The sequence below is a fragment of the Arvicola amphibius genome, chromosome 6 (assembly GCF_903992535.2).
Source record: "Arvicola amphibius chromosome 6, mArvAmp1.2, whole genome shotgun sequence".
NCBI lineage: Eukaryota > Metazoa > Chordata > Mammalia > Rodentia > Cricetidae > Arvicola > Arvicola amphibius.
Genome location: NC_052052.2, coordinates 158,777,460 through 158,849,548, shown reverse-complemented (window position 1 = coordinate 158,849,548; position 72,089 = coordinate 158,777,460). Strand labels below are relative to the sequence as shown.

The 72,089-nt window shown below is 37.6% G+C and overlaps 1 protein-coding gene across 2 annotated transcripts; it reads left to right on the top strand.

Annotated features, from left to right (window-relative positions):
* Nucleotides 1–27,645: 27,645 nt before the first annotated feature.
* On the top strand, nt 27,646–67,109 carry Mfsd14b (major facilitator superfamily domain containing 14B). 2 transcript variants are annotated; one of them, XM_038334714.1, is made up of 12 exons: nt 27,646–28,083; nt 39,963–40,058; nt 48,037–48,099; nt 48,506–48,633; nt 51,422–51,536; nt 55,935–56,153; nt 57,625–57,738; nt 59,398–59,469; nt 61,050–61,162; nt 63,566–63,663; nt 65,305–65,447; nt 66,455–67,109. In XM_038334714.1, the coding sequence occupies exons 1-12, from the start codon at nt 27,970–27,972 to the stop codon at nt 66,701–66,703; spliced, it is 1,524 nt and encodes a 507-aa protein (XP_038190642.1). In that variant the 5' UTR covers nt 27,646–27,969; the 3' UTR covers nt 66,704–67,109. The 2 variants fall into 2 exon arrangements, with proteins under 2 accessions (XP_038190642.1, XP_038190643.1); XM_038334715.1 differs by lacking the exon at nt 57,625–57,738.
* Nucleotides 67,110–72,089: the final 4,980 nt, after the last annotated feature.

The following is a 72,089-nucleotide window of genomic DNA, read 5'->3' as shown; positions in this document are numbered from 1 at the left end:
TGGAGCTGACTTAGCTCTATGTCAGTTGCCAAGTCTAGGTGACCCTTTCGCATCACTGCAGGACTATTTGTTTGCATTATCCCACTGTGTAAGGAACTGAATGCCATTATCAGTGGGTATTTTCTTGAGTTCATCAGCTTTCCCAGAGAAAGAATCTTGGTGTCTGCTTTTTGGGAACAGTAGTTAGTTTTAATTGACAAACTGAATTGTGTAAAGGTACTGTGACCTAATCTTCAAGAATGCAGATTTCCACATCAAGCTCTCATGTTTCCATGTTGCCTTACTGCCTTACGGTAAGGTTGGCTCTCTAGAATAGAGTATTGTTCAGGTGCAGCCCTCCCAGTATACAAACCTTGCTCTTCTGCCAAAGTGAGAGTTTAGCATGAAGGACAGTTAATCTCCATCTTCTGTAGGCTCTTACCAGTCTTTTTAGCCTACTCCCTCTGACTGCTGAACCTTTCTGGAGTTCTGATTATAGCAGTTTTACTTTTGCAAACATTTGTTTATAACCATCTAGAACAAAGTATAGCCAGCTCAGAACTATTTCAAGGGATGAGAAAGTTTTCAGACTAGTAAAAAGTAGGAGATGCACCATTTTCTTAAACTATGCAATGCATTTTTAACTTTTTGGGCAAATCTTGCTTCAGGCAGAACAAATTAAGTGAAGACAGTGCCACATTTCTTTGTGCTTCTTAATATCACCTGGTATAGTGGTATATTATTTTATTTATTAAAACTTACCTGAATATCAGAGGGCAAAGCAGGCATAGTAGTACAGATTAGGCAGTGGTGGCACACACCTTTAATCACAGGACTCAGGAGACAAAGTCAGAGGGATTTCCATGAGTTCTAGGTCACCCTGGGCTACACAAGATTGAATCTGTCTAAAAGAGAAACAGAGCTCATGCAGAGATCCGTCATGCTGGGATCACATGCCTTAATTCCAGCACTAGGGAGGTGGAGACAGGAGTGATATGGTTGGGCAGAGAGTGGAATATAAAGACAGGAACTCAGTGGAGTATGGAGTTTGAAGTTGGTTGAGAGCATCAGGATTGCCCCTTTGTTTATTGAAGCCTTGGTAGAAATAAGATCTCTTTACTGACTTGGCTGTTTTGTTTTTCTTTTTTTTTTCATGGTTTATTTTTTTATATTTAAAAGTTTCCATCTCCTCCCCTCCTCCTCCCCCTTCCCTCCCCTCCTCCTCTCCCTTCCCTCCACCCATACCTCCCCTCCCTCCCTCTCCAGGCCAAGGAGCCATCAGGGTTCCCTACTCTATGTTAAGACCAAGGTCCTCCCAACTCCCCCCAGGTCCAGGAAGGTGATCGACCAAGCTGAGAAGGCTCCCACAGAGCCTGTCCATGCAGAAGAATCAGAGCCCAGCGCCATTGTCTTTGGCTTCTCAGTCAGCCCCCGCTGTTGGCCACATTCAGAGAGACGGGTTTGGTCGCATGATCCATCAGTCCCATTCCAACTGGAGTTGGTGATCTCCCATTAGTTCTGTCCCACTGTCTCCGTGAGTGAACGCACCCCTCACGGTCCTGACTTTCTTTCTCATGTTCTCTCTCCTTCTGCTCCTCATTAGGACCTTGGGAGCTCAGTCTAGTGCTCCAATGTGGGGCTCAGTCATTTTCTTCATCTATCGCCAGGTGGAGGTTCCCTCACGGTCCTCCCAACCTAAAGAAGGATGTTCCTATGAAGGTACAAGAAGCCTACAGAACACCAAATAGACTGGATCAAAAGAAAGCATCCCCATGCCATATAATAATCAAAACACAAAACATACAGAATATAGAACAGATATTAAGAGCTGCAAAGGAAAAAGGTCAAGTAACATATAAAGGGAAACCTATCAGAATTATACCTGATTTCTCAATGGAAACCATGAAAGCCAGAAGAGCTTGGATAGATGTGCTACAGACACTAAGGGAACATGGATGCAAGCCTAGACTAATATACCCAGCAAAGCTTGCATTCACCATTGATGGAGAAAACAAGATATCCCAGGACAAAAACAGATTTAAACAATACGTAGCCACAAATCCAGCCTTGCAGAAAGTAATAGAAGGAAAATCACAAACCAAGGAGTCCAACAACGCCCACATTAACTCAGGTATCTAGCAACCCTTCACCAGCACAACTAGAAGAAGGGAAACACACAAACTCTACTACAAAAAAAAAATGACCGGAGTTAACAACCACTGGTCATTAATATCACTTAATATCAATGGACTCAATTCACCTATAAAAAGGCACAGGCTAAGAGATTGGATACAAAAACAGGATCCAACATTCTGCTGTTTACAAGAAACATACCTCAACCACAAAGACAGACACCTACTCAGAGTAAAGGGTTGGGAAAAGGTTTATCAAGCAAATGGACCTAAGAAACAAGCCAGTGTGGCCATACTAATTTCTAACAAAGTTGACTTCAAACTAAAATCAATCAGAAGAGATGGAAAGGGACACTTTATACTCATAACAGGAAAAATCCTTCAGAATGAAGTCTCAATCCTGAATATCTATGCCCCTAATATAAAAGCTCCCACTTATGTAAAAGAAACACTTCTAGAACTCAAGGCAGCAATCAAACCACACACACTAATAGTTGGAGACTTCAACACTCCTCTCTCACCAATGGACAGGTCAATCAGACAGAAACCTAACAGAGAATTGAAAGACTTAATGGAGGTAATGAACCAAATGGACTTAACAGACATCTATAGAACATTCCACCCAAATAGGAAAGAATATACCTTCTTCTCTGTGGCTCATGGAACCTTTTCGAAAATTGACCATATACTTGGTAACAAAGCAAACTTCCACAGTTACAAAAAATATTAGTAACCACCTGTGTCTTATCGGATCACCATGGATTAAAATTAGAAATCAACAACAATGCTACCCCCAGAAAGCCCACAAACTCATGGAAACTGAACAGTCAACTACTGAACCACACCTGGGTCAAGGAAGAAATAAAGAAAGAAATTAAAGTCTTTCTTGAATTTAATGTTTTGTTTTTCTGATCTTCAGCTTGAAACCCAGTATCTTTCTCTGGATTTTTATTATTCATGATACATTGGCATCCAAAGTATCTCTATGTATTTCCCATCTTTACATGGCTTATTATTTTTTATTATCACTCTATTTCTTTTTCAAGGGCTTTCTCTCTCAAGACTTCATATATTTTTAAACACACTGTAAAATGTTTAAAAGTGAATTTTGTTGTTGATCTAAATCTGTCTTTACTGTACATCTATCACTTTCTGAGCATATGAGTCTTTAAACTGATAAGTGATGTGGCTAGAACCAAAGTGGCAGCTTTGGCAACTGGATCCACCTAGTTTCTTGGTCTCTGAGAGCCTAGCTTCATGGCAGAGTGTAGCTGGGAACCACATTTACTACCCCAACTCTGTGAAGTTTCTGGTCCACACCACCACCAAGCAGCATGCCACCTGATTCTCATAAACTCCATTCAAGTGTTTGGTAACTAACTTCCCAAAAGAGCTATCCATGCCACCAGTTGAACCAGGAAGCCTTGTCTTAAAAATGCCACGCTCTGCTCACCACCAACAAACAGAGCCCACTCAAGAAAATGCTGCTACCAAGAAGACATGCTTGGCTCTTCTTTTGTGTGTTTAGAATCCAATTTTATTTTAGCGTTGTCAGGTTTTTTTTGGTTTTTGTTTTTTGTTTTTTGTTTTTTGTTTTTTTTTTTTGGTCTTTCGAGACAGGGTTTCTCTGCAGCTTTAGAGCCTGTCCTGGAGCTAGCTCTTGTAGACCAGGCTGGTCTCGAACTCACAGAGATCCGCCTGCCTCTTCCTCCTGAGTGCTGGGATTAAAGGCGTGTGCCACCACTGCCCAGCTGCGTTGTCAGGTTTTAAGTGGAAATTTCAGAACACTATATGTAAATAGAAGTTTCCTATCCCAACCGCCCGGCCCCAAATAAAAACACAGAGGATTATATTAATTACAAATGCTTGGCCAATAGCATAGACTTATTACTAGCTAACTCCTGCACTTAAATTAACACCCATTGCTATCTATATTTTGCCATGTGGCTCATGGCTTATTACCTCATTTTCTATTTGTCCTGATTGTTCAGCAGTTGACTGGCATCTTCTGACTCCCTGACTCCACCCTTCTTCCTCCCATCATTCTCTCTGTGTCAGGCTGTCTCATCCAATCTTTTTCCAGCCTGCTATCAGCCAATCAGTATTTTTATTAACAATAAGTATAATCTATAGCAACCATGGGAAATGTGCTTCTCATAAGCAATCTGAAGATGAAAGAAGAGAGTCATTTGAAATGTTCTTCCAGCATCTCTATTATCTCTCTCATTACTAGAAACAGAATTACCAGGTCAAAGGTAGCATTTCATTAAGTCATCGTGAAGTTAAAACATTGACACTGTCATTCAAACACTGGTCAGAATTTTCTGATTTTGCCCCAGATTACTGCCTCATGCAAACTAAGCATGTGCTTTAACACAGATACACCTCTAGTTCTTATAAAATTTTGACTTTTAAATTTTTGAGTATTCACTTAGAAACAGTTTGACTGCTTAAATATATTTTTTTCAAGACTGCTTTTATTCCTCGTAGTCCAGAACTCTCCTATTTTAGGCTGCAGTGTGCAAAACAGTCTGTCAATTTTTTCTGTCAAAATTTTATATTAAGGCAGATGGTCCCATGTTAATTATACCTGTCTCCTAGTGTTCAGGCCCAGGGCCTGGCATAGAACATATTAACAATACTGTTTAGAAGACTTAGCACATTATGTTTATTTTGGAAATATATATTGTCCAATTTTAAAATCATTATAAATTTGCAGTCATCAAGGTATGTAAGTATCAAAACAGAAATAGACATATAGACCCAAGATTGCCTAATACTATCTTGGAGAATGGCTCCTAAATATGGCCAACTGATTTTTTATATTATAATATAATACAAATAATGTAAATGTTACCATCAGAATTTTCTAAATTTTTAGTTGTTTCATTAATGCATTCATATTATTTTGCAATCTCCAGAACTTCTTCATATTGAAAAACAAACTGGTAATAAACATACTCACACAGGTTCACATGCATACACCTATGCTAAATTAATATACAAATCTTCAGAACTTGAGAGAAAACTCTGTTGGAAGAAGGCCGCTTGTTCTTCCCAGCTGCCACACCAGAACTCAGTGGTTAAAGTGCTTATTACTCTTCCTGAGGACTAGAGTTTGACAACCAGCACATTTGTCAGGCATCTCACAACAACCTGTTAGGTAAAGCTCCAGGGAATCCCACACCATCTGGCATTTCAGTATACCTGCACACATATAGCATACACATCCATACTCCATACATATACACATAAATAAAAATGATAAAAATAAATCTTTTAAAATTTCAAACTCTGTCCCTGTAAATAACAACTTCTTATTTTTTTCTCCTTTGCCCTCAGGCCTCAAGAATTCTATCTTTCTAGGAGTTCCACATAGAGAAATCTTATAGTATCTGGGACTTTGGAACTGATATATTTGTATTTTAATGCTTTTAAGGATTATTAAGGTTGAAGCAGGTGTCAGAATTTTCTTTGTAAAATGAAATAAGTCTATAATATGTACAAAACAAAATGCATATCACTTTATTTATGTATTTTTTTATTCAAGGATGTTTGATTTGTTCCCCCTTGGTTACTGTGAACAATTCTGCTATGAAGATGAGTTTACACATATCTCTTCAGTTGTCTGCCTTCAATTGTTTTAGTACAGTTGGAAACTCTCAGGATTATTCAATTTTCAGTTTTTAAAGGAATTGGAACTTTTTAATGTTTACATAATTCCACCTTCTTAACCATTATGCAAAATGGTTTAGTTACACCACAGTCTTACCAAAATTGTTTAAGATGTTTATCACAGTAGTCATCCTGATGATAATTTGAGATGACAGATGGGTTTCTCTTTTTAGATATTATATTCTTATGTAATCCAAGGTAGCCTCAAATTCCTGATCCTATTGTCTCTACCCCCTATAATTTTGGTCATGTACCATTAAGCCCAAATAACAATTGATTTTTGATAAATGTATGAACATAATTCACAGAATAAATGGCAATTTTGCCAAAAATAGTGTTGAAACAGCTAGAGATTCTGCAACCACATCAACAAATGAACCTCAATATCTGGCCCTGTGGGTGTAGACTGGGCAGCCTGTCCTGGTCTTGTCTGGCTGGATCTGTCTTTGCAGCAGTGCAGACAGCAGGAGGCACAGCTTGTCCTACCCCACAATGGTTCCAGTTCACGGGGTTGTGTTGGTGCCTGGGATTACAGGCATGTACCACCACAACCAGCCATCCAGGTCTGATTTTTTATTCCATGTATCAAGAAAGTTCTGCTGTATATACACTAGTCTATAATATAAATTTCAGGCTAGTCAGAGTTACTCTATCTCAAAAATCTTCTAGTATTTACATTCCATTTTTCAAGTATTCAAAATTCCTTTTAAAAATGGCTTCACTTGTTTAGAAAGATATTTCTACACACATTTCAGGTCATAGTTCAATATCATATGAACAGCACTGTTCTTCTTAGAAGCTACTTAAAATCTCATTCAGAAAGAACATTTTTGTTCTTTGGAATTTTCCTGAAATCAGAAAACACTTTGAGAATGTCTTTTGTAATCTTCATATGACTGCAAAAATATAATATTGTAACAACAAGTGATTGCAGCCTCAAGAAGCAGGCATTTCCTGTTTCTAAGACAATTGGGAAATCCAGAGGGTGGTGCAAATGACAACACCCTGTGGTCCAGCTCTGTTATCTTAATTGGTACATCAGATAATAAAGGCTGTTGCAGGGCATAGTTTGAATTGACTGTTTCCCAGGTGAGTGAGCATCTCACTATCCAGGTTTCCTGCCTAGCTCTATTCTGTCCTGTCACAAATAACACACAGAGGCTTAATATTAATAATAAATTCTTGGCCAATAGCTCAGACTTAATACAACCTAATATTTACATTTAAATTAACCCATATTAATTCTCTAAGCTTTGCCACATGGCTTGGAACCTTTTCTCAATATGACATGTCCATCTTGCTTCTCCTTACATCCTTCAATAGTTCAGACTCCACCCTCCTTCTGCCCACCAGACTTGTTACTACCTATTACATTTAAATTAACCAATATTTCTTATTTATGCTTTGTCACATGGTTTGGAACATTTTTTTCAGTATGGCATGCCCATCTTGCTTCTTTCTGCATCACTTACTAGTCCAGATTCCACCCTCCTTCTTTCTAGCATCCTCTTAGTCAGGCTTTCCCACCCAATTGCTTCCTGCCCTGCTATAGTCCAGTCGGTTCTTTTTTAACAAATGAGAGTAATACATATTCTTAGTGTATAGAAGGATTATTTCACAGAATTTCACCTTCTCATTTAATTAAAAAGGAAGACTTTGCCCTTAACATAGTAAAACTACATATAATAAAACAATTAAGTAAGAATTACAGTTACAATATCCAGTCCATTTGTATTTGGCAAACTTAATGCTCTATTATCTATCTTATCTTTGTGAATCTAAAGTTTTACACCTAATTTACCTTTTATCATGATGAAGGAAAACTTTAAGTATGACTATCTAGCTTTCAACTCTGTCAAAGGCCCCAGAAGGGTGAAATAATACCTACCAACAGGGACATCTGTCTGCCTGGACAGTCACCCTAAGTTCATCTGTAACACTGGGCATCTCACTTTGACTTACAGGCCTGGTATATCTGACAGATATTTTTGAGAGGCAGGAAATTTTGAAAGACTGTCTGAAGCATGATTGATAAAAACTCACAGAGAGAGAAACTGGGGTTCAACCTGAAGATCTGAAAAGCAAAACAGCCAGCCACTGGGTCTTACCTCTACCTCAGTCCAAAATGGCCACTCTACCTCCAGGAATATCAGAATGGGACTGTGTCTGAGAGCTGTTTCCTCCCCTTTTATAATCTCTCTAGATCTGGAATTAAAGGCATGCACCGCTAGGATTAAAAGCATGTACTTCTTGGTTTCTATGGCAATTAGTGTGGTTATTGGGATTAAAGGTTTGTGTTACCTCTACCTAGCTGTAAGACTGACCAGTGTGGCTGTTTTACTCTCCCGATCCTCAAGCAAGCTTTATTTATTAAAATACAGTGGAAGTGCCACTACAACTATCTTACTTTCTCTTGGCAGTGTTTGGCAATTACTTTCTTTTGTGTCCTGCTGGTCTAGTTTGGACAGCATACAGTCAAAAACTGAGGCAAGGGAAGTTTTTGCTCAAATGGCTAGCTTTTGCCAAATGAAAACAAATTCCATATGGAGGTTCTTTGATGCCCATCTAATATGGGATGCCCTTCTGTATATATGTTGCTTTTATTGGATAATGAATAAAGTTGTTTTGGCCACTCGCTTAGCAGAATAAAGCCAGGCAGAGAATCCAAACAGAAATATATAGAAAGAGTAGGCAGAGTCAAAGGAGACACCATGTACCTGCCAAAGGAGGCAAATGCTAGAATCTTACCAGTAGGCCACAGCCTTGTGGTAATGCATAAATTAATAGAAATGGGTTAATTTAAAATGTAAGAGTTACTTAATAAGAAGCCTGAGATAATAGACCAACCACTGTTGTAATTAATATAGTTTCTGTGTGATTATTCATGTCTGGGTGGCAGGAAAACGAACAAACAGTCTTTGTTTACACCTATCAACTTCTCTGAAGTAAATTGGTGCTGCCAGGAGCAGACTTGTCTCACTGTCAAGAAAAGCCTTATGTTATTAAAACCATTTTGAATGTCATATTCTGAAGGTCTTTGAAATGTTTGAAGACTATCTATCTAAATATATTTGTGTATGACCTTGAAAACATACATCCATGACTAAAATTTGACTATTATGGATAACTATTATTCTGTATTTTGTAATTATACATTATATTTTTAAATTAGTTAAATGATAAAAATACCCTAAATAAGAGTAGAAACATACATATAGTATAGCAAAAATAACTTTAAACTTGTATTAATAAACCAAAATCCATACCAAGGTAAAATTTTTAAGACTAGTATTTGTTTTTAACTTTTGTAGTTTAAAAGTAGGTTGAATAATATACCCTTTTATCCTATCATTTCTATATTCCCACCTTTTTTTTCAGAACAAGATCCCTAAATCTAATCTCCTTTGTTCAGCTTTTTCCTTGACCATTACCAATAACAATTTGTAACCAACTCTCTTTAAATGATAATGAACACCCATAATCAGTCTTTTAGAAATGGGGGTGTTGTTTTCTCAAGACTGCTTCCTGTTGTCTGTGGGTGCTGGCATCTTTGAGAGAATCTTGAGAAAATAAGGATAATTATTAAGGGTTGGCTGGAGTATTATGTAGAGTAGCCCAAGAAACCTGCTTCTGGGCTCAGTTCAGGGTTCAGGGAAAAAACTCCATAGAGTAGCAAGTTTAGGACTTTGTCTGAGGGATTTTAGAAGAAAGAATGGGTCAAGTATACACTTTGATTGAATGCTAGCACACTTTATTCTCTCATGATGGAATCTGCAGTTTCTTTGTTCTTCACAGCTTAGAAAAACCCACAGAATATTTCAGGCATTATATATCATTTCTTAAGTAAATGATAAGAAACAGTCCTCTTTACAGTTTTAAGCAATAAATCCAGATTAATTGTAACATAATAAAAAGGAGCACTTTCAGTAAACTTCCAAATTAGTGGGCTGCAAACTGTAGCTGCAAAAGGAGGAGTCTTTCTTTTATCTAATCTATAGGGACAGTCTTATAAAATTAAACTATTAAGAAGGTTAAAAGATATAAGGAAATTATGTGTTATATCCTATAATTCTAAGTGTATAAGACATCCCAAATAATTTGTGGTTAGTTGTCCTAAAGGCCTGATGGACTTTCTTGCACTGGAGACTTGTTTGTTTATAAAGAGCAAAGTGACCTAGAAAGAGTACAGCCCTTCTAACAAAGAAGCCATTCTCACAAGAGTTGCAGGGCAGTGGGGTGAAGGCATGGCAGGCCAGCTACTTAGCACTCTCCAAGGTACAGTGACATTAAAAGCATTTTAAATCTTAAGATAAATTTTTCTGTCCTTCATGTAATACTTGACCATTAAAAAATGAGGCTTGTAAACTAGCTATGAAGTTAGTTTATATTTTGTAGCTAGCCTGATTAGTCAGGGAATCTTATTCCATGGTCATAAAACAGGTCATAAAACAAAGGCCATAAAAACTGAGGTTAGGAATCTTGCAAAGAGCTAATTACTGTCCCTGGCACTGCAATTAGGTTACTTCTCACATTTACCTTGGCTCAACAAATCACACAGCTGGCTACATGTCCTTGTAAATAAGATTGTATTTTTCTGGTAATATCTTATTTTAAAATCCATTAGCAGGACACTTGGTCCGATCTAAGGCTTTGAATTTTTGTATCAATTGATAGGTATATGACTATATTGGCAGCTCGGGAAATTACAGCTGATTTCTTTTTTTTTTTTTTTTTATTTTTTTTATACTTTTATTTTTTTTTATATTTAAAAATTTCCATCTCCTTCCCTCCTCCTCCCCCCTCCCTCCCCTCCTTCTCCCCCTTCTCTCCCCTCCTTCTCTCCCTTCCCTCCCCTCCCCTCCACCCATACCTCCCCTCCCTCCCTCTCAAGGCCAAGGAGCCATCAGGGTTCCCCACTCTATGCTAAGACCAAGGTCCTCCCAACTCCCCCCAGGTCCAGGAAGGTGATCGACCAAGCTGAGAAGGCTCCCACAGAGCCCGTCCATGAAGAACAATCAGAGCCCAGAGCCATTGTCCTTTGCTTCTCAGTCAGCCCCCGCTGTTGGCCACACTCAGAGAGACGGGTTTGGTCGCATGATCCATCAGTCCCATTCCAACTGGAGTTGGTGATCTCCCATTAGTTCTGTCCCACCGTCTCCATGAGTGAACGCACCCCTCTCGTTCCTGACTTTCTCCCTCATGTTCTCGCTCCTTCTGCTCCTCATCGGGACCTTGGGAGCTCAGTCCAGTGCTCCAATGTGGGGCTCAGTCACCTTCCCCATCTGTCGCCATACAGCTGATTTCTTAAGCTGTGCTCAAAGACAGGTCTTAATGGAAACCTTTAACTCCTGACTTGGTCAGTCTCTTTTTATATTTATTTTATTCATCAAACTTTATATAGGATAACAACATCAATATTAACTGGACAATGCAGTTAAGGAAGAGTCATCCTCTTGACAATCTACAGATAAAAATGCCCAGTAGGTTGGGAATGTATTCATAAAATACACATATAATATATGAAGGCTGTGGGAAGAGGTGCAAATGAGCACATGTGTAAAATTACAGGCAGAAGCAACAGATGTTCTAGAGTCTGCATATTTCATTGACTATGCAAAAGGAGTTTCTCTTCATCAGAAGTTAATTCTGGCGAGTTGGCACCTTAAATATCAATTGTTAAGTCCTGAGATAAATGATAAAGGGTCTCAGAAATTCTGTGAGATTTTATCATTTCAGTCAGCATCCTTGAGGCTGTTCTGCATGCTGGATCACCTGGGCCATCTGTTTTTATTGATTTCTTGTCCCCTTGTTCTGAAAATATATAAACTTTTAAGATAACATTACCTTTAATATAAGCATAGACTGCATTAATATAAGTATAAACTTGCATTGTACACAAGTCAGACAAAGATGAATTTTTGTTTTATGTTTGAGCACATAAAATATCCATCACCTGTCTTGTAGTTTTCTAGGTTTATTTCTTTAGGTCTGTAGCTAGGATTTTCAAGGGGATTCCCTGATCCATATCAACCTGGAGTGAATCCACAAGCCTCTAATTTCCTGTGGAAATAAAAGCAAAGCCTCTTCCCCAAAGTTATATATATATATATATATATATATATATATATATATATATGTAATATATAAGACATTTCTAAAATATATAGGCGGGTTTAGTACAATTATTTTTATAATTTTTAGTAGGCAAAAAATTAAAGACAACACAATAATATACAGAATCCAGACTCCGTGTATTTTCCATTTTTACTTGCCTTTTTCTTTTATATTATTTTATTCCCACTTTTAAAGACTTTATTATTTTAAAATTATATATTTATGACTGCCTATACCATTTCTTTTTTCTCTCCCAAGTCTATGTATGTTTTTGAACACACTTTAACCCGTTTAGAGATTTTTTTCTCTCTGAATCTATCTTTACTGTGTATCTGTAATCTTTTTCTGTGTGCATGAGCCTTTGAACTGTTAAAGGGTGTGGCTAGGACCTCTGCCTCTGTTTTGGCAGCTGGCTCCACCATGCTTGTTTTCCTAAGAGCCTAGCTTCATGGCAGAGTTCCATTGCAAGAGCCATGTTTATTGCCCAGAGTTCTGGGGTCCACATTTCCCTGAGTAGTACGCCACCTGCTGCTCATAAACCCCATTTAAGTGTTCAGGAGCAGGGCCTTTTAAAAGAGCCATACTCATTTTTGTCATTATCACTGAGCCAGGAAGCTGCTTCTTAAAGGAGCTAAGCAGCAAACAGAAAAGGCAGTTACCAAGAAGTCATGCTTGACTCCATTTTTTTATGTTTAGAATCCTTTTTAAAGTTTTTGTTTTGTTTTGTTTTGTTTTTTGTTTTTCGAGACAGGGTTTCTCTGCAGCTTTTTTTTAGAGCCTGTCCTGGAACTAGCTCTTGTAGACCAGGCTGGCCTCAAACTCACAGAGATCCTTCGCCTCTGCCTCCCGAGTGCTGGGATTAAAGGCGTGCGCCACCACTGCCAGGCTGATTCCTTTTTAAAGTTTTATCAGAACTTATATAGAAGTTCCAGGCCAATGTTGCAATGCCATTTGTTGGCAGAAATTTCTGTCCCAAACAAGCACACAGAGTCTTAGTATTAATTATAAATGCTCGGACAATAGCTCAGACTTGTTACTATCTGTTACTTTTAAATTAGCCCATATTTCTTATCTACGCTTTGCCACATGGCTTAGAACCTGTTCTCAGTATGGCATGCCCATTTGCTTCTCTCTAGTCCAGATTCTGCCCTCCTTCTTCCCAGCATCCTCCTAGTTTGGTTCTCCTGCCCAGCTATAATCTGCTCAGCTCTTTCTTAAATGATGAGAATAATACATATTCATGTGTACAAAAAGATTATTTCACAACAATCCAGGTTTACATGAGTTTAAGTAAGTCCTTTACTGCTGATATATATATATATCCCCATCTGGAAAATAATAGGCGTTTGTTTGAATGTGGAAAATTAAACCTTCCTGCGCTAGTGAAAAAATGAAAAATATAAAAGTCACAGGTGAAAAATTTGGTGGTCCTTTAAAAAGTTAAACAAGAAGTAAGTAGCTAATAATTCCCCAAAGAATCGAAAACAGTGACCAAACAATACTTGTATATTAATGTTTGCATAAACTCTAAGCATAATAGACAAAAGGTATAAATAAGCCCATTGAAAATGCACAATTAAATGTGGTATATGCATTTAGTTGGATCAGCTTAAGAAGAAGAAAATTTGACAAATGTATGAACCTCAATCACAGAAAAAGATAAATTTGAAATAATTTACTTGAGATATCTAAAATAACCAAAATTGCTGAATCAGAAGAATATTATTTTCCAAGGGTAAAAAGGAATAAGGAGTAGAAAGTCTCTTGTGGATTCAGAGTTCCCATTTGGAAACTTAAAAGTTATGAAAGTGAATGATAGATATACAGCAATGCAACTTCATAATTGAAAACAGTGATTTCTGCTTGAAAACAGTTATATTATATATATATATAAAATATGTAATATATCTATATCAGGCATGATGGAACATACCGTATATATTGTATGCAGGTCTACCTACAATACAGACCAGGTTGTCTCTCCCCCCTGAGTATTAGGATTAATGGTATGCTCTCTCTCTCTCTCTCTCTCTCTCTCTCTCTCTCTCTCTCTCTCTCTCTCTGATATATATATGTGTGTGTATATATATATACATATATATATATATATATATATATATATATATATATATATATATATATATGGCACGGTGGAACATACCATTAATCCCAGCACTCAGGAGGGAGAGACATGCAAGTTCCAGGCCCACCTGGTCTACATTGTAAGTTCCAGGCCAGCCAGGAATACACAGTGACACCCTGTCTTAAAAATAGATATACACTCTACTGATGTGGAAAGTCCTTTTGTATATGTGTTGCTTTTATTAGCCAATGAATAAAGCCGTTTCTTCAAATGGTGTAGCAGAACAAAGCTAGGCAGGAAATCTGAACAGAGATATATAGAGAGTAGGCAAAGTCAAGGAGACAACATGTAGCTGCCAAAGGAGACAGACACCAGAACCTACTGGTAAGCCACAGCTTCTTGGAGATACACAGATGAATAGAAATAAGTTAATTTAAAATGTAAGAACTAGCTAGGAATACACCTAAGTTGCTGACCAAGCAGTGTTGTAATCAATACATTTTTGTGTGATTATACCAGCCTAAGCAACCAGAAAATGAAAGAGCATTCTCCGCCTATACTCTACAGTTTGGATGAACTCAGAAAAACATGGTTTCTAAAACAATCCAGGAATAAAAGTCACTTAGAAAAGGAGTCTAGATTCTTGGAACATTTTTTGGACAATCAACATTTAGTAATTTTTAATAGTTCCAAATGCAACTCACTGACTACATACCAAAAGACCAAAGTTAGAATTATATGTCATTTCAACTGGAGTTCATTTGTCTAGTATTTTCTTCTTAATAAGAAATTTTTAGTTCTTTACTAATTGATAAACACTCTTTAAGTCCTGTATATCTCCCAAAGACTCCGGTATTAAAACTTGGGTTCTCAATGTGGTGCCGTTGAAGACAGTGGGCTCTCTAGAGATGGGGTCTACTCCGAGGCTCTCAAGAAACTGAAGCCATGCCTTTAAAGAGTTCTGTTGGTTCCTGGCCCCTCTTCTTCCTCTCCTTTACTTTCTTCTTATAATATAAGGGGGTTTGCTCTATTAGATATTTCCTGCTATTAACAGTAGGTGCCCAAAGCAATGGTAAAGTTTGACTTTGTACTGAAATTTCTAAAAGCATGAGGGAAAATAAATATTTTATCATTATCAATTAGTTATTTCAGATGTGTGTTATATTTATAGAAAGCTAAGACAACAGCCCACAAAGAATGTAAAAACAAAAAACCCTGCAACCTATTCCATACCAGGCTTTTTCTTTTGGGTCACCAATCAACTCCCAAATCATATCACAGAGACTTATTTGTTTTGAATGCTTGGCCTAGCTTAGTCACATTCCTGGCTAGTTTTCTTTTAACCTAAATTAACCTTTTGCCTTGGGGCTTTTTACCTTTTCTTACTTTCTTGCTGTCTCTATGTCTGGCTGCCTGGTTTCTAGCCCTGGGTGTCTCCCCACTTTTCTCCTTCTTCTCTCATTATTCTTTCTTATTTTCTTTTTCTAGCCTAGATGTCTCCTCCTATTTATTCTCTCTGTCTATTAGCCCTGCCTATCCTTTCTCCTGCCTTGCTAGTGGACATTCAGCTTATACTGTGGGATAATGCACTTGTATACTGCAAAGATTTGTAACTCAAATTAGTTTAATAAAAACATTGATTGGTCAGTAGTTAGGCAGGAAGTATAAGCAGGGTGACCAGAGTAGGAGAATTCCTGGAAGAGGAAAGACAGAGACAAAGTCAACAGCCAGATGCAGAGAAAGCCAGATGAGAATGCCTCACTGAGAAAAGGTACCAAACCATATGGTTAAACATAGACAAGAATTATGGGTTAATTTAAGTTATAAGAGCTAGTTAATAATAAGTCTGAGCTAATAGGTCAAACAGTTTATAATTTATATAAGTCTTTGTGTGTTACTTAGATATTGAACAGGGACCAGGTGGGACAGAAACTTCCATCTATTCCTATTTATTCTCTTTGTCTGATAGCTCTGCCTATCCTTTCTCCTGCATAGCTATTGGCCATTCAGCTTTTTATGAAACCAATCATGTGCCTTATGCAAATAAGGAGAAACAGATACAACACACGTTTTGTTGTATGGAGGGCCGCTTGGTTGTTCTGGCCACTCAACCCCCAAATAATCACACAGAAATTGTATTAATTAAATATCACTTCTTGGCGCATTAGCTCTAGCTTCTAATTAGCTAACTCTTATATCTTAATTTAACCCATTTCTAGTAATCTGTGTATCACCATGTGGCAGTGGCTTACTGGGTAAAGTTCAGGCATCTGTCTCCAGTGGGGCTACATGGCTTCTCTCTGACTCTGCCTTCTTTCACCCAGCATTCAGTTTAATTTTCTCCATTAATCTGTACATCACCACAAGGTCATGGCCTACCAGCAAAGTTTTAGCACGTCTGTCTCCGGCAGCAGCATACAACAGATTGGCATCCACCTAGCCAATTAAAATTCACTTAAAAACTTGAGAGAGCTTGAAAAGGAATTCTACACAAAAATATAGAGTTTAACATAGCTTCTTGCTGTTTGCTGGTGGCATGCTGCAACTTCTTTAAGAGAGGTTATCCTGACTCAGCAGTAGCAAAAAAAAAAAAGCCATGCCATTTTGAAATGCTGGCTTTCTGGACTGTGCTGCCAGCACAACCTCTGGCTCTTTCAGGAGACCGAGTATTTGAATAAGGTTTGTGAGCAACATGCTACAGCTTGCTTGGTGGCAACATGGACTGGCTGTGTACCTAGAGATAGGGCATTGTGCATGGCTCTCAGAAGAAGCAGTGAGCAGCTCTGCCATGCTGGGCTGGGTGGGGCAAGTAGCAAGTGCCATATTTCCCCTAGCAATAGCACAGCTTCAGTTTTTAAGAAGCACTTAGCACTTTAAGAAGTGCTCCTGAACAGAAAAGAATTACAGATACACAATAGGACAGATTCAGACATAAAAGAACTCTAAATGTGTCACAGTGTTGAATAAATGTACATAAGCTTGGGAGAGGGAAGGAAAAGAGTAAAAGAAAAAAGACAGTACAGATAGTCATAGATTAAAGGAGTAAAGAATAAAATAAATATTAAAAAGCAATAGAGTAAAAACCAAAAAGCCATACAAAGATGGAATATACACAGAAAGTTTGGATTATGTGTATTACTGTGTTTTCTTTGAACTTTTTGACTGTGAAAGAGCTAAGTAACCAACATATATACTTTAAAGGTATTTTGTCTCCAAAATTTGGGTATAAGGATATGTTGCTTTGGAAAAGAGGCTCTTCTTTTGTTTCCACAGAGGATGAGAATCTGTGGAATTCTTCTAGACTAATGTGGTTTGATAGATCATGACCCACCAAGAGGTCACCATGAACATCCCCAAAATTACTTCACCCAATAAAAGCTGGATGCAGTTTGGAGAACTATGCCCATATTTTCAAATATTGTTTATAAATGTGTGCTTACATTTAAAGAGTAATATGCTATAGAAATTTGCATATTTCTGCTCTTGATTAAGGTATTATGCTTGTACAGCTCATTTTAAAATGTATGTAAAATTAAGAAATATAGGTAGAGAGTCATCTATAACAGTCAAGCTTGTAGTCATGTTAGTTAGATTATCTTGATGTACAGAGATATATTTCAGGTGGATAGGTATTCTTCAAACCTTTCCAAGACTACAGAATATGGCATTTAAAATGTTTTAAGAATTTAGTACTTTTCTTTTTTTTTTTTTAAAGATTTATTTATTTATTTATTGTGTATACACCATTCTGCTTCCATGTATGCCCACATGCCAGAAGAGGGCACCAGATCTCATTACAGATGGTTGTGAGCCACCATGTGGTAGCTGGGAATTGAACTCATGACCTCTGGAAGAGCAGCCAGTGCTCTTAACCTCCAAGCCATCTCTCCAGCCCCAGAATTTAGTACTTTTCATGACAGTGAGACACATCTGCTCATGGCAGCACCAATTACTTCAAGAGAAAGATGGGCATTGAAGAGGCTCCTTATGGAGTTGGTTAGCCATTTGGGTAAGAAACTGCTCTTGCCTGCACTGTTTGATGAACTGAACATGAAGGATTTGCAGAGAAATGACTGCTGAACTGCTGAACTTGTCTAAACATGAGATGATCCTTCTGGGATCCTGCTACATGAAAGAGTCTGTGAGGCATTTTGCAGATATAGAGGAAAGTGACTGACAAACTGCCAATACAGGCAGAACTGTCTTTGAAATTTGTTGCTTCATGGGAAGTCTTCTGGATATTAGGGGCCTGTAGGCTGAAGATGGATGCCCCAACAGTACAGAAGAACTTTGGGTGACTGTACAGGCAGCAAGATGTCTCTGTCAATTCTAGAGTTCTGGAAGTTGCTTACAATAAACTTCCTCTTTACTTAGGTAATATTATATCCTTCTGGAGTATTTGATGGAGATGAAGAATATATAATTATTATTATAGTTTTTCTTAGATATGATAAAAGATAAAGTAGATATAAATATTGTAACTGTAACTATGTTAAAGTTAAAACCTTTCTTTTTATTTAAGCAGAAAAGAGGAAGTGATGTGGGATACCCCTCTGTATGCTGTGATTACCATTAATGATTAAAGAAACTGCTTTGGACCTATAACAGAGCAGAACTTAGGTAGGCAGGGAAAACTAAACTGATCTGGGAGGTAGGAGACGGAGTCAGAGAGAAGCCATGTAGACCTGCCGGAGACAGATGCCTGACCTTTACCTGGTAAGTCACTGCCACGTGGTGATACACAGATTAACATAAATGAGTCATTTTAATATGTAAGAGCTAGCCAATAAGAAGCTAGAGCTAATAGGCCAAGCAGCGTTTTAAGTAATATGGTTTCTGTGTGGTTATTTCGGTCTGAGCTGCCAAGCAACCCAGAACCAACAAGCGGTCTCCTCCTCCAACAATCTTTATTAAACAAACATCCTTACATAGTTAAACAAATGCAAAGTAAACAAAAGCAACACACCTTTACACAATTAAAGTAGTATTCTGGAGCATAAACTAATGTAACACACCTTTGTCTAGTTAAAATCATATTTAACAACACTATAAATCTTCCTGTTTCTGATTCTATTTCAGTCTTTGTCTCTATCCACCACCACTTCTGCCTCTCTCTCTTTTCCTCACACACATACATACACACACACACATACACACACATACATACACACACACACACCACAGAGTTTTAAGTGAAACCATTAAATTTCTTTGTAATTTGTTTTTGATCCAAAAAATATACTTCCCAGGATATTGCAGTCAACATATTTTTGTTAAACTCTTCAGTTTACTTATCTTGTTTACCTTATGAAATATTACTATCCTGTGATCTATTTACTAAATACTCATTATCAACTGTTTAATCAAAAATAAATTATAATCTTTAAGAAAGTTCTTGGGTTTTTGTTTGTTTAGTTTCATTTTGTTTGAGACAGGGTCTCAAAGTCACCCAGATTGGTCTTAACCTTCTGACCCTCCCACCTCTACTTTCTAAATGCTGAGATAACAGATGTTTATTACCACACCCTGTAAAAGTTCTTATTCTATGATCTAATTAAAATAAACATGTCACTCAGAATTTCTGACAGGAGATTTAGCAAGGGTCTGTCTCCCATTAAAAGGATGCCATTGGGGTAATGCTTTCCCTTCTGTGTTCTTCAATGTTGTTCTTCTTGCCTGGTACTTTAGATGCTGAGATACCAATATGTGCCCCATGATTAAGATATGAAATGGTAGGAGGCATTGCTGAAATGGCAAAAAAGTCATTGGGAGTGGAAAAGAAAAACACCTCCTGGGGGACCAGTTGACTATAGAAAAGGGTACACTCTAGGGCAGTGTTTCTCAACCTGTGGGTCACCATCCTTTTCAGTCACATATCAAATATCCTGCATATCAGATATTCACATTACAATTCATAACAGTATCAGAATTATAGTTTTAAAGTAACAACAAAATAATCTATGGTTGGGGGTCATAACAACACAAAAAACTATATTATTAAAGGCCTCAGCATTAGGAAGGTTGAGAACCACACTGCTCTAAGGAAAAGACTTAGCAATTGGTCACTTGCAGGCTAGTTGGGCCCATGTGAACTCTGAGAAACTATCCACATATCACCAGGAAAATACATACTTTAGACTGAACACCAAACTGTAAATTCCCTCAGTTCATAGTGTGGCCTAGGATTAGGTGAGTTATGATCCTGTTGTTGGCTGATGTGTTTATCTAATTATTATTTAACAATAATAATTTGGGAGTCAAATATCAGGCTAAGAACCTAAATAATCAGAGACATGGTGCAAAAGCGACCAATGATTTCCCATCTCTTCTGTTCCTCCGTTCAAAAAGCTGAGATCCTCTTTAAGCCTTGTGTTACTACTTCCTATCTCTTATCTGTCCTCAGTCCTCAAAAACATCTGTTGTTAATTTTGGCCAGCTAATAGCTAGCTATAATCTCTGATTCAAAGCAAGCCTTATGGTTAGAATGTGATAAAAATATTACACAACAGTTGGCTGTAAACCCAGCACTTAGAAGGATGAAGAAAGAGAATTGGCATAAAGTTCAGGTAAAACTGTGATATATAGTGATGTCTATTTCAAAAAGAAAAAGGGAAGAAAAAGAAAAAGTACAGTACTAAGATAAATTACAAATTTAGGAAAGATGTCATTTCAGTTAGTGCCACATTGGAAGATAATTTTGCAGTAAGCCATCTAAATATCTTTTGAAAAGTGGGATTCCCCTCTGTATGCTGTGAATATGTTTTATTACCATTGGTTAATAAAGAAGCTGCTTTGGCCTATGGCAGGGCAGAATAAAACCAGGTGGGAAATTAAAACAGAGATATAGAGAGTAGGCTAAGTCAAAGAGGTATCATGTAGCTGCCAAAGGAGAAGGACACCAGAATCTTACAGGTAGGCCACAGCCTCATGGTGACACACAGATTAAAAGAAATGGGTTAATTTAAGATGTAAGAGGTAGCTAGGAATACGTCTGAGCCATCGGACAAACAGTGTTGTAATTAATATAGTTTCTGTGTGATTATTCAGCTGTGGGTGACCAGGAAACAAACGAGCAGTCTCCATTGACATAATGGTTCCAACATGTGTCAACTATATCATCATAAAACCTGAGAGAGCTTGGGAAGGAATTCTAGACACAAAAGAACAGAGTCAAGCACAGCTTCTTGGTAGCAGCATTTTCTTGGGTGGGCTCTGTTTGCTAGAGACAAGCAAAGGCATTATTTCTTTAAGAGAAGGCTTCCTGACTCAGCATTAGCAGCAAAACTGCATAGATTCTTTAAGAGACTGCAGCTCTGGCTCTTTTGGGAGGTCCTGCACTAAAATGGTGTTTGTGAACAGAGTGCTAGAGGTTGATTAATGGTGACATAGACCCCCTGTGTCCCTGGAGCTGGGACACTGAAGATGACTTGCAGAGGTGGTGAACATATCTCTGCAGTGTTGGATGGGGTGGAGCCAATAGGTAGTATGGAGTCCTAGACACAACTGCTTAGCATTTGGACAGAAAAGGATGGATGGGCTGTGTAAGCTTACTCACACTAATAGTAATAGTAATAGTAAGAACACTTGTCTATTATTTATAGACAATTTACACTGATATAGATTCTTGTATATTGATACAAGTTCAAATTATATTTTCTATATTGAACATGCTCCTATTTCTGCTTACAACATTTGTGTACCTATGAATAGCTATTTTGTCAAATTGTATGCATGCATGCTTCTACCTCTGCTTAAGATATTTTGTATATTGATGCAATTTTAGGATATGTTTTTCATATATTTATCAAATTTCTACCTCTGATCAAGATACTTATACATTATTTACATTTTGAGGTAATAGGTCATAGCCCTCATTTGCTGCACAGTTGTTTAGAGATTGTTTAATATTCTAATATGAAGACTTAGTCTTTAAGATATATAGGTATTAAGAATTGCAAGTCAATAGTCATCCATGTTTGTCATACTTATAGTTAGACTAATCAGGTTCTTTAGATGCACAGAGATTGTATTCCACATAGATAGGTAATCTTCAACTACTACAAGGAACCATGGAATATGACATTTAAATAACTTAGGATTCTGTTGATATGAGACATAATTGTTCCTGGTAACACCAATCAATTCCTGAGACAATGTTGGGTACCAAAGACACTCCACTTGGAGCTTGTTTTCTTCTTGGCAAAAGTAGCCTTTGGGCAAGGAACTGCCCCTGCCTTGACTACTGACAAAATGCATGGTGTCCGGACTGGACAAGCAAGATACAAACAAAAAGACTGCCAAATCTTGCCAAAACAGGGTAATAGAGCTTTTCAAATTTTCCTGTCCCTGAAAATAGTCTGTGGGATACTCTAGACCGTAGCCAAAGTTGATTACCCCAACATTGCCAATGAGATTTTGGGTGATTGCCCAGGTAGTTGGTTATCTTTGTTATTTCTTGCACCTTTTGGAAGTTGCTTGATTATACTTCCTGTTAATTCAAGTAATAATATTTCCCTTCTCGGGTCTTTGATGGAGTTGAAGACTGGATAGTCATAGTTACTTTCCTCTTATGACTTAGCCAAGTCATTTTTAATATAAGACTTAGACTCCTTAGGATATGATAACTATTAAAACATTTAGGCTATGTTTCTTTTTTGATGTTGTTCATGCTGGTTGTAATTCTCATTTTTATGTATGTTTTTGCCTTTTTTTCCTGGACAATACTTGATAATTTTTCTTATTGTATATAGTCTTGTATTAGGCTTAGAACTCTCTTATTTAGACAAAAGAGGGAGGAGCTGTTGGAACTCCTTCAGCCAATAGCCTTTAAGATGTCAGCCACTTTGGGAGTGGTCTCATGCACTATAAATGCAGATGAAAAGCATGTGTGGCCCTCTTGGCTGCTGGATTCGGTTCCAGTTCCCAGTGTACACAGAGGACTGTGGATGACTACTCTTTCTGTGAGTTTATCCCCAAATAAATAAACCTTTGTTATATACCATTCCAGACTATTGTGGAAATCTTTTGTACTCCAACAATTATGACTATTTATATTTGGCAATATATTATTCATTAGACTTTGCTAGTTAACATTCACAAAAAATTAGAAGTTAGACTGAAATGATGTGCTAGTTGATTGTGTTTTCTGAAGTAAAAATTTAGGTGATAAACTCTATACTTAATTAACTAGGACTGCATCTAAAATGACAGTAATTTCTTAGAATTCAAATCTTGGCCTGGAGGTGTAGCTACAAGGTAGAACACCTCCCTAACATGCAGATACGTGTGTATTCAATTTACAGTATCACAGACTCAATTAAATTCAACTCAATTCAATTATACAGTATGCTATTCTATCATGTTTGCTTTAATTTTAACAATATTAACTTTACATATTTTCTCTTTTCAAATTTTAAGCCATTTTATGGGTTCTTTTTTATTTATTTGTTTTTTTATTTTTTGTTGTTGAAACTGGCTCTTACTGTCTAATTCTGGCTATCCTGGAAATCACTATGGAGACCAAGCTGGCCTTGAACTCACAGAGATCTGCCTGCTTCTGCAGTGCTAGAACTATAGGTCATAGCACTATACCTTGCCTGGGTTCCTTTATTAAATAGATAAATTTAATGTAGGCATATGTTCAGTCTTTTTGTGTGAATTTTTCTACCAAGATGTAATTTTTTTTAACATTAAAGAAAAATCTTACACAAAGTACACAGAAGATGCAAGCAAGGGAAGATGATACTGAAGGCCATCACGGAAAGATCTGTGGACAAGATACCTGAGCTGAGCGTTGAAGTAACAGGAGTTGTAAGCAGGCTGGAAAGGAAAGAGAAAAGGAGGATTTGAAGTGAGGAGGCTTCCTAGGGCAAGGAAACAATATAACACGGGTATAGATGGCGTCAAATGAGACTCACAGGTCATAATAACAAGCAGTCCTGTCCTGCATGAAGGCATAGACGCGACACAATAACACCTTTGTGTTTCAGGAAGACCTGCTTTGTCTGAAGAATGCATGCTTATGTGGAAATGGATCTAAAAGACAGAGCTAAAATAAGATCTAAAAGAGAGTGCACTCACACTACATAGGTAAGTAATAAGGCTGTGAACTAAAGCAGTGCTGTAGTGAAGGGCAGGCTCAGAATGATTTGTAATAAATCGGGCACTGTGGTTGCTTGTATATAGTAGGAGTGTGAAAAGGGGTAGGAGGTGAGTGAGGCATGTGTAAGATTTGATGAGCAATCATGAGGGGGTGGCTGGGATAAGGAGGGGTTGACCTACATTAACAACCTTCCTACCTTGGGAATAGAGATAGTATCACTACTATTGTAAATAATGCAGAGACAGCAGTTAACAACTGCGTGTATTTCCAAAGTGATAAACTATAATGATAGCAAGAAACTCCTAGCTTTTTACAGCGTTTACACACATTACATAATTAACTCTTTGCTTATCTGGCAACGCAAACTTTTATCTTTCTTTTCTTCGAGGCAGGGTTTCAGTATGTAGCTCTAGCTGTTCTGGAACTCCCTAAATTGACCAGGAGGGCCTTGACCGGCCTTTGCCTCCAGAATACTGGAATTAAAGCCATGTATCACCAAACTCAACCTATCTTTTCTTATAAAATGCTAATTCGCTCACTTTGGGACTCTCCCCAGCCCTTTAAAAAGCTACGATTTTAAATAAGTATCTTTTTATGGCTTCACACCTATCTTTAAAAATAAACATAATCATTGCTTTCCATACCATGTCCTACACATTCTATAAGATATTAATCAGTGTTCTGAGAATAAAAGAGGTATGTAAAAGTAAATTTGGGAAACAATAATTAATATATATGCACATATATACATATATATACATATGCAGAGAATCATAAAAATCATGAAAATCTAAAATAATTTAAATAATTTTTTAAGATAAATAATTTTCATTTTATTTTTAACCCAAAGTTATTTTCCACCAGGAAACAGATTTTTTTCTTGTGTATTTTTTCATAATATGTATTTAAGCTATGAGTCAATACAAACAACTCCTGGATCAAACATGATAAAATTTGTTAGTGAGAACCATTATTTTTCTAAGTCTGTAAGATTCTGAACTATGTAGAATCCATGGTATCCATTTGAATCAGTACATCAATTCCTATATTTTAAGAGATTGTTCATATAATAAATGTTCATACAATGAAGAATCTCTTAAAATTTATTTAATTAGGGGCTAGCAGAGGGAAGGGATGCTTGTTACTAAGCCTGAATGCCTGAGTTCAATACTAGGGACTTATGTGGTGAAAGAAATGAAGCAACTCCCACAAGCTGTTCTCTACTGTCACATCTGAGCTGTGGCATATATACACACACACATAAATAAAACACTATGCCCCACAATAAATGTAATTTCAAAATACTTTATTTAAAAAAGAAGTAAGAGTTGAAGACGGGTAGCATAGGCCGTTAATCTCATCACTTAAGAGGACAAAGTAGGTAGATTTCCGTGAATTCAAGACCAGCCTGATCTACATAAGGATTGCCAGAATAGCTAGAACTACTTAGTAAATAAACGCTGTCTCCATAAATAAATAAATAAATAAATAATAAGTCTGCAGAGATAGCTCAATGATTATGAGTCCACTCTACTGTTGCAGAGGAGTTGAGTTTGTTTCCCAAGACTGGAGTTCAGCTCTCAGCTTCCATGCTAAGTGGTTCAACTTCCTGGGACTCTAACTCCAGAGTATCTATCTGCTTCTTTCTTATGGACTTCATGGTCACCCACATGCACCACATATTCACATAATGACACTCAAACACAGACAGACAGACAGACAGACAGACAGACAGACAGACAGACAGACAGACAGACAGAAAAATAAAATGAAGCTGGGGATTATGGATTAAAGTTAGAGTGCTTGATGTGTCTTATACTCTAATTCTCTACAACAAGGCATCAGACATGGTAATACATACATTTATGTGTATAAGTGTTTTACCTTGTGAGTGTGTGTGTTTGTGTATGTGTGTGTGATGTACATATTGAGCCTAGAGAGTGTGTTGGACTCCTGAAACTGGAGGTACAGATGGCTGTGTTGGGAATAGAACCACTGTTTTCTCCTCAAAGCTACATTTTAAAACATCACATTTCCATTGGGATTTTCACAAACTGGGATTTAAAGAATATCTGAAAAATGAGAGGTCCAGGCTAGCATTCTAAGCAAATGGTGCTAGCTGTTTTTGTGTAGATATGGTGAGCAAAATCATAATCAACAAAACATGTGTGAAACAGGCAGGGAAACTTTGGCTAAATAAAAGGATATTGAGAAACCAGCCTATCTCCATTTTGTTCCTGATAGTCATTTTGAGTCTGAAGCCAAGTTAAGTTTCTGTTTCTCAGAGCTGGACAGCACCCTACCTCCCAAACCACAGAATGTACTGTAACCCAGCCCCCTGGAGAGCTACCTGCTGTTGGAAATTTTCTATGCCCTTGTTCTATAATCTACTTTCCTTAAAGCCTGGTCTCACTTCTGTAACCATGCTTATATTAAAAATTCCCCCACGTTATGGTTTTGCCCTATATAAAGGGCTTAACAAATTGACTTCGGGGCTGGTATCATGAATTCCACCTTAGAGAGAGACAGCTGCTGATTTTGCTCTGATGTATGCCTGAATAAACCTTGGTTTAATTTGGTCATAATTTGTGTCGGTGGTCTTTCTCCTTACGTCTGTGAGATTAACTATAATTTACAAGCCAGGCAGTGGTGGTGTCTGCTTTTAATCCCAGTACTCGAGAGGCCAAGACAGGTGGATCTCTGGGAGTTTGAAGCCAGCCTAGTCTACAAGAGCTAGTTCCAGGACAAGATGCAAAGCTACAGAGAAACCCTGTCTCGAAAATCCAAAAAACAAACAAGAAAACCAATATCATTTACAAAACTAGCATGTACCCGTATAACAATATAATTTACAAAAATGTACCTAGCTTGTTTAACTTATTTTTTCCAGTTATATTTAACAGTCGAGAACAATGTCCTATGTCATGGCTCAAACCATTCAGCACGTGCGGAGTCTGAGGCTCATCATATATTTAAGACCAGCTGGGTTATATATGGGGAAATCCCTAGGTTTTCCTTTTTGTTTCGGCGTGTGTGCGTGCGTGCTTGCGAGAGTGTGTGTGTGTGTGTGTGTGTGTGTGTGTGCGTGCGTGCTTGCGTGTGTGTGTGTGTGTGTGTGTGTGTGTGCGCGCGCGTTTCACTGGAAGTTAAACCTAGAGTTTAGCGAATACCCAGCAAATGCTCTATCACTGAGCAATATACCTGTGGAATATATATATATATCCCCATTTTGGAATTCCAGATCCAGGGCCTGTGTATCACGTTGTCCACTTTTATAACCATATCAATTATCATTTACTGGGGAAGGGGAGGGGCGACTCAGTTCCTAAGGTGCCTGAGGACCCAAGTCGGATTCCTAAAACCTACATAAAAGTGTGTTGACGTTCTCTTGGAATCCTAGCCCTAAGTAGGAGGAAACAAGCGACCCCTAGGGCGCCCCGGCCAGTCCAGCCTAACCAGTGAGCCTCAGGTCCTTTCGGTCTCTGTAAAAAGCGGTAGGCTCCGAGTCCCCGGGAGATGACGCAGTATTGGTGCGCTACGCACACCGGGGCGGGGCTTGGTTGAGCTACTTGAGAGGGGTGGGTGTTGCAGGCAGAAGCCGCTTTTGCTTAGTGCTTTTGTCGCCCCAGACCGTTCTGGCGCTCACGGCCAGTGTCGGTGTCCTGTGTTCACGGACCACGATCGTATAGTTCAGGGTCCTGTTCGCTCCCTGCAGGGCTCCAGCCTCGGCGTCCCCTCAGCAGCCGGCGTCGTCACTGGCGCCGCCGCCTGAGTGGCAGGCCGCCGCGGACTGCGGAGCCCATGAAGGCGCGGGCCCCGCCGCCGCAATTGCGGCGCTGCCGGTGTTTTGGAGCGACCCGAACCTGTCCGGGCATGACGGCGGCATGAGCACGGACGGAGAGTCGCCGGAGGAACCGGGGTGGAAGGCGACGGCATCACCCAAGGCGGCAGCCATGCCTGAGAAGCGCGGGAGCGCTCAGGCCGCGAGTGGCAGCTGGGTAAGTTTTGACTGGGCGCGGGCCGGGGCTCTGGAATTTTGGCCTTTTCTAGGAAAGCCAGGTTCACTGAAAAGCTGCCTTTCCTAGGTAACTCCTCCCTAGACGAAGCTCTGGGATATTTTGTTATTGATTCAAGAGCCACTAGACATGGGACAGTAAATATAAGTAATTTTGATATCTCAGAGTTCTCCATTCTGTGTCACTTGGCAGAGTCTTCTGGATGCAGATTTTGTCCAAAGCAGCCTAGACAGATGGATAGGGAGTTTTTAAAGCCATTATTTGGTCCAGTCTCCCTAATAGCGTACAGGGATGCTGGAGGTAGAAGTGGGAGGCACCTTTCTGATCTTTCCTCCTCCTTTGGGCTGCAGAACAGAGTGTGGTCTACTGAGAGAAGTTGATGGTCTCTGCAACCCAAGGAGTAAATTCAGCCTAATCTCCAGCGATTCTTGAGATGACTTTGACAGCAGCATAGGAAAGCTTATTTTCAATGGCCTGGATTCACAGTACGGGCCTTAATCAGTGCCACCTTGGTTTTCTACGATGGGAAACTGAGCAGAGAAATGTCATTTTTTTTTTTTTCAGTCAGTCCTAAATATAAAAAGGGATTTTTGGGGAAAGATCTACTTAGGACCTGAAACATAAAAAAGTGTTGCAGCGAGTTGAGTACAAACTCTTGTTATCATGGAGTTTGTTCAATGAGAAATGGAGTTTTTAAGAAAGACACATGCAGTCAGTGTCGACAGTTCTTTCCGTTTTTAAGCTTGCATGTTTATTTTCTGTTAAAGAATACTAAGTGGTTACAAGTGCATATTTGATTATGTGAATTCTCCTTTGGTAGAGTTTGGAAGATGGAGAATTAGGAGCAGTATGTGAAATGAAATTTTAGGCCAAAATTCATACATGCAAAAATACTGAGGAAAAGCACAACTGTGTAGTATTTACTAAAGACTTACAAGTCTTCAAGGTACAGGTTTTATACTTTTATCCTGTCTGCAGTCTTATGATTCATGTCCTTAATGTTTTAGACCTAGACTAGAGCTGGTTTCTAGTCCTAATTCTACAGAGTGTTGCCACTCAGTGCCTAATTTGTAAAATCATCATGTATTGAAGAAGCATGGAGGGATCATTTTTTTTTCTTTTCAAAGCTCAGGCTTTTCTAATGTAGAAAGCTTACCTGGTGGGGTGAGTTTTACAAAATTGGTATTTCTCATTAAGTAGGTAATACTTCTTCCTACCCTTTAAATGAAACTAAATTACCAGTTTCCCTTTCTGTCTTCCACCAGTGGATGGACAGTAATTACTAACTAGCGGCCAATCCAGTAGCCTAAGAAGTGTCTTCCTTCATCTCTTCCCATGTTTACAACATTGCATCTATGCAAATTTTAGCTTCTTGTTCTTGCTTTTATATCTCTAGGGTTCAGTTCCCCAGTATTTTTTTACTCTTACTGCTTGACACTCATGTTATTACCAATCTGTATCCCTTTGGCATAGAGAATAAGAAGTAAACTGCTGAGCGGAGGCATCCTAGCATAGTAATTAGGTGACCATGCTTGGAATTCTAGTTTCTGTTCTTATTACCTATGTCACTTTGGGTGAGTTACATAACCTCTCCTAATAGTGTGTTCCTCATAGGTTGTAAGAGATGCTGCAACCTAGTACCTGGTAAAGCCTGAATAAATATTCCGGGGTAGTCTTAGTATTTCTTACATGTGTAAATGTTTTTTAAGTTTATGGTGTATTTGTATGTTTATGTGTGTGTAAGTGCGTGCCAGCCAGGAGCTTTTATGGGATATTTACTCAAAGAAACCTAGACTCTGTTTATTCCTTAACCTTTCTTTGAATCCTAATGCTTATCCTATTTTGGGCAAAGGTAAATTCCTCCCAATCATTCCTCGTTTCTGGGTACAGTCATTATTGATTGATGAGAATACCGTTTTTCTTAGTTTTTTGTTTGTTCATTTGTTTGTTTTCCTATAGTTAATGAGATGACTAGCATGTGCAGGGCCCAAGGAAGTATGTAAACACAATGAACTTTTAGCTGTAGCTGTGTATGTCATATGCCAGGACCCCAAATTATGCATTTTTAGTTTTTGTAGTTTCTTTCCATTAATGCTTTCCAGTACTGTGACTTATGCATTCATGGAATCAGGCATTTTCTTCCACGAGATCCTTTGTCTAGAAGAGAATTGTGCCTGTCAATTAAGCTCACATCTTATTATTCTTTCTGTCCTTCCTTCCAATGATTCACACACAATTTGAGGTGTTTGGTCAAAACTATTTTAATTATTGAATATAGATTTTTCTATTTTATATTTTTTATCACCAAGTAGAAGTTGTTTTGTAGTCATTTAATCTTTTAAATTATTTTGTTTTATATCTATGAGTGTTTTGCTGCATGTATATATGTATGTAGGTAGGTAGGTACCAAATGCATGCCTGGTGCCTGCAGAGGTAGAAGAAGGCATTGGGTTCCTGGGAACTGGAGATATGGATGGTTGTGCCCCATTATGAATATGAGGACCAGACTGAGGCCTTCTGGAAGATCATCAATTGCTCTTAACAGCTTGAGCCATCTCTCCAGCCCATTTTACAGTCATTTATTCATGGGCATCTGATGACAATTAATGATTTATTGCAAAGGAAATATACTGTTAAGTGTAATATTTCAAGATATTCATAGAATGGTCTCTAAGAAATCAATACTTGGATTTCAGTAAAGAGCACTGATGATGAGATTCAGAAATAAGTGATATTCTGGGGACAGTTGTTGTCTCTTAAGATGGCGTAGTAGGTAAGAGTATTTGCTGCCCAAGCATGCAGACTTGAGTTTATGTTCTTAGCACTCAAGTTTGCATTTGAGTTTTCCCATCTGCAAAATGTAGGCAATTGCTTCCATCTCAAAAGGATAAAATAACTGCGTATATTATGTGATTTAGTTAGGGGCAGATCTGTCTGTTACTACTATTGTTATAGGGTAATTTTTGCTTGGATTTTGTTCAGTGCCCTTCCTAATACTACCTCTAGTCTATATTTCTTGTATTTCAGTGAGTATGTTTACTTGTGTAAGTTTACATTCCAGGAAGTGAGAGCTGGAATCATTTCTCCCTTTGTGCACCACTGTCCCCCTGCATCTTGCTAATGCTAGCAGAGCTCAACAAATAGGTGTTGAGTTAGTTACTTGCAGGTGACTACTTTTACTGTTAATGAAAGTTGGTAGAGAGAGGAGTATTGCCAGAAGTAATTCTTGGTACTATGATTTGCTTAAGTTTTTGATTGGTGAGGAACGGTTTGGTTTGAAAAGTTGTGAAGAATGGTTGCAAGTATTTAATGAATGCATAGTCTATCCAACTTAATAAGTACATCTAACCTAATAAAATGCTGAGAACATGTTTGTAGAAAATACAGTTAATCTGGACAGACAGCCAGTAAAGTTTCTTTTTCTTCTTATGTTTCTGTGACTCTTATGGTAGTTTTTTTAAACTGTGGAGTACCTGTTTTCTGTTAGAATATACTTATACATTTTTTAATGTTAGAAGTACAATATCAGTACTATATCACAGTTCTGGGATTTTTCCGACCTCCAAAATGTCCTTTCTTCCTTCTTTTTATTTGGAAACCTGAAGTTCAAAACTTTGGTGACTGCCAACAAAATGCTGCAATTTTTGACAAAGCCAAGGAATGTCAGCAGTTTTTCAAACCTAATCTGCTTGAAATGTATGCTTTGCAGAGGCCATATGCATTAGTTGTAATTGTTATACATGAAATATATAGGATAAAAAATAAGAATGACCGTATGTCAATAGGTCAATTAAAGATACAAATACTAATGTAGAATAGAGAAAGGAGATTTATTTGTTGTGGCTGGGTTGGTATGCTGCGGATGTGACTCGGTTTAAAGAGTGCCAGCATGGCATACCAGAAGACGTGGGTTCAGTGTTGAAATAGGGTGATGGAAACACTCAGGTCTATAATGTAATATCGGCCACTCCAGATGTTAAAACTAGAGTAACAAGGCTTCAAACTCATCTTTGGTCAGCTTGAGGCCTACCTGTACTTATATGAGGCCCTGTTTCAGAATAGCAAAAGAATACTTAGATCATTGTGGCTACATTAGAAGGAAGATAAAGAGGTCTTGTGACAGACTCTTTTACTTTTTTCATTTCCTGACATGAGATTTCAGTTTAAATAAAAGGCAAACGCTATCTACAAACAAGCAGTCCTGGTTAAGGTGTAGTCTTGCCTCTCACTGATCCATTGTTGGCTAGTTTCCAGTATTCCTACAAGGTATTTTGGCAGGGACAGAACAGGTCTGGGAGAAACTTCCACGATGAGTGACTCGGCTATGTGTTCCAGTTAGGGTTTCTGCTGTTGTGATAAATACCATAACAACAACAACAACAAAAACAACTTGGGAAGTGTCTTAGTTTTCTATTGCAGTGCCAGAACACCATGACCAAGGCAACTTATAAAATAAAATGTTTTAATTTGCTGATGGTTTTGAGGGTTAGAGACCACGATAAGTAGAATGAAGGCATGATGACAGGAACTGCTGAAAAGCCTACATCTCACTCCAAAAGCAGGAGGACAAGAGAGCACACTGGAAATGGCATAAAACTTCCCCCAGTGATATGCCTCCTCTAACAAGGGCATTACCTCCCAATCCTTCCCAAACAGTTCCACCAACTGGGGACCCAGTGTTCAAATATATGACCCTGTGGGGTCATTCTCATTCAAATCACCAGAAGAAAGAAAAGGTTTTATTTGGTTTGTACATTTCAATCACAGCCCATCATTTGGGAAGGCAGAAACTTCAGCAGGCCATAAGTTCAAACTTAGGCATTTTCTCCCTCTCTGTCTACCCTGCAACTCAGTCCCTCATGTTCTGAACCCCACTACCCCAGTCTACCCAGGAGATCTCTTCTGTTCCCCTTCTCAGGTAAATCCCTTTTGAGCCTTGTCACTTAACCTCTTGTAGATGGTACTATGTTATCCTTTACCGCTTATATCCACTTAAGAACATACTATGTTTGTCTTTCTGGGTCTGGGCCTCCTTTTAAGACCTTCATAATGGTTCATACTGGTGTCTGTGGCCTGTGTGGCCCATGTTGCCTACACAGGCCAGATTGCTGTCCGGTCTGTGTTGCTGCCAGAGGCCATGTGGATGTCCTTGATCTGTGCTGCAGCCAAGGGCCATGTTGATGTCCACAGTCAGTGCTGCCTCCAAAAGCCTTGTTGAGGTCTGTGGTCTGGCTGCTGCGCTGCTAAAAACCATGTGGAAGTCCATGATTCATGCTGCCACTGGCTGTTAGGGCAAAAAAGCCTCTTTTGCAGTGGTATCGATGACTGCAAATTCATACTTGAGAATGAATTGAAGGCTTCTATGACAGCCTTGTCCCTCCCCCCCCAAAAAAAAGAGTAAAAAGGAGCAGTCTAGACAGGAAGCCATTGGAAAAGTTGTGATAAATATGCGGAAGTGTAGCTCTTCACAGTTGATGGCTTCTGGCAGAGGAGTGGGGAAAGACTCGGTTTTCTTTAAGGGACTTTGACCATGCTAGAATGAGTATGTGGGTAGTACAAATTGGACTTGGTGTATGTTTTTGTTTTCTTTTGGGGGGAAGGGAACACAGGTGGCAGGGTGGACCTGGGGAAATGGGAAACAAGTGTGATTGGGGTGCATTGTATGAAATTCCCAATTAATCAATAAAAAATATTATGTTGAAAAAGAGAGGGGAAAAAAAGAAAAAACAAGGCTATGGTGGTGAATACAGAGACAGAGACTGTTGGATCCTTGTGAGTTTGAGGCCAACCTGGGATACACAGAGAAACCGTATCTTGAAAATAAGAAAAGAGCAACGTCATTGTGGTGAAATCTTCTGGAAAGTGTTTCCTGAGAGTCTGCACACAGAAGCTGTGTTCCAGACTTGACATGGCCAAAATTGCACCTTGTGCTGGCAGCCAAACTTCTTAGTCACCCAAGTGAAGCTGTTTAGAAAGTGTGAAGGGGTCATGAAGAACAGCTGTGGCTTGGCGTTGTGTGGCAGGGCTGGAGTCCCTGAAGAGTGCCTAGTGAGGCAATTGATGGAAGTGCAGCCCAGTTGCAACAAGGGACCCCAGCAGTTTTGGAGATGTCAATGCCATGGGATGACATGAACAGCATCAACAGTGGAAATAGAGGCAGTCAGAGCCTAGAAGACAAGCTGTGCATGCTGCAGAAAATAGAGCTGGAGAAATGACCCAAGCTCCTCCAGTGGAGGAGCCCAGTGGATTGTGAGTGAATCCCAGATGACTGGACATTGAGTGATGGGGTTTGGTTTACTTGGTTCAGATTGTGATTGTGCCCTGATTCTTCCCTCTTAAAGTATTTATCTTAATTTTGGTTTTAACAGGCTACCGCAGAGACTTTGAACTTTTAAAGAAATTTTATATTTTAATGAGATTTGATATTTTAAAAAGAGACTTAACTTCTAATGTGTTTGAATTTGTAAAGACTGTGGGGATTTAGTCAGGGTGCATTGTGTAGCACAGGTCTGTTGCAGAAAGAAGGCACTCCAAGATGAAATTTTAAGGCCTCAGTGACAATAGGAAGGTCCATCTTCTCTGATGGCCTGAGCCCCGAACAGCTACACAAAGATGTATTTATTGAAAGTTACACAAAATGTTTCCTCATAACAACGTCCCTAATCTAATTTGCATGTCTTACTAAAGGAAAGCATCACATGCCCTCATGACTCTAGTCCTTTATTATATATCATTTGCAATACACAATAATACAAGAGCCTGGGGTGTATATGGGGCATCTTGTGACCAAAATCATGGTCACAATCACTGTTTTCCACAAAGATTCTTCAAGGTCAAGGTATTTCTTTAAAAAATAGTTGTATATTCTAATATCTAGCCAGCTACAGTGACTCTGCTAAATTTCTACAACAGAATTTGGTTGTTTTATATTGTGATATTAATATGTCACCTTGGGAATAAATAAGAAAGGAACAGTTCTAATTGAAAAGTGATGTGTTTCTGTGCCAGGTTGACAAAGGGTCAGTTGTACTGGCTAGTTTTATGTCAATTTGACACAAGCTAGAGTCATTAGAGAGGAGGGAACCTCAAATTACAAAATGCCTCCATAAGATAAGGCTGTGGGAAGGCTTGTAGAACATTCTTAATTAGGGATTGACTGGGGACAGCCCAGTGCATTGGTAGTGGTACCATCCTGGGCTAGTGGTTCTAGGTTCTGTAAGAAAGCAGGCTAAGCAAGTGATGAGGGGCAAGCCAGTAAGCAGCACCCCTCCATGGGTCTCTGCATTGTCTCCTGACTCCAAGTTCTTGACCTGCTTGAGTTCCTGCACTGACTTCCTCTGATGATGAACTGTGGTGTGGAAGCACATGCTTAATAAACAACCCTCACCTTTGGGGGAAAAAACCATAAAAATAAAGAACACAGAGTTGGAAAGGGTACAGGAGTTTGGGGTGGATCTGGAAAGAGGGAGTGAATATAATCAAAATACAATGTAAGCATGAATAAAATTCTCAAAATTAACATATTATTTTAAGAATGCAAAACAAAAAATGCCAAAAAAAATGGGAAATACGTGCTTGTAGGGGAAATGTTTGTTGATTTAAATAATTTCTAATTAATATTTTAATCTACAATGGTAGTAAAGAATAGGGTAGGTGTTTTTATTTTTCAAAGTATTAAAAATAGCATGATGGACATAGTTTGGGGTTTTGCTTTTGTTGTTTGAGACACAGTTGTGTAGCCTAGGCTGCCCTCATACTCAACAATCCTACTGTCTCAGCTTCCCAGTTGCTTGGATTACAAGTATTCAACACTGCAGTGTGTCTGTTTTTGTATTCAGTCAGCATTGCATCGACATACCTGCATTCTAACAGTCTTCATTAAGTAGAATCCCAGGTTGAGAGGAAACTATGCCACTGAAGCTGTATATGAGAGCTGGATAGGATAGTAGCACCCCAACACACACCCCTCATCTTCTTGTTCAGGATCCTTTCAAGGATTTTTAAGCCAAACATTTTCTTTTTTTTTTGTTTTTTTTTTTTTTTTTTGTTTTTTGTTTTTTGTTTTTTCAAGACAGGGTTTCCCTGTAGTTTCTAGAGCCTGTCCTGGAACTAGCTCTTGTAGACCAGGCTGGCCTCGAACTCAGAGATCCGCCTGCCTTTGCCTCCCGAGTGCTGGGATTAAAGGCGTGCGCCACCACCGCCCGGCATAAGCCAAACATTTTCAAACAGTAGCACAGGTCTCTCAGAAGTTCAGTGAGCTCTGTGGCACTGGACAGTTGTTAGTGAACATCCTATGTACATTGGTATTTTGCCTGCTTGTATGTGTGAAGGAGTCAGATATTCTGGAACTGGAGTTAGAGACAGATATAAGGGTACTGGGAATTGAATCTGGGTCTTCTGGAAGAGCAACATGTGCTCTTAACCACTCAGCCTTTCCTCCAGCCCCGTTAGTTAACATCTTGACCTGGTCTCCATCCAAAACCAGTGGTGCAACAGGCTTAAGGGTTATAGGAAGTGTCAAGTTATTCACACGCCTTTAGGCAAATTTATAACTGAGTTACTATGACAGTGTCTTTCTGTAAATCTGGAGTTAAAATAACTACATATTTAGAATTTTTTATATATCAGTTGTATGATGATCATGAGGCTAAGTGGCTGACATTAATATACACTATAACTTCACAGGTCCCTTATTAAATGCTGCTTCTAAAGCTGATTTATCTATCCATTCCATAGATAAGGCCAATTATTCCACTCTGGGACACAGAGGTACAAACCAAAGGCCTCAGGATACTTTGGTGCCTATTGTTTTATAGAGGAAAAGAATTTTTTATTCTTGTACAGATTCTTATCTGAATACTCATATTATCCAAAAGACCAAGTAGTACTAAAATTACAGTCAATGTGTGCATATACAGATAGTTCTACTAAGAATTATCTCCAACTAGGATTGAACTTTATTGCCCAAGATACGGTTAAATTTGAATACCAAGATGGTTGTTTCAGAACTAGGGTACATCCTCTACATTCCCATTCATAACAGTAATATTTGTTGAATAGTTGTCATATCCAAAGGAAACTTCATTTCCCCAAATTCTGGCAGTTAAGGCAAAAGATACCATTCCTCAGAAACTTGGGCAGCTGGTTCAGTTCCCCTTCACTATAAGGAACTATTTCCCTTATCATTGGCAGAAGAGGCAAATGGCTTCTAAAGTGCCTGTTGGCAGACCAAAGCACATGCTGGCCATCTTAGTGTTTTATTGCTGTGAAGAGAAACTGTGACCACAGCAACTCTTATGAAAGAAAGCATTTAGTTGGGGCTTACTTTATTTCAGAAGGTTAGTCCATTATCATGGCAGGGAACATGGCAGCATTCAGGCATAAATGGTACTGGAGAAGTAGCCTTGAGTTCTACTTCTGGATCAGCAGTCAGCAAAAAGAGAGAGCCACTGGACATGGCTTGGGCTTTTGAAACATCAAAGCCCATTACCAGGGATACACTTAATCTAACAAGTTCATACCTAGTCCAAGGCCACACCTTCTCAAGTAGCCTCTCCCTGATGAATAAGTATATAAATATATAAGCCTATGGGGGCCATCCTTATTCAAACCGTCACATTGGCCCCCCAGGTCCTCTCTGTATTACAAGTACCTGTTGAGCATTTCAAAGTTCATGCTAGCTTCCTAGTTCTTCTCATCTCCCTAGCCCTAAACTCCTTTCAGCTCTGGAGCTTTCCTACCTCAACTACTCATTTTCCATATAACCCTACTGATTTTAGCTATGTCCTCCTCAGGTTTGGTCTCTCATTCTTTGTCTTCATTTTGATCTCTCACTATAACCTTCTCTCTGTGTCTCCCTCTTCCCCTTTCCCTCCTGCTCTGTTTCTGCTTCTTTCATGGCTAGGTTCAGTCTACTGGCCTTGTTCACTCTCCCTCTATTTCTGCTCTGGACTCTTCAGATGCCTCTGGCTATTCTCTCTCATCTAAAATTAAAAACCCTTCCCCTAAACTATATCATGAACTAGTCATAGCTCCAGTTTATACAATACTGACCTTTACAGGGTAGCTGCTTGGGCTGGATCAGAGAACATAACAGACAGAACACTTTACTTTTTGAGGGTATTTCCATTCCACAGAGTTAGATGATAAAGAGAAACAAGTCATAAATTTACCAGAAACCCTTTAGAAAACATCAGTGTAAAGAGAGACCAGGGATAGGAAGTTGAAAAGGAAGCACTAGGAAGCCTAATGTGCTCAAAGAGTAAAAGTGAAAAATTAGTATCCTTAAGGAAAGGCCTCCCTGCTGTGTTCGGATCTATGGGAAGGGTGCTCTGTGAGCAACCCCACCCACCCAACCCCTGCCCCCAATACCTCCAGTATTTTCTCAGCTAAGCTTCCAATTCTTGAAAGGGGGAAAAAACCCATAGGGCAGTGGTTCTTAAACCTTCCTAATGCTGCCACAGTTCCTCATGTTGTGGTTATTCCCAACCATAAAATTACTTTTATTGCTTCGTAACTAATTTTGCTACTGTTCTGAATCGTAATGTAAATATCTGTGTTTTCTGATGGTCTTAGGCAACTCCTGTATAAAGGTCATTTGTGACCTTCTGAGTTGAGAACTGCTGCTACCCTAAGAAGTTTTTTTTTTTGTTTTTGCTTGTTTGTTCATTTGTTTTTGTTTTTGCTCCCAGAAAGCGATTGTTTCTATTCATAAAACCTGCAGCTAATGTAGTCAAAAGAGAAAAGGATTCATTCCAAACTGACTGTAAAATTAGCAGGAATTTAGCAGTGTAAGCCACACTGTGCTGTCTTTGGAGGTATGAAAGATACCAGAGTGAGGTCGTCCTGGGTTCTTCCTCCATGATCAGAGAGCTACTGAGGCCAGGCAGTGTGCGGCAGTGTTGCCGTTGCTGCAAGAAGTCCTTAAGAGGCCATTGAGTGAAACTATATAGGAGACCTGGGTTGCAGTGGAGACTGAGGTGTTGGAGATGCTAGAGCCTTAAGACATCTGCCAAGAGGAGTCACATAGATGGAGTGGAGCCAGCCCTAGAGAAAGATTACAGGTAGAAAGGCTGGAGGGACTGAGCCATCTGACATAAAGGACATGGAGCTACAGGATGTGGTATTTGCTCTGCTAGATTTGGGTCTCGCTTTTTTCTCTCTTTTGGGAGGAATTGTGTATTCTGTGCCATTGTATGTTAGAAGTATGTAATTTGCCTTTTGTTTTTGCAGAGGTCATAGTTAAGAAAAGGGACTTTGAACTTTTTTATTCTTTTTTTTTTTTTCAACTCTGGGTTTCTCTGTGTTGCCCTGGATGTCCTAGAACTCTCCTGTCAGACAGAGATCTATCTGTCTCTGCCCTCTCAGAGGTGGGATTACAGTTGTAGTCTCTATACTTGGCTTTGACTTTAGACTTTTACATGGTGTTGAAACTTTTAAAGAGCACCAGACTTTTGCAACTGAACAAAGTACATTTTACATTATGATAATGGCTATGAGCCTGTGGGACTGCCAGAGTGTGGAATAGTTTTGAATGTGAAGTGTCTTGGTAGTCTCTGCAGTTTGTCAGCCATCTGCCCCAGCTGCCTTACCCTTCTGCCATTCTAGACTCTCTTTCTGCAACTATAAGCCAAAGTAAATTCTTTCATAAGTTGCTTTTGGTGGTGGTTTTTATTACAGTGATGAAAAATAATTAATGCATAGCTGTATCCCTAGTTCCTAGAGTATGATTTTATCTTGAATGATACAGGTAGTCCAAAATTTGTATATTTCCCCATGCCATTTCATGATAATATCTTAAGTCTGTTTACTGTGTTTTTAACAGACTTTCTCTGCTCCCCCCCCCCCCCCCCCGCTTTCAGCTACAAGGCTTTGGCCAGCCAAGTGTTTACCATGCTGCTATTGTCATCTTCTTTGAATTCTTTGCATGGGGCCTGTTGACAACTCCAATGCTGACTGTAAGTATCCCTGGACCATGTCTTTCATCTTTAGACATGTTGTATATGAAATATGAGGCATTGTTAAAATCGTCTTTATTCAGATGTTAGTGGCCTTTGAATTAAGGACCCAATAAATAGAAGATTGGTAAGTACTTTTTAATGTACTTTTTAATGATGAATATAAGAATGATCATGTGCCTGGTTTTGATAACTTCTTTGTAGCAATTTCTTTCAACAAATATTAATAATTTCTTTTTTAAAATTTTATGCATATGACTCTTGCCTGCATGTATATCTCTGGTGGTTTAAAAGAAAATGGCCCCCAAAGGGAGTGGCACTATTAGGAAGTGTGGCCTTGTTGGAGAAGCTGTGGTCTTGTTAGAAGAAGTGTATCATTGTGGAGGCAGACTTTGAGGTTTCATATATGCTCAAGGTACCTCCCAGTGTCTTAGACCACTTCCTGTTGCCTGCAAGATATAGGACTCTTAGCTACTTCTCTAACACCATGTCTACCTGTATGCCACCATGTCCCACCATGATGATAATGGACTAAACTTCTGAACTATAAGTGAGCCACCCTAATTAAATATTTTCCTTAATAAGAGTTGCTGTGGTCATGGTGTCTCTTCACAGAAATAGAAACTCTTAACTAGGACAATATCTATATACTTCTTGCTTGCTTGCTTACTTTTGGAGATATGCCTGGTGTGAGAGACGTCACATCCCCTGAAAGTTGTGTTACAGATGGTTGTGAGCTACCAGGTGGGTACTCTGAATTAAACCTGTGTTCTATGGAGTGCAGCCAGTGCTCTTAACTGCTGAACCATCTCTCCAGTCCCATATATTCTTAACAAGAACTAAGATGTTTGATGTATGCATGTACCAAAAAAAAGATGGGTGTGGTGATGGTACATAACTTAAGAATTATTTAACACTTAGGTAAGTTTTGAATGTCTTTGAAATTAAGTTTCAGTTGTCTTTACTTGTTTTTAAAAATCACTAATAGACAAGTGCAATGGCACATGCCTTTATTTCCAGCATTGGGGAGACAGAGATAGGTTGGCTCCTAAGTTTGAGGCTAGCCTGGTCTACAGAATGAGTTCCAGGATACCCAGGGCTGCACAGAGAAATACTGTCTTAAAAAAAATCAAAAAAAAAGCAGCAACAACAAATCACTAGTAGTTTTCTCTTCGCAGTCACTATTTGCCATACCAAAAAGCTCCTTTTCATATGTGCAATTTTTGTCTCAGTTAAATCTTGAAAATACAGAGGTTTGCAGGGTGGCCTTTAGCCAGTTATCCTTATAGAAGACTTTATACCTTGTTGGGTATAAAAATCTTGGTTGATAGTTACATCCAAGACTTGAAGCACATCATTCCGTACTTTCCTGGGTTTGTAAAGAAAAACAAAACTTACATCATTCATCAACAACACTTAATTTTTAATGTTATTTATTTCTTTTGTATTTTGAACATCTTGGCTATGATATGTCTTATCAATTTAGGCTTCTATTTCTTTCTCTAGGTTTGGGAAATGTTCTGATGTGTTTTCATAAAATAAATTATCTTTACCTAAATACATGGCTCTCAGTTTCCTCTTCATCCCCATTGATTTTTCACCTTTATGTCTCTAACTTCAAAGTTTTGATCATACTTGTTGACTTTTTTATTTGTGCATATTCTAAATATATTCTTGTCTCAGCCTTGTTTTCCATCCTTGAAATTTGTTTTTCTGCTTGGTCTTGTCTGTTTATGATACTTTCCATTCTCTTTGTTTTGTTTTTGTTTTACTTAAGCGATTGATTTTTTTTCTCATTTTCAGAATTTGTGTTTAATTCGATTTCAGAATCTGAACTTCCTTGCTGAATTACATTAATATTCTTGGGTAGATCATTCTGAATTGATTCTCTTCTTTCATTCATCTGCTTATTAGAGTCTTCTATATGGTCACTGATCATTTGAAAAGGAAGAATTTTTTATGGCATTTTTAGCTATCTCCTTATCTTTTGTTTCCATTATGAGTTGTGAGCCTATAGAGGGTTGGTTTCTTTGTTGTAATTTGCAAATCTGTTGGGAAGAAAGTATTCTTCAGGTTTTTCAGACTTATCTCTCCCTCCCCCTTTCTCCACTCTTGTTGTTTGTTTGTTTTGTTTTGTTTACATGAACCTTCCTGGTGTCGTCTCTTCTTTTGGGTTTTGTTTCCTTTTGCTATTTCATGAGAAACTGACTGCAGTAACTTACACAGTGACTTGACAACAGCTCTGGTGTTAACTTGTAGTAGGAAACGTCTGTGTACTTCGTTTGTGTCCCTTAAAGTTAGGGAGGCAGCTGCACGTGGGTATTGGTTGCTGGAACCATAGTGTGTTTCTTTCTGTTTGTTTGTTTTTGGTATTTCCATAGCTACTGGGAAAGACAGACTAAGACTGAGTAGAAAAATTTATGGGGCTAGAGGTATAAGAAGTAGTATACAGAATATTGTATAGGAGAACAGATGTAAAATCTTTTCCTAGCGAGATAAAAGCTAAAACACAACAATGAGCAAAGAATAAATGTGCGGATACATTGAAATTAGGGAAGAAATTAACTTAATAAAAATAAACAATAAAATAGTATTACGACCTCTCAGTATTTCTTCCCATTTTGGAAGATGCTGTTTGTCTCTGGGGAAATGACTTTGGTCTCTATAATTCAAACAAGTTAAATCAGTAGAGTTTCTATTACAAGTCTACTTTCTGACAGAATTCACCAGTATATGCTCACTTCTCACAACCCCCATCTGCAAATTATAACCTTCTCTCTAGTGTTTTGGGAATTGGTACATGTGCAGGGCTTTCTGTGACTAAGGCTCTGGGAAGGGGTTTATGGTTTTTTTTTTCTCCAGCTGCCTGTGTTTTCCTTTTACTTCCTACCTCTTACCCTTTTCCTTCTATCACACCCAAGTTTCATGGAACACTTCCATCATCCTGTGTAGCTTCTCTGTGTGAATGAGGGACTTGGGGAGAGGTAGACAGACTTCTCTCAGCTGCAGACGCCTATACCACACTTACATTACTCTCTCCAGTTGGCTGTGTACTACTGCCTCCCTCATATATCTTATCTAGTCTTTCTAATTTCCACTGTATCTTCCGTCTAATGTTCAAAGCTGATAATTTTGGGGACGGTGGTGTGTTCTGGCAGACACTGAACCAGCCAGACGAGAAGCCACTCTGTAGCCTCTTGAGTTTTTGAGCAGTTATGCTGCTTGAATAAATTTGCTTAGAATAAATGTTTAAGTGTTAGAGGTACTGAGTTGCTAGTATAACTTACTGTTATTTAAGAAATGTAGCTGAGTAGTTGTACTAATTTTTCTTCTTTGTGTTCTTCATTGTCGATAAAATTGCCTTAATATGTTCTCTTGTTTCCTGACTCCTACTGTTCATCCCACAGTGTGTTTTCCCTATTCTAACCCTATTCTATTTTTTGATTAAGGAGAATGAATTCCTCTTTAAGAAAAACATTTTGCTTTTGGCAAATGTTCCGTTTGGCAAATATGCTGTTCACTTTTTTTATTTTTTTAGATGCTAACTTGGGGTTCTTTGATAAGAACTAAATTAGTTTTGTTGTTGTTGTTTGTTTTCTCTTTTTCTTTCTTTCTCTGTATAACATCCCCGGCTCTCCTAGAACTCACTCTGTAGACCAGACTGACCTCGTACTCACAGAGATCCGCTGCCTCTACCTCCCAAGTGCTGGGATTAAAGGCGTGCACAATCGCTGCCCAGCTCAAAATTAGGGTTTATTTAGTCACAGCCAGTACTCATGTATCCTCTTTTATGTTTGTGTATGTCATCATTCTATTTATTCCTTGGCATCTTGAACCCATCACCTACAGTGGTTTAACTGTTAAGATGATAGCATATGTTTGCTTTCATTTTTAACCTTATTGTACCAAGTAGACAATACTCTTTTATTTTTAATAAGGCAAAAACAGAAAAAAATCCAAAAAAAGCAGTGTTGGAATCATGATTTGGTAACTTAGAATACCATATACATATTAATATTTTGTCCAATTTAACTCATTTTTTATCTGAGAATAATTTCATGGAGTGGAGAAAAGCATTTTACTTCTTGGTTCATAGTCTTCAAAAAATGTTACTTATGTAGCCATGGCTTAACTTACAGTTTTAATTAATTTATTTGATAATATAACTAAAGTTTGCATCACTGATGTCTTGTAGCTATAGCAGTTTTATGAAATTGCCTTCATACAGTGCGGGTCTACCTTCTAGTCCTACTAGTAGTATTAGCACATTAAAATGACCTGTCCCTTATTTCCATGCTCTTTGAGGGCCTAATCTTGGTTCAGTTTGATTAATCTGACTAAACTAGTGCCCTAGGGTACATTTAAATCAACTGCCTAATTGATTAAACTAAATAGTCACAAGAATTTCATTTCTTTTAATTTATAGAAATTATTTTTCAAGCTGACTTTGAAACCTCAGTGGACATTTAAGAATAGAGTATTCCCTACTCATTTATCTTTTTCATGTGGTGGTTTGAAAAATCCAGACTATTCTTTGACCACTTTCTTGTGACATTCAATTCTCTTATCCTTTATTCTGAACTGACTTTCAAGATAATGTGCCCATTCATTCCTTCATTTGACTAACATACATTTTTCTCTTGTCTGCCACTTGATCTTTTGACTAGCTGTCTTGTCTCTTTAATAAGTGTGTCTTTGCAGGAGTTACAATGGCTGGAATGAGGTACAACTGTCTACTAGATGTTTTGGTCATATTACATAGTCACGTTGCTGGATAATTTACTCTTTATAAGGGAAAAAATAGTAAGCGTTGTAACTAGTCACGTTGTAACTAGAGAGTCACATCTTGATTTCTAGAATCATGAGATGCTACAGATTGACTTGTTGGCTTTAGTAGATTTTCTTTTTGGATTTTGTAATATATATATATATAAAATTGTTGTTGTTGTTCTTAATTTTAAAATAAAATTTATAGAATGGGCCTGTGCTGAGGACCCTGCAAGCCTCACAGCCAGTGGGGAGATTATCCAAGAAAGGTGAAGAATGAAACTCCAGTTAGTACCAGCTTTGCAGGGCTGGCTCGAAATTTCCAGCCTGACTTTGTGCTTTATTTTTGTTACCCATTTAAGCATAGTAAAGATTTGGAAAAAGGTTTCTACATGACAGTTATCGCAACAAAGCTTTAAGCATAACTACAAAAAGCTCCCTAACAAAGTAGCAAAGCACCTGCGACCTTTAAAATAAAAATGTATTCTTATTGGTTGATTAGCAGAACTTAAGGCTAGGGTCTAGAGAGGAAGGATTTGTAATAAGCATAAAGATAGATTCTGATGCTGAAGAATGCAAAGTACATGGGACTCTATCATGGTTTTCTATTCACTAAGGGACAAAGCTCAGCATTAGGGCCTAAACAATTCTCGGATTAGGAGGAAATTCAGATGGAGGCTGGCTCCTAATGGAACAGCAAAGGATCACCAGGTTGACTTCATCTCAGCATTCCAGGTGCAGGATACATTCATTTCCTTCCATTGACGAAAATAGGCCCCCATGAATGACAATCCTGGTTTCTCCAATGCTTACTCTAAGCTATGCTTCCTATAGGCCCGTTTATGTAAATGACTAATTATTAAAGTGAGTACCACTCAGTATCTAATTAATATTATTAGTTAAATCTTTGTTTACTGTTGTGTAGCTGACAGTGTACAAAGCACTAATCTAAATCAAACAGATACAGTGAGCTTTTCTTGGCATTTGTTTCTCTTACTAATAATTTATTTAAATGAATGCCTGCACATGTGTGTACAGTGTCAGTGGAGAGCTTAAGAGGGTGTAGGATACCCTGGAACTGGAGTTACAGGAAGTTGTGAACCCTATGGTGTGAGTACTGAGAATTGAACCCTGATTCACCATAAAAAAAAACAGTGAGCATTCTTAACTGCTGAGCCAGCTCTCTAGCTCTGTCTGTCGTGTATTTTTAGATATGTAAACAAGGTTTCCAACTTTGCTAATCCATAATAAAGTCATAAAAAGAAGTGACAAGACAGTGTAAAATAACTATTAGTGAGTCGTCTTGTCTTCAAGTTTGGAATATATGCATCATTATACTGCGTCTGGCATTAGACATCTGAAACAAAGCCATTAACATTCCCCATACTAGCATGTTTTGTATGCTTAGAATGACTTTTATAGTTGTGATTAGTTGGTATAAAGCAGCTAAATGTTATTATTTTTAAACAGTATATTGTTAGTATTTTAAATTAATTGATGTTTAGTTGGATTTCCTCTGACTCTGTTCTGATGCTCTTTTTTTTTTTCCTTTTTGGATCTCTTTACTTTCTTCTGTATTTGATTTATAAAGACCTTTTTGTTTTGTGTGTCTTTGGTGCAGTTCTGCCGTGTAGAGTGTTGTTTGTAATACACACTGATGGAGATATTCAGTCTGGTGGAGAAGAAACATTTTTATTTTAAGCCTTGTTATAATTGAACATTTTAGAAGTGAGGTAAATCTTTAACTTTTTGTCAATCTTTCTGGTACATTTCAACAGCTTTTCTCAGTCTTTCTGCTGAGTTTGATGTATCTGTTTATATTTACAAGTGAGAGTAGTTGCAGTAGTTGAGGAATTAAAAGAGATGTTTTCTGGGACTAGGGAAATAATATAAATGCATGAATTTGGCTGAGAGTGTTGTGCTGGTGTTATAGTTCCAATGCCTGCTTTCTTGACAACAGTAATCATGATCTTTTACTAGCCAATTAGCCAGTAAAAGTCTTTCAAGCTCCATGTTTTAAAGTCTATGGGTTGCTGTGAGAAGCTGGAGAACCACATAGGACATAGACAAATTTATTAAGGAGGCCTATACTTATTCATATGGGTGAGGCATTTGGGGAGGGTATATTTTTGCACATGCCCAATCTGCAGCATACAGTTTTAGCTGAAACTAAAGGATATTTTGAAAGTGTATTAGCATAGGAATCTCCCCTAGTAGAAACAGGAACTCTTGATCTGGTTAAGAGATAAGCACTCTTCCATTTCCTCTAGAACACTGAAGGATTGTACAATGTAGATAAAAGGCATTTTGCTGTTTTTAACAGCACTGAGTAATCTGAAGCACTCTTTGGTTTGAATTACACCCCATTTAATTCTGTAAATGGCTCACTTTGAGGACTGTGCTTGTGATTATCATCTTGTGACCAACTACAAAGGTTAGCAGCATTGACAGTAATATATTGTCAGTAGTATATAGGAGTTTTTCTTTGTGACATATTTTAGTAATACATTCTCTTATAGCTCTCTTTTTTTGTATGTGTGTATGTGTGTATCTTTTCATATAGGAGTTTTGGGAATCTGGAAAACTAATTTATTGAAAGTTTCTTTTAACATCATCTATTAATTTGCTTCAACTGTTATTTGTAAAAATGAAATATAGTGCTCTGTGGGGGGGTGGGAGAGAGATTGATTGATTGATTGATTGATTGATTGATTGATTGATGTATAGATGTATATTCCTTCCTAAGATTAATTCAAGGAGCTGGAGAGATAGCTCAGCAGTTATGGGCACTTGTTGCTCTTTTAGAAGACCTAGGTTTGACTTCCAGCACCCACATTGGAGCTTAGAACCGTCTGTAACTCCAGTCCTGGGGTATCAGATACCTTCGGCTTGGCTTTGTGGACACCATGCTCTAAATATTTTATGACAAAAGCACCTGTGAGTGCTAGGGCTTATCTTGTCTAGTTCTTATTGTTACTGTTTTATTATGTTACTGTCTTTACATGGCTTCAAGGTGTTTTGTTATGTTTTGGTTTTGAGACAAGGTTTTCCTCTGTAGCTCTGACTGAAGTGATTTATTCTTGTTGTTTAAGATTTCATAAACATTTTATAATTTTTAGAGTTCATCCTGTTTAGCCTTCCAGTAATAAAGGCAGGAATCTTTACTTTTAATTTATATTTGAATAGTCTTGATGTTTATTTGTTTTTATAGGTTTTACATGAAACATTTCCTCAACACACATTCCTCATGAATGGTCTCATTCAAGGCGTAAAGGTAAGAAAAAATGTGTGAAATCATAGTGAATCAAACCCAGGAATCCCTATTAAGTCAGAAAAAAATATAAAACACAAATACTTATAAGGTATAAAATAATTTAAAAAGCCAAGTGAATACTCTAAATGACTTAGGTCATTTTTATCTATATATACATGGCAAATCTGTAAATGTTTAATTCTTATATAAACCTTTAATTGCTCTGCCAGGCAACAGTTCTATTTAACCCTTCAAGCTTATATAATATTTGTCTATGCATTATGCTTATGTGTTAAGCAATATAATTCAAATTATAATTATGCTTTAGTAATTTTAGCGATATTGATGAATACATATAGAAAGGAAGAATTATAAGTAATAAAGGGATCATACTTTAAATGTAACCTTTGCTTCTGTTTGTTCTAAGGGCCTGCTCTCTTTTCTGAGTGCTCCACTCATAGGAGCTCTCTCTGATGTGTGGGGCAGGAAGCCCTTTCTCCTTGGCACCGTCTTCTTTACCTGCTTTCCTATCCCACTGATGAGGATCAGCCCTTGGTGAGTAGCTGAACTCTTCACTGTCGTACTGGTCTGCTTTGAGTCTTATGTAAGTAAAAACAGGTTGGCTACCATTCCTAATCCAAATATCTAAAATGTGAAATGATCTAAACATTCCAAACTTTTTGAGGACTGACATAACACAAATCTAATTGGTTCAAGTATATACAAACTTTACCTCATAATGATCAAGTATAGAATAAAATAATGAAAAAGTATTTCAAATATTGAATAAAATGACTTTTAGACTGTGTATAAGGAGTATACAGAATATGGATAAATTCTATTTTACGCTTGGGTGCTATGCTTAAGATAACTCCTCATATATTTGCACAATTCAAAAATGAAAAAATGCAAAACACTTCAATCCCAATCATTTATGAACTCAACCATTACTTTGATCTGCAGAATACTCTTTAACCATTTCAAAGTAAACTCTACTTAGTTGAAGAAATTCAAGGTGTCTCTAAGGGAAGATATTGATGCTATGATGTCAGTCATAAGAAGTCAGTGCTGAAAGTGCCCTCACAGTTCCTGTCCTCACCACCAGAATAGTGTATTATCTTCGTCATTTCATTGCACTGTGGCACTGCATACTCCATAAAGACCCTTAGCTCATTCTAAATCATGATATGTATTTGAATTAATTTTTGCTCTTCAGTATGATGAATCCAGGTTTTTGTTTTGTTTTGTTTTACTGTTGTTGTTATTTTTTTCCATTTTTTAATTTTAATTTTTTAGTTCTAGACCTTAGGATAGTACCTTAGCCAGTATTTCTGGTGCTAATGCTCTTGATGCATGAAAATGCTTTTATTTGATTATTAGGAATTCTTGTTAAGTAAATTTTTTGGATACCATAATAATTTTATCTTCTACCAAGTAATCATTTTTTTTTGTAGAATACTAATGCACCATGCAATTCTTTTTTATAAAATCCCCTTTGCCAGCATAATATTTATTTAAATCTGTAACATTTGATGGTTCTACTCTTATATATCCTATTCGTTTGTTATAATACAAAATAGCCTTTTATCATAATTGCTTGATTTTTCTAAGCATATTAATGTCATCTGTAAATAATTTTACCTCATTCCTTTTAGCTTTATGCTCTTTACTGCCCTTTGAAACCTTAATAGCTAATGAATGGTATTTAATTAAAGTGATGATTGTGGTGTGATTTCTTCTATTTTGTAAAGACTGTTATAATTTTTCTTCATTAGCCTTTTCTTTATTCCTTTTATTTTTTAAATCTAATTGTGTATGAGTATTTTGCCCTTATGTATGTCTATGCACCATGCATGTATGTGGTACCGACAGAGTCAGAAGAGGGTGTTGGATTTCCTGGATTTGGAGTTACAGACAATTATGAGCAGCCATATGGGTATCTTAAAGAGCTATGTCTTTAGCATTTTGTTTCTATTTTATTCAAGGGTTTTCACTTGATTAGATTCAGAATTTATATTAAGAATTAGACATGAGATGTTATTAGATGGCTTTTGGCATAAATGGAAGGAGGGGTTTTTTGCTGCTTTGTTTTGTTTTGTTTTTGTCTCCTTAAAAACTATTATGATGCCCATGAGATGGCTCAGTGAGTAAAAATACTTGATATGTAAGCATGAGGACCTGTTTTCAGTCCCTGGTATCCATAGTTGAAGGAGAGAACCAACTCTGTCTGACCTGCCCAAAACATGATGCCACACGCATGGCTACTCTTTCATGCATCATGTATATATAGAGAGCTGCAATAACAGTAACAACAAAATTTGAATATTTTAAAGAACTATTAATAGATTAATTATGTTACTGACTGTTAATTAGTAATTTTTTAATATTAAAATATCTTTATGTTATAAAATAAACTCTACTTTGTATTCTGTAATATTCTGGCTTTTGCTATTTTAACTTTTTTCAATATATTTATGCATATTGTAGAAATTTTTGGTTTGAATTATGTTAACATTTTTTGTTATACTGTTTTCGTATAGTTTTTTTGTGTATATCTATGTGAGGGGTTGAATCCCTTACAACTGGAGTTACAGTTGAGAGCTGCCATGTGGGTGCTGGGAATTTTACCTGGATCATCTGAAAGACCAGCCACTGCTCTTAATTGCTAAGCCATCTCTCCAGCCCCATATAAAATTTTAAAAAGAAAATTTGAAACATAATTGTATTGGCTACCTTTAAAAGTACAGCTATACCTAAAACTATAGCTTTCATTTAGTCCGTAATTTTTCTTTTTCTCCTGCCATTTTTTCTAGGCCAACATGTACTCCTGCTAATATTGACAAAACTCCAGTTAATTTTATATTTATCTTCAAACATATATGCAGATACAGGAGTTTATTTTCATTAGTTTATAATAGTCACATGATATCTTTGACTTTGATTATAAAACTTGAGTAAAATAATCTTTCAGCTAACAGATGATGTGGTTTTTTATTAAAAAATTTCCACCTCCTCCCTGCCTCCCATTTCCCTCTCCCTTCCCCTACTTCCTTCCCCCTCCCTCTCCAGTCGAAGAGCAGTCAGGGTTCCTTCCCTGCCCTGTGGGAAGTCCAAGGTCCTCGCCCCTCCATCCAGGTCTAGGAAGATGAGCATACAAACAGGCTAGGCTCCCACAAAGCCAGTACATGCAGTAGGATCAAAACCCAGTGCCATTGTCCTTGGCTTCTCAGCAGCCCTCATTGTCCGCCATGTTCAGGGAGTCCGGTTTTATCCCATGCTTTTTCAGTCCCAGTCCACAGATGATGTTCTTAATCATATTCTTTTTAAAACAATCTTTTTATAGGTGGTATTTTGGCATGATTTCTGTATCTGGAGTCTTCTCAGTTACTTTCTCTGTAATATTTGCCTATGTAGCTGACTTCACTCAAGAGCATGAAAGAAGTACTGCTTATGGATGGGTAAGATGGTTAACTTTTTGTTTGATTGTTTTGAAACAAAAAAAGTAGGCCAAGTTTACTTTAACCTTGGAATTTTCCTTTCATAATCTCTTGAGGGCTAGGAATATACTTTTATATTGGCTAGTAATTTATTATATTGTGTAGCAATTTACCTGTCTTGGGAATTTTTGTTATTTTGAGGTTTTAGGGCAGACTAGACTTAAACTCAGTGAGTATCTTAGGATACTTCAGTTCCTCCTCCCTTCATTTCCAGAGTGCTAGGATTACAGGCATACACCATTATGTCCAGCTTGTAGACTTAAAAACTAGACTAATTAATAGCATTCTGTTAAAAATTGATAAGAAATTGATGTTTGAAATAACATCAGAAATAGATTTTAGAAATGTGAGAATCTCAACAATGTGTCTCAAGTACTCATTTGAGACATAACCTATAGAAAACAAAAGGCTATTCATTTGGCAGGTGGTGTTGAATAAATATCAAAAGTTATGAGGAATTTATTTTTTGATATTTTGTCATTAGACAGTCGCATTTTCTTAGTCATGATAATGATATTATAGTTATGTATGAGAAGAAAGAACTATTAAAAAATGACAGCAGAAGCATTTTGGGTCAGAAGGGCAGAAGATCACATCTTTGCAAGTTAACTTCCCCCCACTTAAAAAAAAAAAAGACAGGGTTTGAGAGAGGATTTTGCCATGTAGCCTTGACTGGCCAGGCTGGACTCTAACTCAGGGATCCACCTTCTGCAAAGTACTTTTAAATGGTTTAGAGATAAGACAGCATATACTCATATTGATGAGCAATTATAGACACATGTTCAGTATCTGGGATGTATATGTATGTTGTAAAAAGAAAAGTGATCTGGCTAGATATTGGAGAGTAGTAGGTTAAAGGAGGATAAGAGCCAGAAACCCAGATAATTACTTTCTTTTTTGTACCATTTTCTTTAAAAAACTGCTTCTTAAAATAAAGTAAAATAAACATACAGGTAAGTTACTTCCATTCCACAAAACACTTTTATTTTATTGACTTCAGGCACCCACAGTTAACGTTTCTTTCCCTTCTGACTACTATCTGCCCACTCTCTCCCTTCCCACCTCCTGTGAACATTATTCATGCGTCATCCTAAATTGAAGGCACTTGGGCATTACTGTTCAGGATAGAGGAAAAAGTGAATAGGAAGGCTTCGAAGAAGGAACCATTCAAAGTGGGCTGTAAGTGTCATGAAGAGCACCAAAATCCTATACCTCATAGAAGTGCAGCTTTCTTCTCCACCTTGTCTTATCATGGGAAATGTCTATGACATATTAATTTCCTCACAGTGTTATTAGACTATAAAAAATGTGAATGGATACATGGAAACATAAAACATGTACATATTAGTGGAAAATAGTTCATTTAAAGTTTTGATGTATATACATCACATAATATCTGGTTAGACATTTTGTTTCCATCAGGTTAAACATTTTTCCCTTTTTTGTCTTTTATTTACTATGTGTGTGTGTGTGTGTGTGAACAACTACCATAACATTCTACTCTTCTGTCATGTTCTGGGAATCAGACTCTGGTTACCAGGCCTGTGCAACAGGCATGCTGAGCCATATTGTCAGCCCCATTTATTTTTTCTTATGGTGGAATTTTCATAGCTGTTTATTTTTTGCTTTCAGTGGAAACATAATTTATAGTGCTTCTGTGCTAATTACAGAAAGAGTTTTGATAGTCACTAGTAGTGACTGTCACTTAATTACTTAATTTCTAGCTCAGTTTCTCATTGTAGATGACAGTTAGGATTAGTGCTTATTCATGAGGCATGGCAAGAAGCCAGTGAGTGATCCTAGCTCATACAGTATCACTCTGAAGTATGATCCCATCAGCTGCTGCAGCTCAGCAGTAGGCGACTGGGTTTGTCTCAGGCCTAGGTCTTTGCCAGTAATTCCCTTACAGCCTATATCTAGCTTGCAGAGAATTTTCTGCCGATTATTTCCAGGATGTGTTAATTAAATTCTAAAAGGTACTTTGATATCCAGTCTAGATTAAAATGTGCTTTCCTTTCTGGAACTCCATCAGGAAACCAAGAAGGAGGTTCTTTAAGGGTCATAGCAATCAATAATACTACTGGTAAGTTCCTCCTCACTGCATCTAGTAAATGAATCTATAAGATGATTTCGTGGCAACAGAGTCTTGATGAATGTTGTTGTGAGTTTCGATAATTTTAAACAAAATCTGCAAAAGTATTGTCCTTCTTAAGACATAAAGTAGCCTACTTGGCAGTATGCTCAGGTGCTATGAGATCTGACCACACAAAAACTTAACATTGTGTCCATAACACTTGAGGATGGTACCCTACTGCTCAAGTAACAACTGAAGAGAGTACAGCACAGTTCCCATAGCTGTTTGCATGTTTTTGCAATTTGTGTCAGTTATGTGGCTGCCTGGACTTTTTCAGATAAAATGGTAAGATCTCTGTCATTTTCACATACTTACTAAATAACTGAGTTTCAGAAATTTTTATTTCCCAAACTAAAATTCCCCATATCTTTATTCCCCACTGCAAAAGTCTTTTTTCTATCATTTTTAGCTTTGAAAGCTTTTTAATGTAGCATTAGTTTTATATGTATTATGTTTTTATATTCAGTTGTGGGATAATAGGTGATACAAAATGTCATTGCTTACCAGGAATCATAATTAGATATAGTGATTTCTAGTGTTTCTTTTTAAATAGCATTTTTACTTAATTTTTTAAAATTTTATACATGTATATGATATATCTTGATCATATCCATCTCACACACCCCTAGAACCCCCATGATATCTTCTAATTTCATTTCACTCTTTATAGTGTTTTTTTCCTGATGTGATTTTTTTTTTCTAATAGCATCTTCTAGTTTTAATAACTTAATCAGTATGTTTCTGGTACTCTAATCTGCTTATAATTTAGAGAATGAATATTTACATTATATTTGTAGATGTAGAACATAGAGCTGCAGTGTAATAAGGCTTACTAGCTACTGCCCTAACCAGAAAGCTTCAACCCTCCACAAATCTTTAATTTTCTTTTGTGTGGGTGTTGGTATGAGTGGTACTAATGATCACACCCAGTGTTCTGAGTATGCTAGCTAAACAGTCTAGCTATATATCCCCAGCCTGTAGAAGGACGGCAGGCTGCATCTGCCACCGGGCTAGCTTTACACCCGAAATAATTACACGGAAACTGTATTCTTTTAAACACTGCTTGGCCCATTAGTTTCAGCCTCTTATTGGTTGATTCTCACATCTTGCTTTAACCCATATTTAGTAATCTGTGTAGCACCACGAGGTGGTCGCTTACCAGGAGAGATCTTAACCTGCGTCTGTCTTGGAGAGAAGCATGGCTACTGCATATGGCTACTGCCTGAAGCATCTGCCTTCTTCCCAGCATTCTGTTCTGTCTACTCCGCCTACCTAATTTTCTGTCCTATTAAAGGGCTAAGGCAGTTTCTTTATTAACCAATGAAAGTAACACATAGACAGATGACTCTTCCTCCATCACCAGCCTTCATTCTTTTATTTTTGTTAATGTAGTTGTTTTGGTTACAGCTTTTTCTCTTAAAACCAGCTACCTTTTCCTCCCACTGTGTTAATGAAATAGTTATAAAGAGATAAATGTGTATGTGGGGAAATATACTGGTTTTGGATGAATCAGATACAGTACCTGAGGAATTTATAGATTTCATCATCAGTTCTTCAGATTTAGGGTTTTATTTTTGAGACAGTTTTATTATGTAGCCTAGACCTGGCCTTGAACTCAGCAGTCCTGTACCAACCTAAGTACTGTGATAACAGGCATGAACTACCATGCCTCATGCTAAGCAGGTGCATGCCACTGAGATGTAACCCCAGCCCTGAAGGAATTGTTTTAATACTCTTCCTTGTACATCTCTGTTTTCCAGTTAAACAGGCAAAACCAGTTAGTGTTTTATGAGGAAAACTCCTACATTGTTCATTTATATTGTATTTTAATTATAGCTCTCCAGAATATCTCCACTTAGTTAATATCTCCATTTAGTGGGTGAATATATTTTTAAGCAAAATTGCTTTCCTTATTCTTAAAATTTGTATGCAATACATTTGTCTTGCTGAATCCTGGAGAGGGGTCTTCAGAGATGGCTTAGCAGTTAAGAGCAGTTGTTCTTGTAGAGGACTTCTCATAACTATCCATTCTTCCAGTTCCTCTTCTGACCCCTGTGGGTACCAGGCATTCACTCAAGGAAAATACTTATAAATCTTAAAAAAGAGAGAGGGAGGGGAATATCTATAGATATATACCTGCAGTAAGTGGGACTCTGGGGGAGAGCATGCTCTCTCCACTGATGTTCATATTTAGGATCCTAAATGATTGTATTTTTTTCCCATAGGTCTCAGCTACCTTTGCAGCTAGTCTGGTTAGCAGCCCAGCTATTGGAACATACCTCTCTGCAAATTATGGAGACAGTCTTGTTGTGCTGGTAGCCACAGTGGTGGCTCTCCTAGACATCTGCTTCATTTTGGTAGCAGTTCCAGAATCTCTACCGGAGAAAATTAGACCTGCTTCCTGGGGAGCTCAGATTTCTTGGAAACAAGCAGACCCTTTTGCGGTAAATAAGACATGAAAATATTTACTTCCTATATATTTCTTTTTACTGAGAAAATAAGACTATATATACAGCCTCAAGTATATATACTAACAGTTGTTGATTCATTTCTTTTACAGTAAAAATAGAAACAACTTTACTTACAAGTAAAGGGCTGAGAGACTGAGAAATACAGAATTAAGTTGTGTAAATCATAAGAGACAAAATATTGCCCTCAAAGACATGGTTGTTTTTATCACTTAATAAAATGAATGAAGATAGTGGGAGAGGGAGGTAGTAGGGAGTATATCACACTAACAAGAATTTGCTAGGAAATTTTTGTTCCTCTCTCTCTCTCCCTGTCATACCTACTTTTATAGAATAGTTGTAAACCACATTGTGTGAGCATGTATAGGCCAGGGGTGGATGTCTGATATCATCCTCTTAATCACAGTTGGCTTTATTTTTTGAGTCAGGGTTTCTCCTGAACCTGGAACTCATCAATCTCGTAAGACTACCTGACCAGAAAGTTCCAAGGATCTTCCTGTCTCTGCCTCCCCAGTGCTAGGGTTATAGGCATGCACCACAGTGCCTTGCTTTTTTATGTGCTGCACATCAAACTTGACTCTTCATGCTTGTACAGCAGGCACTTTACCAACTGAGCCATCTCCCCAGTTCCTTAAAATTATTTTCTAAAATGGTCACTCAGAGTACTTCTTGGAGATCTTGCCTGTTCCTCTTATGTGTTAGTTATATTGTCAGATGGTGAGAAAGGAGTTTGGGGAAGGAAACAGGAATGGGCTAGAGAGCCTGCAAGCTACTTATCTATATATGTATGTGAGTATGTATGTATGTATGTATATATTTATCCCTTGTAGTAATCAAGTTACATGTAGAAACTCTCTGTAAAACAGAACTACTTATTTTTCAGGGCAGCTATAAGGACTCCAATTAACATGTGTAAGTTAACTGGTCTAATGTCTTGTGTAGCAAGGTTTTAGTAGACATTAGTTGTTTTGCTATTGATTATATAAAGTTTATAGATGGTGACCTAAAAGTTGTGTGACACTTGTCACTCCTGTTCAAATAAAAGTTTTAGGATATACCAATTGTCTTCCTGGTTTCAGGCAACTTGACTATCAATAACTTGAAGAATAGAGTGAATTTATGTATAGTGGAAACTATGGAAGAGGTGAAAAGGAAGATCAGAAGATCAAGTTTATCCTCAGCTGCATACACGTTTGAGCCCAGTCTTGGCTACATGAGACTTTGTGTCAGAAAAAGAAAGAAAACCTTGTAATTAAAATCATATAAAAGAAGTTACTTTACAAATCCAGAGAGATAATTGATTTTTCTTAAGAAGGTTTGGTAGAAACATTTTTTCAGGGCCTGTTTATAGGTTGCTCAAGATATCTTGACAGAGATGTATGAAAATAGTGAAGCCAGTGTTACAAGAACACTGACATTTGTGGTTTTGCTTTCTGCTTATTCCCAGTCCTTAAAGAAAGTTGGGAAAGATTCTACAGTCTTACTCATCTGCATCACAGTGTTTCTCTCGTACCTTCCCGAAGCTGGGCAATATTCCAGCTTTTTTCTCTATCTCAGGCAGGTGAGTAGTCCCTAGTAGCCTTCTAACATGTAGAATACTAAAGACTGAGAATTGTCTAAGATAGGTTGGAGAAAACATTGTAGAAAAGGAAATGTGAGTTTATTTCTAGAGACGTCACAAAGCAGGGGCATATAATGGCCTCATGAGTAACTGGAGCGAGCGGTGTGTGTAGCCATGCCCACCTTCTTGCTGTGAGGCAAGGGTGTTGCTTATATCTAGGATTTAAGAACACAGTAAGACATCTGCTTTGGAAAGTTCTTTTAAAATAGAGAATTATCAGAATTAAAACTCTGAGCCTTTTGATTCTGTAAACCTGGTTAATTGACCTAGAATTTGCTGAGCAGACCAGGCTAACTTACAGAAATCTACCTAGATTTGTCTCCTGAGTGCTGGGATTAAAGTCATCCACCACCAAATCTGGCACTGAGACCCTTGTCTAAAATAGCATTTAGAGTGAACGATGTGGGATTTCTCTCTGTATGCTGAGAATATGTTTTATTATCATTGGTTAATACAACAGTGTTGTAATTAACGTAGTTTTGTGTGATTATTTGGGTCTGGGCAGCTGGGAAACTAAAGTGCAGTCTCCATTTACATTGAAGCAAATTAAGAGAAGATACAGAACTGTCGTATCTTTTATGCACAGGTGCATGCTGGTACCAAAGGGATTCATTTGGTACGGTTTATGAGCCTATATATTTTTATAAAGGAGCAGCACTCAATCTGTACCTTGTGATAAGTTCACTTTTGGCATTGCTTAAATGTTTTAGCATTTATGCATAAAGCTGATAATAGGCTGCCTTCACCTCCTTTAGTGCTGAAATTATAGGCATGAGCTATACCACCAGGTCCAGATTTTGTAATTGAATATGATTAGGTTGTAACAGAAGACCCAGAGGTTCTAGCACTAGTAATTTATTATTTAATTGTGATTGGGTGGGAGATGCTCATTTATGAAGTAAGAAGACTATATAAAGTTATTTTTAGTATTTTCCTGTATTTTATAGAATTTCAGTAGAAGACAAAGTAATGTATCCTTTTAAAAATTATTAGTCATTTTATAGTTACTGTTGCAGTTGGAGGTTTAGAGGTCATTGCCAGTAAGACTTGGCTGTTTACTTAATAGAAGTATATGGGAGCTTTCACAGCACACCTACCGCTGGACCATACCTCGAAGTCTAATATAATTAATCTTCAGTGGGTTCTGGCATCCTCTTGTTCTCTTTTCTCCCGTTCTTTCCTTTTCTCTGTTGCTCACATAATTTTAAAATACAACCAGACTCAAGAGCCACTGACTTCACTGATGGTCCAGTTCTACCTTGGCAACAGTAAAAGTCAAGTTGCTTTTTTTTACACTCTCTTTATTGTGCTCTCATTGTCTCCACAATGGGGCAGACTAATTAAGAGAGGGAATACTAAACAGTAGGCATAATAAAATTTTCAAAAAATTCACAATCTGTGCTTACTCATAACTATTTTGTCAGATTTAACTGAATTTTGGGTTAATTTTTTCAGCTTCTGCCTACTGCTTTTGTGAACTTCCCTCAGCTATTTTCTCCTGTCAGTTTTAATAGGAAAAAAACCAATTTCTTATTAATTATATCTCTAATAGCTCTCATTACAAAAGTGATTTTTTTATTTTTTTTCTCATTTCTACAGGTCATAGGTTTTGGATCTGTGAAAATTGTAGCATTCATAGCTATGGTAGGAATTCTGTCAATTGTGGCTCAGGTGAGTTTTTTACAACATGTGGATTAAAAAGGCAAAGCTTCCCACCCCGCCCCCCCAATCCTGATAACCTCAGTTCTATAAGAAGCCAAGGATACAAGTTTCAAAGAGTTCCTCCACACTGTTGCCTCAGCTGCTTAACTCCTGCTGTAACATACCTTGCTCATGTAGAGAACCACTGAATTCAGGAAGCTGGTAGGGACACAACTCACGGAACTGGTTGTACATACAATACTGAAGTCCTTAGGATTCAGTAGAACTTCATACAGATTTCATTAGGATGTTATTTGTAATTTGTGCTGGATCCATTCTTCTTACTCACTGCCAGAACAACTGGGTTAACAGGATGGTGAATTGACTTGGTCAGAGAAGCTCATTGCCAAGCAGTGACCTGAGTTCAGTCCTTGGAACCGCCATGGTAGAAGGAGAAAACTGACTCCTGCAAGTTGTCCTCTGACCTCCACATACATGCTGGGACATGTGTATACACATGTAATACATAGGTATAAAAACTATTTTAAAGGAAAATAAAATAATCAGATACAGCAAAATTAACCAGTGGAATGTGAAAATTAATTAGAAATAAGTATCTTCTAGATGCTGCTGTCTCCAGGACTAAACAAATAAGGATCAGCACATATATATATATTAGAGAGAGAGAGAGAGAGAGAGAGAGAGAGAGAGAGAGAGAGAGAGAGAGAGAGAGAAAATAGCAGTGCATTCTTTCCAACCTATTATAATTTCAATCTAGAAAGGCAAGAATATTGTCCTCCTATGCTTCAGGGACAGTCACTATAGCTTATGTGGATTGCCCAGAGACTGTTCCCTCGAAATGGCTATCTAGGCCAGGCTACGTGTTCTTCTGTGATTAACTCTCTGCAGAAGAAAATGAGAAGTCTGGGAAAATAACTAGTCCTACCAAATGAGAAGCAAACTATTTCTTTGCTGTTTTTGTTTTAACTGTTGGAACATGCTAGCAAATGCCAATTATGTTAAGCTTCTAAGTCGATTATGATTTTCTTTTGTGTTTTATATTAACCTTAATTGTTTGCCCATAGGTGTCTTTATCTTCCTTTTCGTACTGTCCCTACAAGTTATATTTAACATAATATATATTTATTAAAAATGAAGCTCTTATCATTCTTGATTTTGTGAAATTGTTAACTACGAGAGAATAGTAAACCGTGATGAACATTTACAGGTGTGGAATTCTGCTGAACGTTAAGTGCTTGTTGACATTTCTCCAAAGAAGGCTAAGGTGTGATCCTCTCGGTCATGATAACTGCAGTGCACCTGTATTAACCTTTTGGGAAGGAGTAGAGGAACACCAGTTAGACAGGCTTTCTGGAAGGAAGTCAAAGGCCCTAAGCCCCAGATCAGCACTAGAGTCCTTGAACTCCACCCCCAAAGAGTTATCACAACTGCCTGCTCTTGGGGCTTATAACCAGACATATGTACCCTTAAAAGACTTTGGCCATCAGTGAGTGGAATTCACTAAAAGAGCTTATGCTCTGAATTTGAGTTTGTGATCAAATTCATGTGCGCTCATATGGCTTCTGAGAGTTATCCTCTTTGCCTTACAGACAGTCTTCCTTAGCAAATTGATGAGATCACTAGGGAATAAGAATACTGTCCTCCTTGGCTTGGGTTTCCAGATGCTCCAACTTGCCTGGTATGGTTTTGGATCTCAGGCCTGGTAAGCTTTCCTTAATTCACATATTATCAAAACAAACAAGCAAAACGCAGTGAATATTAACAGATATAATGAGTCTTAAAGGAGCTAAGGCTATTTGACTATTTTTTTTTTTAAAGGAGGTGTTGTTTCACTAGTTGTATTCAGCATTTCATGCTTGGGCAGGAGTAGAGCTAGAAGATTTGAGATGTCTTGTAAAGATTTCACTATTCTGGAGTCATTGCTTTATTGAATGTGTGTTGTCGTACACCAGCCCCCCAATACAGTTCTCGTTCACTTGTGATCTCCCCACTCACACACTCTCCCTCCTTTCCCTTTTTTTGAGGGTGGGTAGATTTGTGTTTGTTTTTTGAAACAATCAAATTTCGTAGCCCAGACTTGCTGCAGTTCTCCTGCCTAGGCCACCTAAATTACAGGTATTACAGGTTTGAGCCACATGGCTGACTTTGTGTATATATTTTCTTTTAATTATTGGATAATATCATACATATATATATGTTTTGATCACTTTCCCCTAACTTAATGTGACCTTTTGTTTTTAAACCCACTGTGTCCACTTGGTACTATTTGTATATGTAGAGATATAGACATCTACTGGATCATGAGTAGTTTCTTAGGGTCTGCATCCCTGAAGAAAACTGACAACTGCCCTTCCCTTCCCCAGAAGCCACCAGTTGTCAGCAGCTCCTCTGGCTGGGGTGGGACTTCATGAGTACCTTCTCCACTCATACTGGTATTGTAGCTGGCTAGATCTCGTGCAGTTGCTGCGAGTTCATGTGTGCAACTGTGCTGACAGATCTAGCAAATACTGTTTCTCTGACTATGTCCACTACCTCTGGCTGTCAAAATATTCCAACTTACCTCTTTTTAAGTGATCCCTGAGCCTTGTGGAAAGGAGGTATGATATAGATGTTCCATTTAGAGCTGAACTCTGTGGTCTCTTAGTCTCTGTACTTCTGCTTCTTTTTTTTTTTGTTATATTTATTTATTTTATTTATTTATTATGTATACAATATTCTGTCTGTGTGTATGTCTGAAGGCCAGAAGAGGGCGCCAGACCCCATTACAGATGGTTATGAGCCACCATGTGGTTGCTGGGGATTGAACTCAGGACCTTTGGAAGAGCAGGCAATGCTCTTAACCTCTGAGCCATCTCCCCAGCCCTGTACTTCTGCTTCTTAAGTACATTTATCCACTTTCAGGATATGACATATAGTCAAAACAAAAAGACACTAAATAACAACAGATTACAGCATGCTTTGCTGGTACACTTAGGCAGTAATTTAACTATCATAAAATAAATCATTTGATGAACACTAATATGTCCTTCAAAGTCATGTGAGTATCCTGCATCAATTTTCTTTAAGTATTCATATTTTATCTTTCTATAAATGGGAAGAAAGGTCAAATTAAGACCTATTGATAAAAAAAAGAACACAAAGTCTTGAGTTCCATTCTTCTGTATGGCAAGTGTCCTTACGTACCTTATTGCCAGATACTGCAGAGTCTCAGTTTCCATTGTAGACATGAATTAGTCCTATTTGCTCATTTGCATTCATAAATGGAGCTATTAGAAATGCTTTATTGATTAGAGATTAGTTGGGAAGCAGATATATGAAATTCTGAATTTCATTTCATATGAACCATTTGTTCTATGTTACATTTTGCCTAAGATTAAGTTGATGATTCAGTTTTTTTTGGTGGGGGGGGTTTGTGAACTCTGGTTCAGTATCTGGCTATTCTAGACAAACCACTTTATAAAGTGTTAAAAAGACTTTATGATAATAAGATTTTTAAATGTCAATAAAGACCACCCCAAAGGACGTACATTATCATGACTTTTTTTTCCACTGAGAAAAGGACAAAGTCTGAAGCAGTCTTTGTTTATTCAGTTAACAACAGAAAGTGCTATCAAGCCTGACAGACCACACAGCCAAGGACATTGCAAAAGATGAATTTTCGAGAAATGTAGAACGTTAGTGACAGATGCAGATGGAGATGTAGTGTTTATTTAAAACAATAAAAGAATAGACATCCTTTTAAGAACTTGAGCCTACACTTGGAAATGACAGTGGGGCAAGCTGAGAGAAGAGACTTTTGAAAGAGGAAATAAAATATTCTTTGATCTGCATCCCAGTCTGTGGTCAGTGTTAATATGGATTCTTTTCACAGAGAGACTTACTTTGTAGCCCAGACTGGCCTTGAATTCATGCTGCTTCTGCCTGAGTCTTTTGGATGCTAAGATTACTATAATTACTTAGAAAACTATACCTTGTCCAGGAAATCCATTTTTAAAGAGTGAAAAAATAAATAAAATGGAACATGAGGAAATACAAAGCATTTGCACTGTTACCACTGATTAAAAGTACCTTAAAACCTTATTACAGCCTTCTTTAATCTTTTCAGGATGATGTGGGCAGCAGGAACTGTGGCTGCCATGTCCAGCATTACATTCCCAGCAGTCAGTGCCCTCATCTCTAGGAATGCAGAGTCAGATCAACAAGGTGAGATTTGTACCCTTGTTCCTTCAGCTGGAACTTCTCCTTCCTGAAGTATGAAATCCTGCATCCTTGATAACAATAACAATTGACAGCAGTGGGCCCCTGTCATAGGAGCATATCTGCTTATTTTGTCAAATACAGAAATTCTGTTTTCCTCCTTGCTCACACTCAGACTTTAACAATCCAGACTCAACCATTCAGGTTATTAGTAATAGTTAGAAATAGAAAACATCCATTTCTAGTTTCATTTCTGATTACATTGTCATCAGAAGTAACCGGTTTATAATCTTATTTCAATAGATTTCTATTAAATAATAATAGCAAATTAACAGTGTAATATCCCCTTAGTCACTAAAAGTTAACTTGAAATAATTCAGTCTCAGGAGCTTAATTTAAGAAAGGAATCTTTGAAGAGATGAAGAAAACTCTGATTATTAGTAATTGGAGATAGGGAGAGATGATGTGACTTAGAATTGCTATGTAGAAAGCAGACGTTATTCTTCCTTCCTCTGTGTGTTTCCTTTTCAGCCAGTTCTGATGCCAAAATTAACCTCTTTTTTCCCCATCTTCTAATGGCCCACCTGCCATAGTCAGGAAGTAGGAGATTTTATCACATTTATTGTTTTTTATTTTTATTTAATTGTAAATATTCATTGTAATATTCATTTGTGTTACAGGAAAATGGAAAATTTGTGTATGTGTGTGTATGTGTATAAGACAACATAAATGTACATAGTAATTTGGTTTGATTGATGCCAGTATAAACCCAATACCTTGAATATACTAGGCTATACCTCTATCCCTAAAAGGAAATGTTTTTAAATTTGTAAGAGGACTTTTAAATTTTTCAACAAAAATTAAATTTTAGAAGATAGTTTATTTATTATCATTACACCTATTTTCCCACATAATGAGTTTGCTGTTATGTGTATCCATCCTTAGATTTATGGACTTAAGTGACATCCTTTGTGCTATCACCATTAACTGCAGTAACTTAGCTGGGTATGAATAATATTATATTTGCCTATTTTTGACTTACAAAAATATGCATTTCATATGATTCAAACCCATGTTTTGCTTACCATATTAGAAAGTTGAGATATCTAGAAATTGATGCTTCCAGAATTTTTGAATGGACATCTGCATAAGATGGAAGGTTGCAGATGACAACCCAGGGCCAGGAGGAGCCTCTTTGTATTCACATGTGGCCAAGGATGTCTGAATGGAGAACATACTTTTATTGTACATGAACAACTAAATGAGCCAAGAAGGAAGTCTTAACCCGTAGAAAAATTGAAATTACATGATAAGGAAATAATTATTTAATATTTTCTTATTTCTCATTAAATGGTAGATCTAGTTCAAAAGGTTTTCAGAAACTGAATTCAATTTTTTCCTTGTAGACCTTAGTACAGAGAGTACTGACTACTAAATAGACATAACGCAACCAAGAAAACATTTGTATAATGAATGAAAATATCATGATGAACTCTAATGACTGTAATAGATACTATAAGAAAATTATTCTAAACTATGATGGCTCAGTCCAGCCAAGTCTGTCTTAATGATGGAGTGTCCTATAGATAAGCTCTATATGTCGAGGCACTTCTCTGAGAGACTGACTCCCTTCTCATTGTGATCTAGGGGTTGCCCAGGGGATCATAACAGGAATACGAGGACTTTGTAATGGCCTAGGACCAGCACTGTATGGCTTCATATTCTACCTGTTCCATGTTGAACTGAACGAATTGGGCCCAGACTTGAATTCTGATGATGATCCCTTACAGGTAATTTGGTGATCTGTGTTATAATAATGTTGTCTTTGATTATTGCATAATCTTGTGGCTTTAGATCCCTATTTATTCATTATCATTGCACTTGACAGCAGCAGTTCATTGCTTGGGATCAGAAAGGGCTCATAACAGATTTAATGTCTTATATGAAAAAATGTATCTGTACCTTATTTAGGTCCTCTTTTCACCTAGTCACTATGAATAGTATGCTATTATCTGGCTAGGTTTAACCTAAATAAAATATAAAATTACCTAAAAATTTAGCTTAAGGGACTTGGTATATAGCTTAGTTGGTAGGTGCTTACCTAAAATGTACAAAACTTAAAAGAAGTGTAGTAGTACATGATTGTAACTCTAGCAATCAGAAGGTAAAGGCAGAAGATCTTAAGTTCAGGGTCATTCTTAGCTACATAAGTATGAGGTCAGCCTGGGAAACAACAGACTCTGTGTTTACAAAAAAAAACTTACTAAAAATTAAGCTACTGTGCTTCTGTTTTTTAAAAGATAAACATTTATACAAAGTTCTGTACAAATCTGAAATTATTAATATTCATATGTAGAATTGCATGATCTGAGGTAACAAGATAAGATTACAGAAAGAAAATTACTGCTTTTGTAAGTATATAGGGTAGGTTCTATTAATTAAAAATAATATAAAAAGCAGTGATTTGTTGCCCTGAGTTATTTTCCAAACATTAATCTCTATTAGAATTTGCCTTGATTAATGAAATACAAGCCTATTAAAAAACAATTAACTAGACTTTTCAAAAAGTCATTTAAAACTATCTTGTAATTTTAAAAAGGATCCTAACCATGCTGGGTATGTTAATGCATGTCTATGATCCTAACATTTGGGAGATATTAGCAGAAGGGTTGTGATGTCAAGGCCACTCTGGACTAAATAGCACAAGACTCTGTCTTTAAAAAAAAGTAAACAAATAGAAAAATAAATAAAGACTTAACTAACTTCTGTCTTTACTTGTTTTTTTTATATCCATCAGGGAGCTTTCATCCCAGGCCCACCATTTTTATTTGGAGCATGTATAGTTCTTATGTCTTTTCTGGTTGCCTTATTCATCCCTGAATACCGTAAAACTGGTGGAGTTCAAAAACATAACAACAACATCAGTGGCAGCCCAAGCACTCCCCCTGAACGGGGCTGTGATGAGGACATTGAACCATTACTGCAAGACAGCAGCATCTGGGAGCTCTCCTTTGAAGAGCCTGGAAATCAGTGCACTGAACTATAACCCAGCAGTACCCAGCAGTAAGGGAGGTTCTGCAGACACCGTCTGAGAGCCATGGAGGAAGCTGCACCACCTGGAGACTTCATGGTGCTGGGGGGGCAATGCTAACAGCATCCTTTGGGCCAAGTTTAATAGGTTACTCTTTCATGCCTTTACCCTTCACTCTTCTGCCTCTTTCTGTTCCTTTACTCCCATTCTTTTTCTTCCTGTTTATATATTCTAAGAAAGATTGAAAATGCTTCACAGAAAATATGAAACTCTCAAGGTTATTTGGAATCTAGACTTTAAAACTTTAATGGGAAAATCCTATCTGGTAGGAAAGGTTGCCTTTCCTTCAGGAACTAGAATGAGAGTGGCAGCAATTTTTCTGTTCCCTTGTTGGTAGAAGGTGTGAGGTTAGAGTGCTAACTGCCGTCTTACATTCTTTCTGTGAATTATTCCTCTTAGTCTATAGGTGTTGATGAGTGGCCATTCTAAAGAGTCACTTGGTATCAGGGATCTACTGACTTTGTCCAAAGGTTAAGTGAAAACCTAGTTTTGCTTTCCCTTTATTTTTTTTTATTTCTTAAGCTTCTTGAAAACAAACCTTAATAGTGTGTGGGCGAATGATTACCTTTATTAGATAAAGAAAACCTTTCTTAGAAAATTCAAATAATGTTGAACAAGCAGCACAGATTCTTGGTATACAAAGTAATTTTACAGAAGAAGAAAAAAGAAATCAAGCCTGTAGCCCAGCTACTTACAGATTTTAACAGGCTAGCCTTGGCAACATACTAAGATCCTATCTCAAAGCTAAACAACCAACCATGAAGCATTCTAATTTTTATTGTTTTGTTTTAACAATTTGAACATTCCTACAAGGTGATGAGAATAACAGATAGCAGAGAATACTCCTTCCTGTATCTCCTATGTCCTACTTCTGTTTCCTCATCATACTCCTGCCTTAACTGTTAATGTAGAATTTGTTTTCAACCAATCTGTATCTCAGTCTGTTTTTCTGAATTTAGAATCTCATGGGAATGCACACATCAAATTCCTTTAAAAATTATGAAGGTTAGTGAAGCTCAGTTTCATGATAAGTATCTTGCTAATTTTTGAGATGTTTTATGGACAAAGAAAACTTTACAGATTTTATATTTTGCTGCACAGTAATGGACCATTAACTAGGGTCTATCTTTAACAAAGCACTCCTTTGAAAGTTTTATAGGTATGAAAACATGTAGATATTTGTAAGGATTTTAATTTTTTGATGGGGTGCTGTGTAAATCTTGTATTTATAAATAAATAAATAATGAAGGTATCGACAGAAAAATATATACAACTTTTATAAAGGATTGTGTACTGACTGAATACATTTAAAGGAAAATATATTTTGAAGCCTCTTCTGCCATGAACAGATATAACATATCTTTTTACTATGCTGTTGGTTTTTAGGTTAAGCTTCCTAATGCATAATAAATTTTCAATGGATACTTCAATGTCTTAAAAAAAACAAGTTCTGTCATTGCTCTTTTGGGTTCTTTTTTGGGTAGCTGTCAATATAACTGAGTTAGTAATCCTTCAGCTAATTAAAAGTTTTTTTTAAAAAAAAATGGTTTTAACAGTTTCTTGTGAACCTCCCATCAAATGTTAAGTCATACATTAACAATGCTGCTATGGGCATAGAAATATCTCTCCTGTTCCTAATTGGTAAAAGGTACGTCAAACAAAAATAGAGGCTGAAAAGAATGCTTGCTGGTCTTGCTGAGGAAAGAGTTTGTTTCCTAGCCTCTAGCACTCACATTGGGAGGTTCACAACCATTGCAACTCCAGCTCCAGGGAATCTGATGGTCTTCTAGTCTTTGTGGGCTCTGCATTCATTTCAACAAATCCATACTTGGACACTCCCTACTGTTGTGTAATATACATTTTTCATTGCCTGCTAGACACCCTTCTGTCACTACCATATATAAACTTCTTAGATAGCAAGACCTTCTGCAGACTTCTACCCAAGGCCACTATACCAAATACACTGCTAGGTGTCAGGTCCTGCTGTCTTAGTCAGGGTTTCTATTGCTGCAATGACCAAAAAACAAGTTGGGGAGGTAAGGGTTTATTTGGTTTTTACTTGCACATCACTCACTGTTCATTTAAAGAAGTCAGCACAGGACACAGGGCAGGAACCTAGAGGTAGAATCTAATGTAGGGGCCATGGAGGGATGCTGCTTACTGCCTTGTCCCTCATGGCTTCTTACAGAACCCAGGACCTCCAAGCCAGGAATGGCAACCACCCACAATGGACCAGGCCTTCCCCATCAATCACTAGTTAAGATAATTCACTACAGGCTTGCCCAGAGCCCATGTTATAGAGGCATTTTCCCACTTGAGGTTCCCTCCTCTCAAATGACTTGAACCTGTATGGAGTTGACATAAAGCCACCCAGCACAACTGACCTCTTATCAGCTTGTACACAAACACATTACTATAACCGTTAAGCCACAACTTTTACTTTCACATTCATCTCCAAGATCTCACATTAAAAATTTAAGTAACTTTTAAAATCTAAGTCTTTACAAATTCCAACACATTAATAGTTCAGTATCTTTAAAAAAAATGGAATAGATGGCCCAGATGTCTGAGTTCTTCATCCAGAACAGGTCCCCATAAGATTATCAACGCCCCCAACCAGCTGGAAGTAGCCTGGAATTCTACACCCACATTCCCAAAAAATGGACTATGGATATTTTCTTTTTTTTTTTTTTTTTTTTTTTTTTTAAAGAGGGGGAAGTGGTGCGGGAGAATTGTCTGTAATCTATCAGTCATGTTTTAAATAAAACGTTGATTGGCCAGGCAGGAGGTAAAGGTGGGAAAACCAGACAGGAAGGAGAAATGATGTAATGAGGACAGGAGAACTCTGGGAAGGAGGAAGTTGATTCCTCCCACTCCTGCCCAGACCACCGAAGCAGCAGGATGTGGTCTGGAACCACTGAAAAAGGTACTGAGCCACCTGGCTAACATAGATAAAAATGGGTTAATTGAGAAGTAAGATTTAGCCAGTGAGAGGTTAGAGCTAATGGGCCAATCAGCTTTATAACTTAAAAAAAAAATAGCCAATCTCTTTTTAAAACCCAAAGTCTTATAAAATTCAAAAAGTCTTTCAACTGTAGGCTCCGGTAAAATAAAAATTACTTTCTTCAAGAGGAAAGAACCAGGGCACAGTCACTATCAAAGCCAAACTCCAAAAGTGTAAATAGTACAATGTTCTATGTCTGGGGTTCATGCACAATCTGGGCTCCTCCAAGTGTTTTGAGTAATTTCTGCACTTCCACCCTCTACAGCACACACAGCTTATCTTCTAACTGCAGCTGTCCTTGGTGGTCATCCATCTCCAAAATAATGAATGGTGTCTTCTGCTGCAACTGGGCAGCAGCAGTCCATTAGGGTCTGTGAGCTGGCAGTATATGTGGGGTATGAGCTAGGGGGCAACAGAGCCCGATAACCTAGAAACCTATGCACCAGAGATGGTATCCAGCAGAGGTAAATACCTCAAGTATATATGGCGTGGAATATAGCCTACAGAAGCTGATAACTAGAAGTCTGTATGTTTTGGACACATCTTCCATTGCTGCATCATACATACTGGTGGTTTTCATTCTCTGTGGCTACTCCTCTTCTGGCACCCCATATAAACCTTCCTGGGTAACTCATCACTAGCTGTACCACATACACTCTGGGTATCAGACCCTGTTGGATAATCTTACACCCCCACCTCTGCCAACTAAAATACATTGGTAGTTATCAGGCCCTTGCTGGACACTGTTCTTTGCCAAAACCTCACATATACTAGATTCAGACCCTTCTGAATACTCCTACCTACCATGTCATCACGCTTGTGGCAAGCCGGGCGGTGGTGGCGCACGCCTTTAATCCCAGCACTCGGGAGGCAGGGGCAGGTGGATCTTTGTGAGTTCGAGGTCAGCCTGGTCTACAAGAGCTAATTCCAGGTCCAGGACAGGCTCCAAAGCTACAGAGAAACCCTGTCTCAAATAAAAAAAAAAAAAAAAAAAAAAAAAACAAAAAAAAAAAAAAAAAAAACACACACACACACACACAAAAAAAGAGATCCTGGATGTTTGGATGTTGACAGAAGGAAAAATGACTATCCAATAAGAATCAAGAAAAAGGAACGTGACTTGTAAGGACAGGTGATCAAAACACACACACATACACACACACACACATATGTATATGTATATACATACATGTGTGTATGTATGAATATATAGAGCTGGCTTTGGAGTTGGACAACAGCTCTGTCCTCTAAATCCAAACATGTTGTTAAAAATTCACAGTTTCTCATGTCAAGAGCTGTCTAGTATGGGACAGAATATATATATATTCCAAGAAACAGACATATATATATATATATATGTCTGTGTAAATAATGATTAAGTTTTCAACAATGAATAATGAATTTTCCTGCAGTAATCTTTGAAATTTCCAAGAAGAGGATGGGACCCCACAACAACAACTCCACCTGGTTGATATGACGTCATGTTGCTGATAGCACTACTATAAGACCTGTTTTGGGTGCCAGCTGCTCAAGATGGTTCCAACTTGGTTAGCTGAAATGGTGTACTTTTTTTTTTACAAGGTTCTGACCAGAACTTCAAATAGGCACCTCAGAAAAACCCTACCAAATACTCAGAGACTATTCGCAATTATACCAGACAGTAATCTTGGAACTTATATATCATTTTACTTTCACAGGATCCCATAGAAAGAACATCACCCTCATGACAGCTGGAAGTAATTCTAGAAGATGACATCCCCTTCCCAACAAAGTTTGTCCTCAGGGTTAGGGATACCATTTAGGGGTTTATTGTAATTGGTATATGGTTGGGGGTTAGGAGGAAAATTATGTAGGATCAGGGATCTCTTTGAAAAAAAAAAGAGAGAAAATTGGGTGGGATAATAGATTAGTGTGAGCTTTCTCACACTAATAATAATAGTGAGTAATGGAGTGAATACTTGTAAGCTATTATTTATAGGCAGTTTACATTGGTATAGATTGTTGTATACTAATACAAATTTAAATTATATTGAATATGTTCCTATTTTCATCTACAATATTTGTATATCCAGGCAAAGTTATTTTATCATATTGTATTCATGCATGTTTCTACCTCTGCTTAAGACATTTTGTATATTGATATAATTTTAGGATATATTTATCATATTGAAATATATATTTCTACCTCTGATCAAGATACTTCTACATTGTTTACATTCTAAGATTATTGTCCTCATTTGTTGCTCAGTTGTTTAAAGATTGTTTAATATTCTAATATGAAGTCTTAGTCTTTAAGTTATATAGTTATTAAGATTCATAGATTAATAGTCATCCACG

What these genes read in the sequence shown, in the direction of transcription:
- Mfsd14b (XM_038334714.1), top strand. Translation starts at nt 27,970, where the DNA reads ATGAGCACGGACGGAGAGTCGCCGGAGGAACCGGGGTGGAAGGCGACG. An exon ending in CTGATGAGGATCAGCCCTTG is followed by an intron (nt 48,634 to 51,421) that starts GTGAGTAGCTGA and finishes ATCTTTTTATAG; the next exon opens with GTGGTATTTTGGCATGATTT. An exon ending in AACAAGCAGACCCTTTTGCG is followed by an intron (nt 56,154 to 57,624) that starts GTAAATAAGACA and finishes GCTTATTCCCAG; the next exon opens with TCCTTAAAGAAAGTTGGGAA.